This window comes from Octopus sinensis, linkage group LG1, assembly GCF_006345805.1.
Source record: "Octopus sinensis linkage group LG1, ASM634580v1, whole genome shotgun sequence".
NCBI classification, from domain to species: Eukaryota; Metazoa; Mollusca; class Cephalopoda; order Octopoda; family Octopodidae; genus Octopus; species Octopus sinensis.
This window is the reverse complement of record NC_042997.1, coordinates 56,575,690-56,647,778: the sequence shown is the minus strand read 5'-3', so window position 1 is coordinate 56,647,778 and position 72,089 is coordinate 56,575,690. Positions and strand designations below refer to the sequence as shown.

At 36.6% G+C, this 72,089-nt stretch overlaps 4 protein-coding genes across 6 annotated transcripts in view; 2 read left to right on the top strand and 2 right to left on the bottom strand.

Moving 5' to 3' along the window:
- The window catches only part of LOC115219796 (GDP-fucose protein O-fucosyltransferase 1), a 30,183-nt gene extending 27,807 nt beyond the window's left edge, over nucleotides 1-2,376 (bottom strand). The window contains exon 1 of the mRNA XM_029790067.2: nucleotides 1,864-2,376. Coding sequence (XP_029645927.1) covers nucleotides 1,864-1,978 — 115 coding nt within the window. The 5' untranslated portion in view covers nucleotides 1,979-2,376. The remainder of the gene's footprint in view (nucleotides 1-1,863) is intronic.
- An 11,606-nt stretch (nucleotides 2,377-13,982) lies between these two features.
- On the top strand, nucleotides 13,983-17,269 carry LOC115209465 (5'-3' exoribonuclease 2). Its single transcript, XM_029777891.2, has one exon. The coding sequence runs from the start codon at nucleotides 14,103-14,105 to the stop codon at nucleotides 16,887-16,889; it is 2,787 nt and encodes a 928-aa protein (XP_029633751.1). The 5' UTR covers nucleotides 13,983-14,102; the 3' UTR covers nucleotides 16,890-17,269.
- A 1,314-nt stretch (nucleotides 17,270-18,583) lies between these two features.
- On the bottom strand, nucleotides 18,584-31,999 carry LOC115209473 (NADH dehydrogenase [ubiquinone] flavoprotein 2, mitochondrial). Its single transcript, XM_029777899.2, has 9 exons — nucleotides 31,862-31,999; nucleotides 29,725-29,787; nucleotides 28,746-28,808; nucleotides 27,009-27,096; nucleotides 24,710-24,809; nucleotides 24,277-24,380; nucleotides 23,604-23,713; nucleotides 22,690-22,766; nucleotides 18,584-18,771 (listed from the first exon to the last, which is right to left on the bottom strand). The coding sequence occupies exons 1-9, from the start codon at nucleotides 31,907-31,909 to the stop codon at nucleotides 18,669-18,671; spliced, it is 756 nt and encodes a 251-aa protein (XP_029633759.1). The 5' UTR covers nucleotides 31,910-31,999; the 3' UTR covers nucleotides 18,584-18,668.
- Nucleotides 32,000-32,134: 135 nt separating this feature from the next.
- Nucleotides 32,135-71,613, top strand: LOC115217526 (neurofilament medium polypeptide). 3 transcript variants are annotated; one of them, XM_036501060.1, is made up of 10 exons: nucleotides 32,135-32,373; nucleotides 45,947-46,068; nucleotides 46,985-47,159; nucleotides 52,126-52,224; nucleotides 57,415-57,555; nucleotides 58,369-58,438; nucleotides 59,118-59,240; nucleotides 61,327-61,425; nucleotides 68,747-68,845; nucleotides 70,754-71,613. In XM_036501060.1, the coding sequence occupies exons 1-10, from the start codon at nucleotides 32,178-32,180 to the stop codon at nucleotides 71,127-71,129; spliced, it is 1,500 nt and encodes a 499-aa protein (XP_036356953.1). In that variant the 5' UTR covers nucleotides 32,135-32,177; the 3' UTR covers nucleotides 71,130-71,613. The 3 variants fall into 3 exon arrangements, with proteins under 3 accessions (XP_036356953.1, XP_029643112.2, XP_036356958.1); XM_029787252.2 differs by having other exon boundaries at nucleotides 45,944-46,068; XM_036501065.1 differs by lacking the exon at nucleotides 32,135-32,373 and adding an exon at nucleotides 42,441-42,694 and having other exon boundaries at nucleotides 45,944-46,068.
- Nucleotides 71,614-72,089: the final 476 nt, after the last annotated feature.

The following is a 72,089-nucleotide window of genomic DNA, read 5'->3' as shown; positions in this document are numbered from 1 at the left end:
TGTTTAAGCCCCTTGTGGGCAATAAAGAAATATATATATATTAGTCAAACTTTGATTGGATTTATTTATCTGATCAGCAATATTTTATTGAGTTACTTCATTTTTTACCTATTACAGCTAGGTAACCAGAAAGTAAATATGGGATCCAGTAATATTTTGAAGCTGATATAGATCAAAATTTGAAGATAAGGGAATAAGTGTATTTGCAAGAAAATTGTACATGCTTAATCTTTCACCTTTTAATTCTTTATATAGAGTTTTTTTTTAAGGGGAATGAGTCTTGTTCGCCTAATTAATCCCAGTGTATTGCTCTTATTCCCATCAATAGCTGGAAAGAAAGTTTACCCTTTCAGATTTGAACTCTGAGATAATACTACTTAAGAAGAGTGGTCCCGGTGTGCGCACTCGCGCATCCGCGCTAGCTAGTCGTGACTAGTCGATCCTACAACGACTACCTAGCAAAGTAAATAAAAACAAAATAAATAATTTTTTTACACAAAGTAAATATATTTTTTAAAACAAAGTAAATAAAACACAAAGTAAATAATTTTTTAAATAAAGTAAATAAAACAAAAACAAAGGATCGACTAGTCGCGACTAGCTAGCGCGGATGCGTGAGTACGCGAGTGCGCGCATCGCGACCACTCTTCTTAAGTAGTACCAATATTAGTCACTGTAAAACATGTCTTGGTTAAATAATCTTTAGGATTCATATAAAATTTTGTTGTTAAAATGTATGTGCAATAAACTGGTTATACTTCTAGAACAGACAAAACATTTTAATTTTTTTTAATACAATTCCTTATAATATTTAGCTATAAAGATATAATAATAGGATTTTTTAAACACTGAACAGCTATGAGGGTCCAGCCGTGTAAAATAAGAACCAAAGGGATCAATAGGCAAAAAATGGTTTAAGTACCACAGATCTAAGTGAATCACTAAGTAAATGTGCAAAACGACATAAAATTCCAAACCAACTTGTGCGTACGTGCGCGATAGAAGTAATATTTAGAGATCAATGGTTAAAGAGATAAACTAATTAAGTTACTCAGGAACGGAATTACAAAAATAATATCAAAAAACAAATAAGCTGCAGTAACTAAAACCCTAACACAAAGGCAAACATTGGCGATTCAAATCTGTCAACTGGTGAACATCCACGTCCAAAAGGATTTCTTGGTAGGGTACAGATGTGTTCATTGCTGTTATTTGAAGTTAAATTTTCCTTACGAAAGTAAATGAATTCGGTTACCGCACCGTTTTGAGAGTTCAATATTATAGCTATTGGCTCAATCCAATGCTGAGCATATATGAACCGCCGACCTCCTAGCTAGTTATCTGTTACCCTACAGACTTGGCGAACTGCGCTTTCTCAGTGAATGCGACCAGTTTCCGTCAACCAAACTTCATAAGGCTTTGGTTCACCTGAGGCAACAGTGAAGACACTTGGTTAGCCCAAGGTACAGACCTGAGGTTATACAACACCATCCCTTGATGTTGAAAACCAGAAACTCAAAATATTTCGCTCGTGCTAGAAAAGATGGTTAAACTTCGTCGTAAGTTTAAAGTAAACCAGTGACAAATCGGGTATAACTTTTGAACGTTCTTGGGCGAAGTTTTTGAATAACAATCACTACCTCGTGGGTAAGAAAAAGGGCAAGGGGCTGGGTGATATTTAAAAAAAACTTTTTTCTTTTAGTATTCCTGTTTTTCGTACAATAGGAAATAGGATCTTTTACAGTTTACCTTCCCTAACCCCCACCTCGTCCATCATAGGATAGTAATAGTTATTCCGAAACAGCACCCATATAAATAAGTAATAAAAATTACAAAAAAAATCATCCCAAAAATATTACTTACCCATGCAAGGACAGTAGACTATATATCCACTTTGGTCAACTTCTAAGGACCGGCATTGCCCGACAATTATTAGCAACACTATTGTAACAACATTCAAAATATTATAAAAACCCATGCCGTTCTGGGGTATTTCTCTTCCAAATCAGTTCAATAACAGGATTGAAGATATATATAAATAACAGGAGAAAAAACCGAAACTGCAGCAATAAATAAAAATTATTTTTCGAGTGTTTTGTTGCGTTATATGTGAAACAGCTTTCGTGAGGGTGTAAGTCTCAACTGGTTGCATGACAGCGGGAACTTCAATATATAAAACTTCATAGTGCAATCGATATAAAACAGTAAGAAAGGGGAATTAATCAGTTAGACAGGTGTTTATCGCAGTAACTAAATAAATTATACATCTGTTTGACGAAGACGCACCCACATTTTTTATCTTCCGCTTGATACCAGTTGACTAAAAACGGCAGGGAACTGCGCGAAGGAAATATGTAGATCAAGGGAAATAACTCTAATGTCCCTAATTTCCTCTGTCGTTAGAAATTAAGAATAAAATAAAATAATAAATCTATGAATTTCTTTGTGGACATATAAAGAACGAATATCAGTTCTATCGCCTCAGATTTGAAACTGCATCTCAGAATTACTGGTCGCACTTTCGCCCACCAAATCAGTTTGCGGCGGGAAAAACTTCTTTGCCCTGTCAATTAGAATAATGATTGATGAGTTTTTTAATGACTAGCCAGGTGAAATTAAATCTGAATTGATATTTAGCTAAGGTTTGTCCATCTTTCTATCGGCTGCAGACTGTTATAAATACGATCAACTCACCAGCCAAAGGGGTTCAATTCCCTGCTAGCGATGGTAACAGCCTGTTGCAGACGGTTTGGGGGCTGAACGAGAAACGATGTCACTGGGTCAAACGAAAACTACTGTAAACATCTCTCATTTCTCACCCACTTATTTGTTTCACACTGACATTCATCTACTCACACTTGATTTATCTATCTAATTGTCATGTCTACCACATTTACAGATTACCCTTTCTATCACATCTGTCACACACCATTTCCTCAGTAGTAATTTCAAAAAGCTAAGTAGATTGTCAACAAATGCATACAGTTAAAATTATATGTTGATTTTCCTCGATCCAAAGTGGTTGATTTATAATTGTAAATGTAATGAAAATAAATCATGTTGTGTGAAACTTCGCCTTTGAGTTACACACTTTTCAACAAGAAGCCGTACTCTGCAAGAATCATCGTCATCAGTTATGTCCGATAACTCCAACCAACGTCAGAAAACTTTGATTTAAGTATAAGTGCTTGGCAGAAGTAAAGTTTTGATTTCTGCTCAGTACATGTCAGTATACATTTTTTACTTTCTATAATTTAAATACTTATTTCTATTACCTTAGATAAATGGGATTGTTTTATTAATTAATTTTAAACCTATAAGATAATATAATTTACAAAAGTAAACAAACAGTAATATTAAAAATGTGCAAAAAAGTAATAATAAAGCTTGTACACTTTCTTAATTATACACCACATCAGGAGATAGTTCAATGTTTTAACATTTTAGCTTTCGGATTACTCTGTCAAAAGCAATGCTTATTTATTCGCATTATTTTGAATTAATCATGCATTATCTTGCAGCTTTTCAGATCTTATTTTTATAATGTTGGCATTAGGAAGGGCATCCAGCCATAAAAACTATGACAAAACAGACACTGAAGCCCAGTGCAGTCTTCTGCCTAGCCAGCTTCTGCCAAACTGTCCAACCCGTGCCAGAATGGAAAGCGGATGTTGAATGATGATGATTGTATAGTAGGTGTGATAGGTTGGATCTGGGTGGTTTGAACATAAAGGAGGTTGAATATTTAAGCCAGATGTGGTAGGTTTGAATACTAAAGAGTTTTAAGCAACACAAAACAACCATGACATTACTGTAAATGAAAAGCTCTGGAACAAACATACCCTCACAGAAGTGATAATTGAGTGAAATACCTACCATAGTAAAAATTTCACTGTCATCAGCTTGGCTCCTCTAAACATATTGTTCACCATGAGCTGAAGTACATAATCCACTGGCAAATTATGCTATTTCAACATTTTTTTCTATTCAGCTGTAGGTGCAGTAAACCCCTCTCCTCCATCACTGTTCTAAAGGTGTATGGTGGAGTGAAGGAGTCACAAAGCAAAATGTAAGCTCATTGTGTCTATTGTCATCATCCTTGGACAATCCAATGGCTTCGTATTGAGAATATATTTACCCCAGCTACAAGTTTATCTCATGGTTGTGAGCAAAGTGACTAGCATTCAGTAAAAGTGAAAATACATGAAGACCTCCAGAATTGTGCAACTTACTTCATTGACATTTTGTTCTTCCACATATAATGGATCTGATTCAGAGATCAGTGCAGATTTAGAGCTTATTTAGATTAAACAATGTTTCTGTTAATGTTTGAAGTACCAAAAAACAACATTTGTCTATACTCAGCTTCTTTCTAAATTAATTAAGATAGTAATTTCAAATTTTGACACAAGGTCAGTAATTTTAGAGGAGAAGTAAGTTGATTACAACAACTCCAGAGATTAACTGGTACTTAATTTATCAACCCTGAGAGGATAAAAGGCAAAGTTGACCTTGGTGGAATTTGAACTCAGAATGTAAAGACAAATGAAATGCTGCTAGGCATTTCCTCAGCATGCTAACGATCTGTCAGCTTGCCACCCTCCTTTTCTAAATTAATTAGGCTATTAATTATAAAAATTCTCAGACCTCAATCACCAACATGAAAACTAGTCAGATAATGAAAGAAATGATAAAAACTATCTTTATCGCAACAAAACTTGTGTTGATTGACATGGCTGAAATAACTGGATCTTCATCACTTGTTCCTCAGAAATGGTTACCTCTGTGCACAATCATCCAAATGAAGACGAAAAGAAATTGATCATAAATGTGTACAAGAATCACATCTTTTTTGCAGCTTGAATAAAAAAATCCTACCCAGACGTTGCCAATATGCACAAAAACTACTATTCTGGGATCATTGACTTGAAAGGTCAGATCAGTTTTCTTGTAAACAAGATTCTAGAGATGACCAAACATACTGTTTACCAGAATGTCCTCTCATTCTACATTACTCCTTAACTCACTTATCCAAACTTAGACCTCATTATCATGGCATTCGGATTACTCTGTCAAATGCAATGCTTATTTATTTGTATTATTTTGAGTTAATCATGCATTATCTTGCAGCTTTTCAGATCTTATTTTTAGAATGTTGGCATTAGGAAGGGCTTCCAGCCATAAAAACTATGACAAAACAGACACTGAAGCCCAGTGCAGTCTTCTGCCTAGCCAGCTTCTGTCAAACTGCCCAACCTGTGCCAGACTGGAAACCATTATCATGGTTACAATAATCCTTTCTGATGACCCCATTCCTCAACTGGTACTTATTTCATTGACTCTTAAGGATGAAAGGCAAAGTTGACCTCAGCAGGATCTGAATTCAGAACATAAAGATAAACAAAATTCAGCAAAGCATTTGCCCAGCATGCAAATGATTCCACTAGCTCACCGCCTTAACAAAAGCCTCTAATAATGCATTAACTGAACATGTCAAATGAAAGTAAAAACAAGCTTGACATGGTCAGCACTGAATGAAAGGAAAACTTTTTCATGTTATCCAGCTCTGGTTAGACTGACTGAGACAAGGTGAAGATTGAGCAACAGTTTGAAATGGTAAAAACAAATTTTTAATTCCAATTATGATTACATAAAATCTGTACGTTATTGTAATCTATACTTTTTCCTTTATACCAATAAGAAATGAAGAGATTTAGAAGATTCAGAAATCTTATATAATTTATCTATTCTTTCTGAAGACTTCAATTTGTAGCCTTACAATGAAATGACCTGAATCAGGGTAATCAGGAAGAGAGATTTTATCAATGTGGTAAGAAGTTTGCTTCCCAACCACATGGTTCTGGGTTCAGTCCCACTGTGTGGCAACTTGGGCAAGTGTCTTCTACTATAACCTCAGGTCTACCAAAGTCTTGTGAGTGGACTTGGTAGATGGCAACTAAGAAAAGCCCATCGTATATATGTATATGTATGTATATATATGTGTGTGTCTTTGTTTATTCTTCATTGTTGCTTGACAGCTGGTGTTAGTGTTTACATCTCCATAACTTATTGGTTCAGTAAAAGAGACTGATGGAATAAGTACCAAGCTTTAATGAAAAAAGGTACTGGGATCAATTCATTCCACTAAAATTCTTCAGCATGGCTGCAGTCTAATGACTGAAACAAGTAAAAGGTACAAAATATTAATGAACCAACGCATGGTATTGTTAACACACTAGATATAATTTTCACAAACAATCCATTCTTAATTTCTAAAATTATAATTGAAGAAAATACAAGGGGGCGTTCAATAAGTAATGCCCCTGACCCACTTCCCATAGCAGTAGAGCAACGAAACTTGGCACAGTTATTAGTCTTTTTCTACATAGGAACCACCCAGAGTTACGCATTTCTGCCATCGTTTGATGCAGCGCTGGAGACCGTTTTTGTAGAAGACCCCAGCTTGGTCCTCCAACCACGACGTGACTTTAGAAATCAAGGCTGCATCATCTGTGAAATGCTTTCCTTTAAAAAAAAAACTTCATGGCTGGGAAGAGGTGAAAATCAGAGGGTGCAAGGTCAGGAAAGTAGGGGGATGGGGGAGGAGTTCATAGCAGCATGCCTGTGCTTCTGATCTGGCGACACGGGAGTTGTGAACCGGAGCGTTGTCCTGCAGGAGGAGGATGCCTTTGCTGATCTTGCCCCACCTCTTGATTTTGATAGCTTCTCATAATTTCCTCAAAAGTGAAGCATAATAGGCTCCTGTAATTGTGGTACCCTTTGCCAGGAAATCTGTCATCACTGCTCCGTCCTGGTCCCAGAAGACTGTGAGCATGACCTTGCCAGTGGAGGGCTGCACCCTTGCCTTCTTTGGAGGAGGTGAGTCACGGTGCTTCCACTGCATTGACTGGGCTTTGATCTCTGAATCATAGTGATGGACTCAGGTTTCATCCTGTGTAATCAGTCTTTTGAAAAATTTTGACTCATCTTCTTGGCACATCTCCAAATTCATCCTCAAGCACTCGACGCGTTCTTGCTTCTGGAAAGGTGTGAGCAACTTGGGAATCCATCTGGCAGACACCTTTTTCATATGCAAATGGTCATGAATGATAGTTTCCACAGACCCGGTACTAATCTTGACCTCATGGGCTATTTGGCGAATAGTTATGCATCGATCTTCCAAAATGGCAGCCTCAACTTGACGGACAGATGCCTCATCAATGGCAGAAGGGGGTGACCAGATCTGGGAGCTGTTTCCACAAAGTTCCGACCATGTTTGAATTCACGATGCCAGCGTTTTACAAGGTCATATGATGGGGCATCATCACCATAAGTTACTTTCATTTCATCAAAAGTCTCCTGTGGTGTGCGTCCTTTCAAATACAAAAACCGGATCACTGCTCGGCACTCAACAGGCTCCATTTCACACTCGACTCGGTTCAAACACCTGTAAATCAGAAACCACAATTAATTCAGAGCTGTAATTTTCCACTTAATCTATAGAGATATAAATAATTGCACATGCAAAATTTCAGCTAGATCAAACAACTTCAAGTGGGTCAGAGGCATTACTTATTGAACGTCCCTCGTATCTCTGAACATTTTTGAATATTTTTCCTTCTATTTGGAAAATTGCCAAAAGAATGTACTAAAAGAATTTAGTTTCTGATTTAAAAAAAAAACAGGGCTATTTTACTAAATATATGAAGTAAATCCCCACCTTTTTTTTTTTTTTTGATATTTGCATAAAACTTTTGAATAATTTAACACAAACTTTTATAATGATAATAATGAAATTATTGTGTAGTGTTCAGGTGCACTACAACTCATCAAAGGTGCATGTGCAGTACATAGAATTATGTACAAAAGTCAGGAAAGTGAACAGCGTACGAGTCATGATATACATGCATGCATGTATATGGAGTGAGGAATATCAGGTGTAGTGTTGACAAATTTCAGGAAGCATGGCGGTTTTAAAGGATGTAATGTCTTGGCAACTAACAACTGATGCAGGTAGTTTGTTCCATGCTTCAACAACTCTGAGTGTGAAAAAATGTTTCCGAAAGTCATGGGAGCTGTGTTGTTTTCTGACTTTGTAGGGTATGCCCATATATGTTAGACACAAGACGGCGAGCTGGCAGAAACGTAAGGACGCCGGGCGAAATGCTAAGCGGTATTTCGTCTGTCGTTACGTTCTGAGTTCAAATTCCACCAAGGTCGACTTTGCCTTTCATCCTTTCGGGGTTGATAAATTAAGTACCAGTTACGCACTGGGGTCGATATAATCGACTTAATCCGTTTGTCTGTCCTTGTTTGTTCTCTCTGTGTTTAGCCCCTTGTGGGTAGTGAAGAAACATATATGTTAGACACATGGAGCTCAAAAGGTGTTCAGGGTGGTTGTTGGTGCGATGGTTGGTATTTTATGGGTGTTTACTAAGTCAGTTGCCAGACATCAGAGCTTCAACGTGTCTATGCCCAAGGAAGCAAGGCGTTGAGAATATGGTAGATGCCTGATGGAAGGTATTTACTTGATTGCACGTCTCTGAACAGTTTCCGGGAGGTTAATGTTCTGAGCAAGGTAGGGATTCCAGATTGGTGATGCAAATTCCAAGTGTGGCCGCACCATAGCCATATACAGCTTTAAATAGATAGCTGGAGAGTGGCTGACAAAGATCTTGCTGAGTGATGGCAAGACACCCTCAGCAATTCTTGACAATTTCAGAGATGTGCTTTGTCCAGCGCAAATCGCTGCTGATAGTAATGCCCAGATCACTTTCACATTCAATTAACCTGCATGACTTCTTACTAAATCACACAACTCCTCTCATGTTTTGATATTTGTACAAAAGAAATTCATAATAATTATACAACTAATATACTTTGTATTAATATTCCAAAGATTTTAATTCAATTAGTTACTCACACAAAAAAAAAAACTCTTATAAATTGTGAATTGGGTAAAAGATCATTCATCAAATAGTACCCAAGTTGTTTCTATCAAAATTAGTTCTCCAAATTATCCAGTTAGAAAGGATAGTCACTCACAGCACTCTTTTGGACCCAATTCTCGTTTCCATTATATCTATGATGTGGACTCCATTACCACATCATCCTCATTAAAATTATATGTTGATGATGTCAATTATTTTTATTCATCAATATACTTCGTGTGTTGAACTAAACAACTATTTTAAAAAGTTAATTGAATAAATTTACTTCACTTCAAAATTGCTATATCCAATCACTATGTTTTTAATAATCAAGGCATGGTAACATTCACAAACAATATGAATTATATTCTACTCCTGTTTTCCTGTATCATGGATCTAGGTATTACTATTTCTAATGATCTAAAATTGAATATATCATGCCAAGGTAACTCTAATAAGGCTAATTTTATATTTGCAATGATGTTTATGGTATTTCTAAATAACAATAAAATTATTTTACTGTGTGTTTATATTTTATATTTAGTGTTGTGTTTGGAGAAAGATGAGGTGCCCATGGTCTTTACAGACCTCTGACACCAGTGAGATTAACACCATTAATATTCCTTTTGTAACTTTATTATAAGTCAATTCCTGCTGAAAAATCATGAGCAGAGAGGGAATTCTAGATTGATAAAGGCCTGCGAAGGAAGGACTTGGTGTAGAATTAGTGTGGAAAACAACATCCATCATGTAGTGCCTGTTTTCATTGATGCATTTCAGAAGGTGTTCTCAGCCGTTGGCTTCCACTCTCTCCAGCATTACTCTGTTGATTTGGGTGACTTCCAGGCAAATAGTTTCCTTCAAATTGTCCAATGTATAGAGCTTATACCTTGAGGTTTCCTCACAAGAAATAATCACACATGAACAAATCAAAGGACCAAGGGAGCTAAGGAATGTCAGCAAACCTGGAAATGAGGTGGTCACCGAAGAGAGGGCAAAGAACGTCCATTGATGTTCTGGCTGTGTGGGCCATAACCCCATCCTGCTCAAACCGCACACGCCAAATAAACATGCATCTTCATCGTAATTCAGGCTCAAAGAAGTTGTTTATCATCTCAATGTAATGCTCAGAGTTCATAGTAACAGCATTTCCATTATTGTCTTCAAAAAGGTAAGGACCACTGATGGCAGCTTTTCCAACAGCACACCAAACCGTCACTTTTGGGCTGTGCAGTGGTCTTTTGTGCAGTTCTCTCAGATTTTCAAGAGCCCAATAACGACAGTTCTGTTAATTCACCATGCCACTGAATGAGCTTCATCACTCATTAACAAAATGAGATTGTCATTTGCCTCAAAAATTGCTTCCATCTGACATGTGAAGTTAAGCTGCTGTGCATAGTCCCATGATTTCAACTGTTGCCCAATGACCAATTTGTACAGGTAGAAATGCAGATCTTCATGCAAAATACACCTTACTGCATGATTACCGATGCTAAGTTCAGTGGAATGCCTTGAAGTAGAGTGATTCAGACTCCATCTCAAAACTTGTCTGACACGTTCCACATTTTCCAGGATCTGTACTGCTTGTGATGCTCCCGCCAGCCTCCTATTCATTAGTGTACCTTGTGTATGAAGTGCATTCATCCAATGTCAGGTTGTGTTATAGGTCAGAACAGCCTAATTTCGGTGAATGTTGAAGCGGTGCCAAATCATACGCTGAACTGCTATGATAGACTTGGTATTCTTCATGTAACTGTTGTAGACAAACGTGTGATGCTCTATCATCCACAGCACCATGGCTTCACCTGAAAAGAATAAAAAATGCTAAGACACCATGGTCCTGGCAGACCTATGTCCCTCCTCCTGAGGCTGAGTAATAGCCATTTCAAAAACGTCCATCCTCTCTGCTCCACCGTGTTTTTTTGCATATCAGGACATGAATTTCATTCAAGCACTTGACAAATTAGTACGTATTATTGACAAGCTCCCAAGGAAAGTGAAATGTGTCTAATGTTCCCATGAGTCATTCTATGATGATGCTTATTTCACTTTAATATACATTGTTTTTAACATGTCTATGACAAGATTTTCTCTCAGATAAACACTACAGCAGCATGGGGAACCAAATCTTGGAAATAATAGATAATTAACCAAATTGTTAATTTTATAATCAACCAGCAACCTGATGTAAATATAATTTTAACACAAGTTTATAGGTGTATAAAGAGACAATTTATTCAATGTGTCCACCTTCATATGCTGCCTCAAGTCATCACAACTTTTCATGATGAAATACTCTGACATTTGTGCCAGGACATTTTTCTTAAGATGATCAACACTTGGATACAAAGTTCTGTTGGTAGAGTGCTCCAATTTGCCTCATATGGTATAGTCCAGGGGATTCAAGTCTGGGCTGGAAGAAGGCCAGAAGTCAGCAGGCGAAAAGTCAGCAAAGTTGTCTTAGCAGAATTTCTGCACTTCCATTGCCATATGAGCAGGAGCACCATCTTGGGTCCACAAATAATTACCATCGGGTAGTTAGACTTCAGCCAAGGCAACACCTTATACCACAGGACTTTATAGTAAACTTCAGCCCCCACCTTTTCCCCAGACTTGAAAAAAATGGAGAGGCATCTTTTTTCCAACAGACGCCATGACTTGAGCTAGGTACTTGGTCCTAAAGACACCCTTTACTTCAGAAGGTGACTTAGCAATGTATCGATCATGGCAACGGTTTAAAACAGTATCAACGGTAAAGATTTTTTCATCTGAAAAGATTTCAACAGTTTGTCCATTGTGCTTCTGATATCGCAACACATTTTTGGCCCTTTCATCCCCTCTGGCTTTCATTGCATGGGTCAATATGTGTCTCAGGTTCCTCACATATGACCCCCAACTGTAAATCAGTGTTCTGATGGTCTTTCGATCAACTTTCATGTCCATGGACAGTTTTCTCATGGATGTTGTTGGGTCTTTTGAAATTTTGGCTTTGAGAGATTTAAGAAATGCATTATCCTATTTTATATTTATGCCTCTGCTTCCTTGCTTTCTCTTGATGCCTCCCAGCAACACATCTAACTGCAACCCTGGCATGAAGCAAATTTACAGTGTGTTGTCTCTTGGCTTCTTGAGTAGACATGCTAGATCAGTGGTTCCCAAACTATGAGTCGCGACCCACAGATGGGTCGCGAATGGAATCTTAGTATGTCGCAAAAAGTTATAAAATTACGCATTAGCTTTGATTAACTGCTGTTTATCGAGATAGTTCAAGACTTATAAGTGGGTCGTCATAAACTGGTGTGATAAATAGTGGGTCGCAACTCTAAAAAGTTTGGGAACCACTGTGCTAGATGGTATAACTGGAACTTCTGCTTAAATTAACTCTGTATACCTCCATCCTAAAATTGAAAACAGTTGTTTCACTTGTGATCATCAAGTTTTTTTACAACTCAGAAAGCATTCTGCAAGATCAGTGACTATATTATTCATTATTCTTATATATTAAGGTGCAAATTTCCTTCAAGCACAAGACAAAAGTGTACATATCAATGACAAGCTTCAAGAAGTGCATCTGCAAAGCAGAGGTGGTGTTCAACAGTAACAGCAACAATGTAAGGACACATACATGAAAATATGTTGGAGCAGCAATATGTTAGACCAGACTAAATAACCACAAGTCCTCTTTTATGTCCCCCGAGAGGCATAATGTTACAACATTGGCCAGCTATATATGGCATTTAAAAGCTGAGGAAATACTATATAAAATTAACTGGAAGCTGCTGGAACAACTAGAGTGGTATCTCAACAGAACCAGACAGTACAAACTTTGTTTGGCTGAGAGGACAATGATCCTAAAAAATTCACACAATTTAGGTGTCTTCTTGAATTCAAAAAGTGAAATTTGTAGATGCTTATTACTTAAAATATGCCAACAAAAATGTAACTATTTTTTTCCATGCGGATGGCGTCTCCAAGTACTTTGCCTCAGTGGTTTGAATTATTTATTAAAAATAAATCATGTTACCTTACTGGGGAGATGATGATTAAGATGTAAGAGAAATTTTATAGTAAACCACTACGAGCAAAGAAAACTGAGCATTGTAGTTCTTGATTATTATGTATTTTTTAACCACCAGATCAACATTATCGAAGAGGCCAATGATTAAAGGCTTTTCAACTATTACCATACCGTTTTTTAGAGATACATAGACCCATAATATCTATTGGTCTTGTCTGCGAAAGTAAAGAATACATACACCCGGTGTTTAGGGTTAGGATTAGGGTTTTTATTACGCTGAAAGCGCGTGGTGTACGTATTGTTTACCTCCTTCGGTCTTGTCTATATACAAGACGGCAAGGTTTGATTTACCTGCTGTATTAACATGATTTAACGAGATATATGATCACTTTATTTTCGGAGGAGAGAGTATCTAGGAGTGCATTATTTGTGTTCTTGCCTTCTTTTAAAATTTAAGGGAGACGTGGACGCTGTTTCTAGGTCAACCGAAAAAGTTAGGCCTTGGTCACAGTTGAAAATATTTCATTTTACTTCCAAAAACAGGTATCACATTAAGCCAGTTTCACTTACCAAAAATTCGTGGAAACCTCTTTCATCAAATACTATTCTAATTGATTAGAAATTATTTCAAATGATATCGGTTAGCAAACAATGTACTATTATTTATTCTGCGATATCATAAAAATTATTGCACACCTTTGTAAAATCAAAAATCTGAAAGAAAATCCTATACAAAATTATACGTAGCTAATATTGTTAGCGCAATATAGACTTAGTTGTTGAAATAATAACCGCATAAGTTGATTGAGCAATGCAACTCTTCCCGCCACCAATTTCATTTAATGTTCCCTTAAAAGTTGACACTTCGTTCCATTAATACAGATAAGGTTTTTTGTAAATAGATAAATAAAAAATTCAGTATGTATACATAAATAATTTTTTTTTATTCCAATATATTTTAAAATAAGAATTAACGTGCATGCATACACACAAAAATATGGATATTAATGTTTTAAGAAACTTAACTGCAGAATTAAACGGAAGTTAGCTTTTCGCCCATGGATACCGGAAATGTATAAACAGCCATTGTTTATCGTAACTTGAGCGTTGCGATTTAAAGTTACGCTGTTTGTTAAGAATTTTGTTAATCAAACATGGGAGTTCCAGCATTTTTCAGATGGCTAAGCCGTAAGTATACGTCAATTGTTGTACATTGTGTGGAAGAGAAGCCAAAAGAGATTGATGACACAACAGTACCAGTAGACCCTAGTAAACCGAACCCGAACGATGTTGAATTTGATAACCTATATTTAGATATGAACGGCATTATTCATCCATGTTGTCACCCTGAAAACAAACCTGCTCCCGCAAATGAAGATGAAATGATGATTGATATTTTTGAATATATCGATAGAATTTTTAACATTTGCCGACCACGTAAGCTTTTGTATATGGCCATCGATGGCGTGGCTCCACGTGCAAAAATGAACCAGCAGCGTTCGCGGAGATTTCGTTCTTCCAAGGAAGCAGTTGAAAGTGAAGTAGAGAAATCTAAACTACGAGACGAAGTTTTGTCTAAAGGCTTCCATTTACCACCACCGAAAGAAAAAGGTGAAAGATTCGATAGTAATTGTATTACTCCAGGTACTCCATTTATGTTTCGTCTTGCTGAATGTCTTCGCTATTATGTCCACGATCGTTTAAATAATTCGCCTGGATGGGAAAACATCAAAGTAATTCTTTCTGATGCAAATGTTCCAGGAGAAGGAGAACATAAAATTATGGATTATATTCGACGACAGAGAGCCCAACCTGACCATGATCCAAATACGCATCACTGTCTCTGTGGAGCCGACGCTGATTTGATAATGTTGGGACTGGCAACACATGAACCACATTTTACTATAATAAGAGAAGAATTCAAGTATAATCAACCCAGACCATGTGAGCTATGTGGGCAGTTAGGGCATGAAATGAAAGAATGTGTTGGGTTACCAAAAGAAGAATGTGACAAACCACTTGCAAAAGCACTTGGTTCAGAACAAGAATTCATTTTTATCCGATTGTGTGTATTAAGAGAACACTTACAACAACAACTCCATATGGATGGGCTCCCCTTTAAATACGATTTTGAACGAGCTGTCGATGACTGGGTCTTCATGTGCTTTTTTGTTGGTAATGATTTCTTACCTCATCTGCCATCATTGGAAATCAGAGAGGGAGCTATTGACCGTCTTGTTGGCATTTATAAAAGGTGTGTTTACAAAACTGGAGGATATCTGACTGAGGATGGTGTGGTAAAGTTGGATAGAGTACAATTTGTATTGTCAGAGTTGGGAAAAGTCGAAGATGAAATTTTCAAAAATCGTCGTCAAAAAGATCTTGAATATCGGCGCCGAGAAAAACAAAATAAGAGACCTAAATTTGGGGAAAAGCCCAAGTGGATGCTTGGAGGACAATATGCCCCAGCAGCAGTTGGAAGTAATAGGGACGCAATTCAAAATCCTCGTCAAACAGCAGCAGATATGCGTAAAATGACATATGGTTCAAAACAGAATCACTCTGATAATTTTTCCAGAAATGAATCTGAACGAAGCCAATCTAACAAACGTAAGCATGAAGATGAAGAAGATGATGAGCCAGCAGATGAAGTAAAACTCTGGGAAAGTGGTTGGAAGGACAGGTATTATAAGTCAAAATTTGATGTTGATAAGGATGATGTTGCTTTTCGGCATCAAGTTGCTAATCATTATGTACGTGGACTCTGTTGGGTTTTGAGATACTACTATCAAGGATGTGCCAGTTGGAAGTGGTATTTTCCATATCATTATGCACCATTTGCCTCAGATTTTTTGAATGTAGGTGATCTATCAAATGAATTTGAAAAAAACACTGAACCATTTAAACCTTTAGAACAGCTAATGGGAGTTTTTCCAGCAGCTAGTCGTCAATTCTTACCTGTTACTTGGCAACGATTGATGGTTGATGAAGATTCTCCAGTTATTGACTTTTATCCTATCGATTTTAAAGTTGATCTTAATGGCAAGAAATATGCTTGGCAAGGAGTAGCTCTTCTTCCTTTTGTTGATGAAATTAGGCTAAAGAAAGCTCTTAGCAGTGTTTATGATGATCTTACAGGTGAAGAAAAACTTAGGAATACCAGAGGTAGTGACCGATTGTTTGTTGGTTGTAAAAATCCAATTCACAGTTACTTTGATTCTTTATACGAGCAAAATCAATATAATGTGAAATCACAGATTAATCCAAAGTTAGCTGAAGGTATGGCAGGCACTGTTTGGTGTGATAACACTGCTGTTTTACCAGGCCACACTTTCTTCTCACCTCTTTCAAAATTGAAGGATTTTAAAAACCAAGCATTGTGTGTATATTTTGCTGACCCACATTATGGTGATGACTTTTTGTTTTCTGCTAAAGTTTTACCTAATGCTGTTTTCCCACCACCAACAGTCAAACCATCTGACTATGATAGAAAAAATCGTAATCAGCCATATAGACCTCAATTAGGATTTCAGAGAAACTCTGGGTACCGTGACACAGATGTTAATGCAATGGTACGAATGATACGCCACAGTACCAATCAGCCGAATCAACCTACACAACAAGGCTACTCTGGAGATGGTGCTAGGATTCCCCCACCTTTGGAGTTATATCAAGGAAGAAATTATAATAATCCTCCTCCAATGTTGATGAATTGGAACAATGACAATTACAACAACAGTGGTTACTCTGGAAATCGTTATGGAGGAGGAGGAGGAGGAGGAGGTTATAGGCAACAGAACAGAGGAGGTGGAGGATATAACAGAAGATTTAATAATCCACGAGGTGGTGGAAACTATGGTTATAACCAAAATAGAAACAAAAGTGGGTGGACTGATCAGTATGATCAATATAGAGGCAATAACTCTAGATCATACAAATGATTTCCCCTTGTTTTGAGGGTTTTATATATTTAACCTATTATATTCATAAATATATATTTGGTGATCCATTCGTACTTATAAACATTTATTCAGCATTTTTTAAAAAAGATTTTTCTGTGTACCATCTAGTGGCTCAACTTTGCAGGCATTTTACTATACAAAAATGATTGTATATTATTAATATAGGGCAGGGGGAACAATTTTCATAACAAAGTAGTGAATATAAAACATTTGAGTTGGGTGTCATCATCAGCTTATATTTTTTTTTTTGTATAATTTTTAAATCTGGATTTTAGATGTCTTGTCTAAAGACAGCTTCTCTGAAATACTCCAGCATCTGTAGTTATCAATTGGATTGGTACCAGTCTTAATTTGTAATTGAAAAAAGGCATTCAGTTGTAAATATTCAGTAGCACAAGCCTCTCAGAGCCATAAATAGCAGCATAAAACTTGAAGTTTAAATGTCTAAGATGAATTATTATGATTCTAATTTCTCATATATTAACCTCATCTCTAAGGAGGAAACATTTTTTTATAGAGATTTCATTAGACAGTATGATTATCCAATCTTCATTAGGTACCTTAATTCTTGGATATGTACATAGTACTAAAGTGGATTTGAACTAGGAACCTTTATTTCTAAACTAATGCATGTACTACTCTTGTCCACTATATCATTAGAATGTATACTTATTACTATGTACATACCCAAAAATCTTATTGATGATGATAAGTATTGTCAGTGTAAATATTACTGAGATGTTATATTTCTAAAAGGTGAAGTTAGGGGGAGGGGTCAAACACGGTCATATTATCTCATACTAGGCTTTAAAAAAAAATTTTTTTTCATACCAAAAATATAATTATATTGTGGAAAACCTGTCTTTGCAGTTTTTATTTTTTAAAATCCAGTTTTTGTGAATGCGAGCGTATTCCATAGCATAGGGTTGTATCATTTTGTAATATGCCATGCCAGGTGATGAAAGAACAGTCTTGCAAATTGGGAAGTGAGGGCTTATTTGGATTAGCTTTCAGTATATGTTCCTTGAATAGTGCATTAGTGATTGCAATATTTTTGAGTTCAAATCTCAATGCAATTGATTTTTCATTGCTTCAAGGTCAGTAAAATTGTACTAACAGTATACTGGAGTTAGTTTAATTGACTGTAAAACTTCATCCTCTTTTCAAAAGATATTAATGAAATTTTCATCATGAAGTCATAAAAGATGTTATATTTTTCTTAATCACTTTATTTTGTTTGTTATTCATGTTGTGACTCTTTCTAGTTTAGATTATGCATATGAAATATATATGTATGTGTGTGTGTGTGTATGTATGTATATATATATAAAATTCAAGAATCTTCATTTATTTTGATGTTAAATTCATTTTGCAATAGTTTGAGAAATCTTTCAAACTGTTGTTATAAAGATTGAAAACTTGTACTTTTGGTTTGATTTTAATAAAAATCTAATGATAGGAGAACTCTTTGTAAGAAAAACATGCAACCTATTCTCCAATTGTTAGAAAGAAACAAATTGATTTTAGTAGACATTTTTATTTGCAGTTTGATGAAATAGTCCTTTAAAGGACAATTTCAAATACATTAATCTGGTTTTCCTTTAAGAAAACTAGCTTTTTCTTAAATTTAAAAAATGGTATATTCTAATCAATGAGTATACAAAGAACTTAAGATATTCGGTAACAAATTTATTTTACATTATACATTTCAGTGTTGAAAGAAAGCTAAGTAATACATGGTCTCTATTTCTTTTGCTTTCATAAATCTTCCCTCACACCAAAACCTGGTCCAGTAGGTGGGGTAGTCAAACAAGTTAGTCCACCTTTCGGCTCACAAGAAAAACGATGTTGCTGACCACTTCTGAAATACAAAGCATTTTATAATGTATAATTTTCTTGATGCTGACAAAATTTGAATTTACATATTAACTATATTTAAACTGAATAATGAAGAAATTTGTTGTATTTTTAGTTGAATGTTCTTAGTTCACTTTGTTCAAAATGACCCAGACCTATGTTATGGAGGTAGATAGTTAACTATGTGCTTCGTGTTTATATTGTAGATTGCACGTGTTACCATAATAAAATGTGTTGTGTATGCACACTTAATCATGTATTTCACTGTGAGGTACGTTATGATGAATAGTGGAAACTGTTGAGTAATGTAGTAAATTCTGTTTGATTCTTTGGCAAATTAAGATAGTGATCTTACAGTAACGTTAAAGCAGTCTTCTGTAACGTTATCGTGTTAATGATTGGTTGGATATGTAAATAACTTTTGCAAAGATAAATGAATTATATGAGATTTGAAACGTTTGAGGACATAGCCCTGTGAATGAAATAAAATGAAAGGCTATCTGGTAATCTATGAGGAAGAGAAACCAGGTATATCTAGTAAGGAGAAGGTGAATGAGTTTTGCCAATATCCTGTACAAAATTGAAACAATATCTGTGAATCTGAGCATAGTCGAGAGGAAATGCATATATATGCATTCACCTTCATTAATGCTTAGAAGTAGCATAGTAAAACAGCTATTGCAAATAGTTATAGAACTCGAAGCAAGGGAGATTACTGAATAGACTCAAACAATGAAATTTGGCATATGCTTGAAAGAGTTATTCACAATGAAAAAGAAAACGGCTACCAGGAATAGTTGCTGGGATGATGAAAATAACAGGACGTGCTGGTTGTTTGCATTGTCCATCAGATTGATGCTTGCCTCAACCTGACCGAGCACAGCTATGATCAGTGATCCTGCTTTAAACATTCTGTCTTTTAGAAGTATCTAGGATTAAGTACAGAGAGGCATCATTCCTAATGACAAGCAACATCAAAGTCAACTGGTTAAAGAGCAAAGGAAATACTTCAGAAAGTAATTAGCAAGACATCAAAATTATGGACTAAGTTGTGAGAATGGTAGAGCTCTTCCACAGTCAATTAAGGAGAGAATTGGCTGCAGTTTGGGTTGGTGCAAGAAAAGGGAACCATTGATATGGCATTAAATAAGACAGCCAAGAACAAATCACTGTAACTAGCATTCTTTGACCTGGATGAGGCTTGATGGCACCATGTTCAGTATGAAAGCCACTAAAAGAGCTGAATGTAGATGAATGGCTTGTGAACTGACAGCAGCAGTACCAGTGAGGAATCTAACATGAAGGTAAGGTGTCCTTAAAGCTCACTTTTTAGCCTATCTAGCTTACTGCAGGAGTTTAAAGCTGTCTGAAGAAAGCTCTCTGCTGACAACTGGTTCTCATAGTCAAATCAGTTGAAAAATCTCGAGCGTAAGCAAGGGATTGTAGAACTTAACTGCTATCTAGGAAGTGGCCATACTTGATATGTCAGAAAGGAATAGGCTTTTATAGTGTATGTGTAATGTTAACTTCCATGAGCAACAGAGTACAGCTGAGCAGAGAGAAAAGAAATCAGCAAAAGTGTGTAAGAGAGGCAACTGCACTGCTACAAATGTGATGCATATGAAAGATGACAAGCAATCTAATAGAACAAGCTTGTGAAAGCAGAAGTGACAAAAGCTGGTCTTAGTTGAATTTCATGAAGATAACAAGAGACTGTCCAAACTACTCAAGTGATTGTTGACTATGCAAGCAGTGAGGGATGTGAAAAGATGATGATACACAAACAAACACTTAAAAATAAAAAGGGAATAATGATGACAGTGCAACAGACTGTGTGCATAGGCATGTACATAGTATGGATACTCATACATTTTAAAAGATGGGAAGGGTTTATGATCATAAGAGAAGATCAGTTATTGAAAGTAGGGCAATACCGAGGAGTAACCCAAAGAACTAGTGTCAGGCCATTCAGATATGTAGATGCACATATGAGCAGTCATCTAAATTGTGCAGTGAAGGGGTACTACAGATTGTTGGCCAGAACGGAGGGTTTAGGATGTATGGATTGAGATATTTGAATATTAATCTCCATGTTATCCCCGATCAGTAGATTTATCATCAAACGTGTTCCAGCCATAACCATCTTGCCTAGTTTTCAGACATAATGTATCTAAGATTTGGGCAATGAGGCAATTGGTGGAAGTAGATTCTTTGAATAAGAGTAATAGTCAGTATTTTCTTGTAGAAGAATGGGTTTTTTGAGCATGCCAAATGCTCTTCCCTGCATCAGACAATTACAGTACTACTTTTACTAACTAGTGTTAATGTAATATTGCTGAGGTTGTAGAGCTTCTAGAGTGCATCAAGTCTTGAGGAAGAAATGTTGCAAAATAAGTTGGAACAGCGTGATCATAAATTTTACTGCTTTATAAACCTATATGAATTTTTGTATTAAAGATTGTATTGGAAGAACTTAAAATATTTTTGTAAATATAGCAATGCTATTATATGGAATCAATAATAGTTACATATTGAGAAGGTTGACTAACATGGAGTAGATATAAATGAGATGAAGAAAAAGAAGTATCTAATTTCTTTTCGTAGCAGGCAATTTTGCATTTTGGTGATATACAGTGCTTGAGAAGACCCGTCAAATCAAGTGAAATCATAGTCATGGCTGATGTTGGTGTCATGTAACTGGCACCCATGCTGGTGACATGTAAAGAGCACCATTTAAGCATTGGGCCAAATGGAGGCAAAGTGGCTGAGTTCCTTTTGAGCGTTGGGCCTCACAATGGCAAAGTGGCTGAGTTCCTTTCGAGTGTTGGGCCTCACCAAGGCAATAACTGAGACCCATGAAGCCAAGCAAAATCATAGTTGTGGCAGATACTGGTGTCATGCAAATGGCACCTGTGCTAGTGGCATGTAAAAGCACCTATTACACTCTTGGAGTGACTGGCATTGGGAAGGGCATCCAGCCTTAGAAAACCATGCCAAATCAGACTGGAGTCTGATACAGCCTTCCAGCTTAACAGCTCTGGTCAAACCATCCAACCCATGCCAGCATGGACAAGGGACGTTAAATGATGATCAAAGATATTAAATAAAGTCTCCTTGAACTGAAGTGAAGGCCTTATAGATAAAATGCAATTTTCGCATTCTAAGGTTTCTAAGCTCTTATCTAGGATACAACTTACAGTGATATTCTCTCCTGTAGCAGCAGTCCCAGACTGTGTCACTTGACAGGCAGAAGATAGCAAGCTGATGAAATACCTGCTGCTCTCTGGTCAGTTTGTTTTCAAACCTATATCAGTGGAAACGTTTTGAGTACCTGAATCACCTTCCTACTTTGGTTGGAATAGAGCTCACCTTCTTGTGGGAGTGAGTTCTGCAAGGTAGAATGGCTGTTTCAGCACATCTCTGAAGTCTATGAAACATTTGTATAATTCACTGATGAAGTACTTCAAAAACTAACTTTGAAGAAAGATAATCAGTATTGGTAACCTGATAAGAACATCCAACTTTGATATTTGACTAAGTATTTTTTTTAAACGAAGGAGGGAGCTGCCATGTATTGCTTGATCTGCTAAAAATACCTCATGTCACACCATACCAGCTTAAAAAAGGGAATGACACATCAGAAAACATAGTTAATAAAACACACAGGATAATTAGCTGGAAAGCATTTAGCCATAGGTTTGCTTGAGAGATGCCTGAGATTAAAGAACAACTACAAAGAAGAAAGAACTAAAAAAAAAGTTTTAAAAAGGCAACATAGTACTTATTTGAAATTGTAACATAAATCCAAGTCTTCTGGATTCGAATACTAGAAATGCATATGGAGAAATCAGATAGAAATGTTAATATAAGATTCCTGTACAGAATAATTGGTTTAATGAATGCATGGGAAATAAAAACTTACTGTGGTCCTGCTTTGGGCTTTTTACCAACTTTGATATCATCCAAAATATTATTTATGTCTTCAACAGTTAAATCTTCCTGTAATCAACATCAAATTATTTAGACATTCATATGAATTATGTTTTTCCAGTTTGAACAATTATTAAAATGATTACTTTCAACACAAAAAGCCAATATTTTCAGATGTGTTTAATCCTTTTGATACTAACCCATCTTAGATCACCTCTGATTCCACAGTAAAAAACCCACAAGTATTAAAATGGTTATATTCAAATTTAGATTATTGATTCTGAATTTACCTTCTCTAAATAATTCTATTAGATGTTAACCAGCTAGTAATCTTACAGCAGTGTTACAAATAACCTTGATTATTTTCTTTCTAGTGCAATCAGAAAATAACAAAAATATTTTCAGAGCCAGAAAATATTTCAGCCTTTAACAATTACTAACTTCTGCAAAGCTCATATGATAACCCACAATGTAATTGTGCTACAGTTATATATTCAGACATCAAAGACTGCATCTGGGGAAAAGCTACTTGACTAATTAGCATGAATTCACTCACATATTCCAACCTCTGGTGCACAGACAATGTCTCCACATTCTGCAATTTCTATTTCTACAACAAGGGATTCTGCAGCTGAAGGAACTCCTCTTTTGACTCTGTCCACAACTATCTGTTTGATGCTGACTTTTGTTTCAAAGATTTACCTTACTTTCACACAAGAATTGTGAGTTAGCAATGATTAATAAAGGTTAATAAACCTAATAAAATTTAACAAATTTATTCTTTACTCCTTTGGTAAAGCAAGGAAAATGAAAATCATAAGGATACTATTGATATTTTACTAGTGCTAATTGCAGAGGAATTTAATACATTTATATATTAACACTGAGGAAAAAAGCAATACTCACATAATAATCATCATTGATTTGCACCATAGGAGCATTTACACAAGCTCCAAGACATTCTACTTCAGTAAGAGTAAACATATTGTCAGTGGTAGTTTCACCAACGCCAATACCTAAACAAATAAGAAAAAAAAATATATATATATAATTCTGATTGTTAAAATCTTTCAGTTAGTTTCTTCACTCTATGTTCTAATGGCTTCTACAGCTGTGAAGAGTTAAGTCCTAAAGCATTTTATGGTATGTATTTTAGTGTACCTGCAACAATTATTGTTGTACCTCAGGTGGAAGGAACATAACTCTGGTTTTTTCTACCTGATTGAGAATAAATTTCAACAGAAGTCTTTGATCAAGTGATTAACAATGGCATAGCATACGGTATGCAGACTGCACAGGGAGATCACTTTCTATTCATGTGTTTGCTGTAGTTGAAGATATATCATGATTCAGGAAGTGGGTGGCCAATTTAGGTACTGCATAGAGTGGCCTAAACCCACATTACACCACTAGATTAGTAGCACAAACATCCATTTGTTAATCAATTATTTCAACAGCAATCCATTATAGAATGAAAATATAACTATACATTTACTTATATTATATTACTATACATTTAGTAATGTTTTTTTTTTTCATTATAAGTAAGTTGTTTCATATTTTAATTATGCAAACTTACCAAGATTTTTCTTTACGGCTTCAAGGATTAAATCAGAGCCAATGCCGCCAAGCATACAAGGAGTTGTGGTACATATCTGGACAAGGTTCTTGCCCACAGGTTCTCTAAGAATACAAGAATATTGTGAGTTTTAGAGAAAATATGAAATGCAATACATTTAATTATTATATTCTGGATAAAAGTATTTTAAATGAAACAATAAATATTTACTTGATTATATAAAGGATAGCAGTGCACATGCCGACACTGAGAAGAATGAAGTATGCAAATGATATTACAAGTGATTGTTGACTTATGAAAGAAAGGGGTTACCACTTTGGTTTGTGCAAAGTGCGATATGATGATGATGATAATGGTTGGTTGGATTATAATGGAGTGTTATATTTAATACTTAGTAGATATGTATAATTTTCAGTGCAATAAAGTTCTTTACCTGTTAAACATAGTGTAGAATGTAGCTACTTCATAGACTCTCATACGTGATACTCCCAGCATGTCAGCTACTTTATGCATTGCTGAGATGGGAGTCCAACCTGTAAAAGAAGAAAAAAAGTTTAACAGAATGTCTGTTTTGCAAAACACAAAGTGTTGAACAATTTGCTTTGCTCTCCATTTAGTATCAAGTGCTGTATTCACCAGCCTATCAAAATTAATAATAATTCATAATAAATTAAGGTATTTAATTAACTATCTTGTTTTATCGAGGAGTATTATTTACAAAACTTGAATAGAAACTTACATAATGCTTGTAGCATAAAAGAAAAATAAGAAGGAAAGTAAAGCAATGTACAATAAAATTGAGATCTCTTCTAATGAGGTACAATTTCAGTTAAGTAAAATATGTCATTAAGAGTCATCATCATCATCGTTTAATGTCTGCTTTCCATGCTGGCATGGGATGGACAGTTTGATCGATGGCTGGCGAGCCAGAAGGCTGCACCAGGCTCCAATCTGATGTGGCAATGTTTCTACAGCTAGATGCCCTTCCTAACGTCAACCACTCCGAGAGCGTAGTGGATGCTTTTTATGTGTCACAAGGGCCATTCAGGCAGTACTGGCATCAGCCACATTTGGATGGTGATTTTTATGTGCCACCAGCATGGGACCAGTCATCCAGCACTGGCATTGACCACACTTGAATGGTGCTTTTTGTGTGATACCAGCATGGGAGCCAGTCAGGTGGCACTGACAACGATCATGCTTGAATGGTGCTTTTTACATGCCACTGGCATGGGTGCCTATCAGGTGGCACTGTCATTGGCCACAACGATGACTTCACTTGCCTCAACAGGTCTTTGCAATAGCAGTTTATTGCCCAATGATTGATGGGTACTCTTAAATGGGCTAATGTTTCACTTATACATGAATCAGTTCAATGTACATTATGACAATTTAAAGTCTTTTTAGCATTTATTAGGTGACCTAATTAGTACAAAAGGCTATAGTGAAATAATAATATCTAGAGTAAAAGAGGAACAGAAAGAATTGTTACTTCTGTTTGCAAATTTTTCTCCCAATCAACAAGATAACAAATGTTTCTCTCTCAGTGCACAAAATATAGACATTAAATACAAAAGATATGTGGATATTGGAGTGAAATGAGTTGATTATGACTGAAATGGATGGGTAACATAAACATGTGCTGGAAGAAGAATGCAAGTTAGAAATTAGCTAAACACCAATGAAGTGGTAGCTGCATTGGTGTGAACATGTAATGTAATCGCTCTGCTAGGTGAAGAATTCTGTATGCTCACTGAAAGTATACATGAGAGGAAGAATAAATCAAATAAGTGGGATTGGCCAATGAGGCAGCTTCTATGTGAGGGCTCAGCCAGTTAGAAACAACAATCAGATCTTTCATAACACTGTGTAACAAAACTTTTTTCATTTTTTTGTGTGCGGTTAGTAAGTGATATTTCCTATTTGCTTCATCTCAAAATCAAATGAAACGACAACTATTTCCTTCAGACTTTGCTTTTGTGACCTGGACATCAATGTTTTGAAGCTAAACTATTTTTCATTACATTTCAGACAGATTCAGTGCTGAGTTTTTGAAGCAGAAATATCATTATAGCAAATATTGCGCACAACACCACAGGTTCCCTTGTCAGTTGCTTGACCTTAACCACTTGAGCATGACTCTTCGTGGCTGACAATATGTGCATCTCTGATCATGAGTATGAGTAATGGGGTAGCATCATAACCATGTGTTGAAAGCGATTTTTGGGGGTTTGAATAAATGTAACAAAAGCAAAGTTTGAAGGAAATATTAACCATTTTTCATACTTTCTCGGGGCAAGCAAATAAGATATAACAGTTGCTAGGACAAAAATCATGTTACACAGCTTAGTAGTACTTGTCATAATGACATTGATAAAGTAGCACTACATACACCAAGCTTGAAAGATAAAAAATGTGCTGAACAACATTAGACATCTCACATTTAGGGCCTCCCAAATGAAATGGCACAGGATCAAAAAGAATGAAAATATTTGAAATTACAAGGTTTCCCATCCCAAATCAGCATGGAAAAAAATGAACACTGAAATGGTGATAATGACATGCAATTTATATTTTAATCAAACAAGTAGGCTTTTTATTGGAAGGTAATCATTGATATAATCAGATATTTTATTAATTCATAATTAGTTGAATAAATCTCTCCATTTAAAATCTACCTACAAGTTAGAAATATACAAATATAACAGATTTTTAAATATATTTTTACCCACCATATTGCCTCTGCGCAAGATCCAGAAGTGGAATAACAGCTGCAGCTTTATGGGCCTCAGGATAGTTGGAAATTATGGCTTCAGCTCTCTATAGAAAACAAAGAAATCAAAATATATAGCTTTTTGCTACTGTAAGTGCATTAAACTTCTGAAGAATGGAAAAAGATTTAAACAAAGAGCTTTACAAAGCTTGTCACACTTAATATAATTTACACACAATCTAGCTACAATTTCATTTAAATTGTATTAACATTTTTGGGATAATCTAGTTTTAGCCGTAGGTCTTTGAATTAAAACTGCCAAATGAAAATAGTTTCTGTCCAGCCAAGTATTTAAGATAGAGTGAAATAAAAGTGTAGGAGTGTTCACCAGATCGTTAAAAGACATAAGCAATATCAAAAGTTTTTCATATATTTTACTGTTATTCTACAATTATTATGCTTAGTGTCATCTACTTCTGATGAATAAATTTATAACTCATTATAACATTATTTTGTTATACTAAAACTTTTGATTGTCTTTTTGTGTCAGTTAAAATTGTTTAAAGTATGACACCCAAACTTGTTTCATTATGTTAAAGATTTTGATCATGTCTTCAATATCATTCTGTAGTTTAAAGTGAAAATGTTCAATTTTGTTTCATGAGTTAAAGATTACATTTATATCTTTGATTTCATCCCAAAGGCTACTAAAAGTATAACATTCAAACACCTGTTATGACACACTGAATAATATTATAGATAATCTAACATTTTAAAGACAGTTTCTTTAAATTGTAAACCGCTGTTGAATTTGACTTCTTAAAAGCATATCCTTTAATGCTTACTACAGACGTTTAATGCATTAAGAATTTACTATACTTACAAAATATATCTCTAGAAAAAATGTACTTTTACAAGTAATTATGAATTAGCTAATATCAAACTATACTTACAACAGTAAGTAATGAATTGAGGCAAGCAGGTTTCACACTTTTACCTATTGGAACTAGTAAAAGTGCATAACTCTGAAACAACTTTTGTTAGTGCATAGCTGTTTGAAAGATAAAATTCCCATTGAAATCAGTGAACAAGAAAGTGGATATACAACATCTAAGTTTGGAACAGAACTGTATTGTTGGGCCTCCTCTCCAAGACTGGCTGAGAAAAGAAAGAGACCATGACTCATTGGTTCTCCTCTGAGTAGACATCTAATGTAACAGACTGGACTTCATAACAGATTGGTGGGGTTGGTGGGGAGGGTGTTAAATCAGGCAATGAAGTGAGTTTTCTACTCAAAAGTAAGTATATAGAATTTTGCTCTATAGGGTTTCACATAGTTTCTGTCAGTCTAGTTTCACTTGTTTGATCAGTCCAAGAATATAGTAGAAGACACTTGCCCAGGAGGAGTCGAACCTAGAAACAAATTTTAGCAACATGGCCATGCCAGGATCATTCTCTTAAGAATGACTTTTAAAAAGCCTAGTAGGATATACAAAGGTTATGGGTACTACTCCTCCTTTTTGATTAAACTCTAAAAAACAGCAAATAATCTATATAAAAAGTACTTCATCAACAGGCAAATTCAAGTCTATCTTGCTAAATGAAAATATGTTTACTAACTTATTGACAACATGACAAGAAAATACATTTCATATGTTTTAAACGTAAGCTAAATAAATGATGATAGTCCTCCAGAAAGAAGAATTATATTAATAGTTAAAAGTTAAAGCATTTATTACAGCAACAAGATACTTACCTTCAGATTTTCTGCAGTGAATTCAAATGGTGTTTGGGGATTATTATAGTTGCTGTCACGGTGCTAAAACAATTTAAAAATAAAATATGAAGTTTAAGATGGTACTTAAAGTCTTCTATTTAAAACAACAGTTATAATCAAACATTTTTAGCATATGAAAATATGCCAGTCGCAAGATATGAGAAGGGACCTTAAGTCTTTCTCATATAGAACACTCTCTCTAGTGCTAAGGACATAAAATACACCCATTATATCAATATTAAAGTTGGCTAGTTTTTCTTGTTACTATCTGTGCTAGATAACAGACTTTGATGATCTATCAGACCCTTACCAACAGAAAAATAGATGAAAAAATGATAATAAATCATTATTGTTTAATGTCCACTATCCATGCTGGCATGGGTTGGATGGTTTGACTGAAAACTGGTAAGCTGGGGACCTGCACCAGGTTCCCATCTGATATGGCAAGGTTTCTACAGCTGGATGCCCTTCCTAATGCCAACCACTCCAAGAGTGTAGTGGGTGCTTTTTATGTTCCACTGGTGCGGGTGGCATTGATGTTACACCAGTATTGGCCACATCTATGGTCTCACTTGGCTTGAGAGTTCAACACAAGCCACAGTATATCGCCAAAGGTTTTAGTCACTTGTCACTGCTTCCATGAGGCCCAATGCTCAAATGGTGCTTTTTATGTGTTACTGGCACGGGTGCCAGTCAGACAACACTGGCATTGGCCACAACTATGATCTCACTCAATTCAACAGGTCTTCACAAGTACAACATATCGCCCAACGATTGAAGGGTGCTTTTAACAGGTCAGTTATTTGACACTAGAATTGGCCAAAACTATGATGTCATACAATGAATGAGCTAAGATTAAGCTTAATGTGGTGAGTTGAGATTGTCATTGTATGACATGATGTGATTCAATATAATCCTGTTACTATAGAGCATAATCACAAGAAAAGAGAAAACTTACCACAAACAGAGCATCACTACTTGCAGGTGTAGTTCGGTGAAGACTGCGCCGAGCATGCTGACTCTTGAAATTAAAAATAGTCATTTTAAATTTATTTTCAATATCTTAGATCATTAATTTCATTTATATTTCAAAATTTAGCTGACAAACAATCTGATTATAATCTTGTTAAATGTTACATAAATGATTTTCATATAGATAAGATGAGTTCTTTTAAAATCAAACCAGCTAAATTTCTCAGAAATCACACCTTACCATCTTAAAAAAGTAGAAACTATTGGGTATTGTAGATATATACAACATTTGAGAAGTGAGCAGTTGATTGCAATAGGAATAATTTTGAGCTAAATAACAACAAACTTAATCCATAGTACATATGTTTCATTCAGCTTATCAGAAAGTATGCTGTGTCTAGTTTAATGTTTGGCATTAGATCATCTAACAATACAAATCTTGCTTCAAAAATCTCACAGCTCAAATTAGATGGAAATAGCCTTTTATTATAAGCAGAGAGTTGCTTCTTAAAACAAAATTTTTTATTATTATTTTTGAAAAGATGTCTCCAGGAAAATCTCTGAATAATAAGAGTGGGTTCCTTCTTGCTAGACATTTTGATATTATGGACTATTTTTTTTAATGACTATGAATAGATAAATCATTAGTATTAAATCATCTTGAGTACTTCTACAGTGGTCAAGTTTTCCACAGACATGCTTGCCCTAAGAGGAATGAGTGTGACATTACAGATACAGCTCATCTGAGATTCTGCACAGTTTCTGTTTACTCAGTTTCATTAACAAAAAGGATTGGAACTACGAACCTCCAGATTGTGAAGAAAACTTCTTAGCCACCCCACCCCCTCAGATATACACATTCTCCATTATGATTATATGTCTTTCTTTCTCTGTTTTAATTCACCCTTTGTCTGCTCATTCCACTTTTTGCATCCACCTTCTATTTTTTTTTCCTTGCGTTTTCTCCTAGACCAGCATCTTGGTTTTCAAAAAGAACTAACCTTGTGCACTGAGCCTGAAGGATTGCTTGGAGATACAAGGCACATTATATAAACTGTTGAATTTTTGTGCACAAAACAATTAGTAGCTCTTATTTAAATACTGTGCATATTGAATGATATATAAGAGTATTGTAATTCATTAGAAGCATGGTAATACTTAAACATCTTTAAGCAATGCAGGTTAGAAATTGAACAAAATATGTAAGGTGATGTCAATAAATAAAACAAAGACAATATATTGCATTATGTTACATAGGTTTATGCCATTATTGGCAGTGGCTTCGAAGAATGTATAACAGAAAACTTGCAATATCTACAGAGAGAATCTTCACTTCGTACATATCTCGGGTACCTATTTTTTTTATTATTACAAACCAAAAATTATTTTTCAGTATCAATAACGATATTTCTGTCCTTGAAAACATTTTTATAGTTTATTGTTGATTTCAATCATAGGCATTTTGTAAACGTGTAGAAATGCTACCACGTTTTCATTTGACAAAGATTTTTGGCACTACTTAAATACAGAGGTCCCGACGAATCGATGTTTGTAGTGCACTTTCGTTACAGTTAGGGTTAGGGTTTAGAGTTACGTAGATGCGTCAGGGCCTCTATTTAAGCAATACCGTTTTGTTTTTTTTATTTTTAAGGGAAATGATTACAGTCGATAGAATTCTAAACAATCTATCTTTTAATTATCTTATTTGGGGTATAAAATTAACGGTTAATGTTTACAAGTACACCGGCACAAAAAAATCGTAAATCTTAGGCAAGAACACACGAATCACTATTTCCCTAAACATCGTATGAATGATTATATTACAGCACTTGTGAGTCTTTTAAGCGAAAAAAAGATAGAGACAAAATATCTGCGTGTCCAACATTTTGTTCAAGTATTGTGAGCTGAAAATACGCGATATAAAGTATTATATAAACAACAGCCGACAGTTGTGTTATACACGACATTGTCTATTTCTGTGAAGGACACCTTGATGAATGAATATATACAAAAGAGTTAATCAGGAATTGTTATTGAGGAAACGAAATAAAGATTCACCCTAAATGAAACACTATGTTTATTCGTAAAATATCAATGCGAAAAAAATAGGTAAATGTTCTTACGAAAGTTGGCAACAGTCGACGACAGACGAGAGTGGCTAACCTTTCCATTTTCAACACCGAGTCAAGCAAATGCAACTATTAAGCAGAAAATTATAGATTTGAAAATATATTTCTAATAGAAATAATATCATTCAATTTGTGTTTAAAAATATATCTTAATATGGAATTAAATTTTAAATTATTTTCCTTTGGTTGAATTTAAAATTTATAATTGGAGTGAAGTTGTGGGGAAAAGAATATTAATTCCGCATTGAAGTTACTATGGTAATTACAGTTCCCATTTCAGTCGCTTCTAATATAGTGGCTTTTCTCAAAGATGGGCAAGGCAAGAGATAAATATAGACTTACATGGAAAAAAACTCATCCAGTTTCGCTAAAGGTCAGATTATTGAAAGTCGATCTTTATATTGTCTATGTTTCGATGAAAATGAAAATTTCAGAACTAAAAGATCATTTGGAATTAGTTACTGGAATACCATACAGTCTACAAAAAATAAGCTACTTGGATGCAGGTAAAATGATTAAATTCAGTGCGTGAGTTAATTGAAACTTCACTCTAGTATAAGTGTACATCGTTTTAAAGTTGATTCAACCTTTTCTTTGGATAAATAAAGTGTTTAATCATAATTTATGGGGATAAAATCTTTAATGTATTATATGCGAGTGACACCTGGTTTCGAGAATCAAAACTTCTAGTATCTTTCTGTCACAATCGTATTTTAACTAACCTAAGTTTTGTTTATGCCTAAACACTGCTTGGTGCTAACATTTCATTAGGCATAATTACAGATTTCTGCACCCCTGATTTTGGATGATTATAACTTTCAGAAAAGTGGATATTTTTTCAATGAAATTTTCTACGAATATGTTTTATATCATGTAGATTCCGAATATACAAATTTTTTGGGAAAGTGTTTTAGGAGGGGTTGAGGTGGGGAATTTCGGAAAATTCCCCGGAGTCCAATTCGTCTTAACTTTCAAGAAGATGGATATTTTTAAATGAAATTTCCTACAAATATACCTCGAACTGTGTAGATTCCAAGGACATAGGAATTTTGGGGAAAACAATTGGGGTTATTTTTGAGAACCGTTCCCCACTCGGGGATGTTTCGAAATTTTGAAAATGCGATTTTTGAAATTTTTTTTTTCACAATCGGATCCTCCATAAACAAAAACGTGGGATTCCGAAAAAAAATCAATATATATCCATTTACTGAAAGTTATGTCGGAAAAATCGGATCTTGTGAATTTTCCGAAAGTCCTCTCCCCACCCTAAGGTCGTTAGCGCAAATTTTTTTTCCTTTTCATATTCGTTTTCTACATACTTGTCAACACCCAGCAGGCTGGTTTATTTTTTTGTTTTTGTTCACGGGTGAAGATCTTTATATTGACCCAGAAATCTGTAGTTATGCCTCATTATTTATCGTTTGTTCCTTTCAGTGATCGGACTGCTGCCATGCTGGAGCACCGCTTTCTACGGCTTAAGTCGAACAAATATACTCTAGTGCTTATTTTTTAAAGCCTAGTACTTATTCTATTGATCTCTTTAGCCAAATCGCTACGGTAGCGGGACGTAAACAAACCAGCACCAGTTGTCAAGGGGTGGTTGGAAACAAAGGCACACACACACACATACGTCAATATCGATAGACCTCATGTAACAAGAAAATATATTGACCTCAATATCGTTGGAAATAGAGGACTAAATTTATTAAATGACACAGGTTTGATTTTCTGTGCAAAAACTCAACAATAAATGCTGCACTTCATCTTTTGCAAGTTTAATGAGTTTGTTGCTCATAAACTCAGAGTCCTGAATGTAAGTGCTCCATACCTGTGTTATTTAATGCATGTCTGTATGTTTCCCTGCGTGCATGTCAATTTGAATTTCTCGGCGGGCGTCAGCGATAGGTTGCCCACATAAGTTGGAATTTCTCCGTTTTAACGGGGAATTTCTTTTTTCACGGTGTCCTTGGAAATGATCTGGAGCATCTTTTTAACAACAACAAAAATTTTTGGAAAATGTTTATTTTTCTTTCTATAATCTATACCTCACTCCCATCTTCCCCTCTCCGGACCGATTTTGGTCGATTTTGTGAGCACTACACTCGATGAATTTTGGTAGATTTTCAGACGAAAAGCATGTGTGATTTAAGGGGTATTTGGCTGCTATTTCTAGCATATCCCATGACCTGTAAGGTTTAGGGTTGATAAAAATCATAAATTTTCCAAAAAAGAAAAAAAAAAAAATTTGTAGCATAAATGAATTTATGCTATTATTGGGGAGAAAATATTGAAAAACTAATACTTGTCAGAGTGAGAAAGAAACGAGGAAAGTGGCCATGGGATATGCTAGAAACAACAGTCAAATCTCCCTTTAATCACATACCGTTTCGTCTAAAAATATTTCCCCCTCTTTTTTTTTACCGAAAAGGCTTCTCCTATCGTTTTTAAGTGCGTAGTACCCAAAAAAATCATTGTGCGTAGTACCCACAAAATCAACCTCATTTTAATTATTTTTATTATACACTCTGTATATCACATTTTATGCCTATTGGATTATACCATGGATTTGTGAAAGACTCGACTTTCTGATCAATTAAAGTTTAGCTGATGTTTATTCAGTTAACTGAATACTATATTAAGGAAGGTTAACCGGGAAGATAGCTTTTGTGTGTGGCAGATGCACAGGGGCAATAAACACTGCAGATGCTTAGAAAACTGATTCCATCACATGCCAGTGGGAGAAACTAGAAGTAGTTGATAGCTTCAACTACCTAGGTGACCAAGTCTGTAGTGGGGGTGGATGCTCAGAAAGCGTTGCCACTAGAATAAGAATAGACTGGGCAAAGTTCAGAAAGCTCCCACCTCTACTGGTGACAAAGGGCCTCTCACTCAGAGTGAAAGGTAGATTGTATGATGCATGGGTGTGAACTGCCATGCTACACAGCAGTGAAACATGGGCCGTGACTGCTGAAGACATGCGTAGCCTTGAAAGAAATGAAGCTAGTATGATCTGCTGGATGTGTAATGTCAGTGTGCACACACGACAGAGTGTAAGCACTCTGTGAGAAATGTTAAACATAAGAAGCATCAGATGTGGTGTGCAAGAGAGACGACTGCGTTGGTATGGTCATGTGCTGCGTATGGATGAGGAGAGCTGTGTGAAGAAGTGTCACTCCCTAATAGTGGAAGAGGGAGACTCAGGAAGACATGGGATGAGGTGGTGAAGCATGACCTTTGAATGTTGAGCCTCATAAAGGCAGTGACAAAAGACCGAGACCTCTAGAGATATGCTGTGATTGAGAAGTCCTGGCAAGGAAAGTGAGATCACAGCCGTAGCCTGTACCAGTGTTGCATAACTAGCCCATTTGAAAAGTACCTTTGAATTGTCAGGTGACATTCTGTGCATGAGGAGACCTATTGAGTCAATGGAATCCTGTATCAGAGAAACCCTCTGGAACTTCTGGAAGTCTCACAGCCTCATCCAGCCGTCACAATTCGGATTTATTCCTAACTCCAGCTGCTGTAATCAACTCATCGAGTTTCTTGAGGACGTTACCCAAATCACTGATCGCGGATCCTGGGTGGATGTTGTTTACCTGGACTTTGCTAAGCTTTTAACTCTGTGCCACACAAAAGACTTATGGTGAAGCTTTCTGCGTTGGGTGTAAGAGACAAACTCTATAACTGGTTGAAGTCCTTTATTTTCGGCCGAAAAGAGGTTGTCACAGTTCTAGGACAGCACTCTTCGCCCTATGAGATGGCATCTGGTGTACCACAGGGATCTGTTCTTGGCCCCCTTTTATTTGTTGCATATGTTAATGACATAGATGCCAACTTAAAGAATGCCACAGTGCTGAAATATGCAGATGACATCAAGCTGTACCTCGAAATAAAGAGGTCAAATTCTGTACATTATAGATCCCTATTGCAAGCAGACCTGGACACAATGCAGCAGTGGATCATGGACTGGCAACTCAAGCTGGCTGTGGGCAAATGTACCACCATGCATTTTGGGAGGAGAAACCCAGCGTCCACCTACTCCCTCCACAACACTAGTCTCAAAAAGTCTTCATGTGAACGTGACCTGGGTGTTATTGTCGACAGTGATTTGCATTGGACAAAACACATCGCTAAAATTGTCAAGAAGGCTGAGGGTGTCTTGGCATCACTCACCAAATCCTTTGTGAGCCGCTCTCCGGCTATCTATCTGTGGCTTTATATAGCTATGGTAAGACCTCACCTGGAATTTGCATCACCGGTATGGAAGCCCTATCTTGCCCAGGATATCAATCGTCTGGAAGCCGTTCAGCGACCTGCAACCAAAAGAATACCCTCTATCAGGCATTTGCCATATTCTGAACGCCTTACTTCCCTGGGCATGGACACATTGAAACTCCGACGTCTGGCAGCTGACTTGGCAGACACCCATAAAATTATTAACCATCTTACAAACAATAACTCTGAGCACCTTTTCAAACTCCACCCATCTAACACCCATGGACATATTTACAAAGTCAGAAAACAGCACAGCTCCCATGACTTCAGGAAACATTTTTTCATGCTGAGAGTTGCTGAAGCCTGGAACAAACTGCCGGCATCAGTTGTTAGTTGTCGGAGCACTGCATCCTTCAAAACTTCCATGCTTTTTGAGATTCGCCAACACTACACCTGATTTTCTCCCCTCCATACACACACAAGCATGTATCTGACTCATACATTGTTCGCTTTCCAGACATTTTTACATTACTGTATGTACTTTATATGCACTTTCTGACAAGTTGTGGTGCACCTGAGCACTGTATACAAAAATTTCATTATTATTTTTAAAATCAAATCACAATCCAATGGAAATTGTTGTGGCCATTACCAGTGCTGGTGGCACATGGAAAACACCATTCATTCATGCATGGGTCGCTGCCAGAGACGCCTGACAGGCTCCCTGTGGCAGTGGCCCATAAAAAGCACCGTCCAAACATGGTCGATGCCAGCCCCCTGCCCCGACTAGCTCCTGTGCCGTGGCACATAAAAAGCACCATTCGAACGTGGCCAATGCCAGTGCCACCTGACTGGCTCCTGTGCTGGTGACATGTAAAAAGCACCCACTATATTCTCAGAGTGGTTGGTGTTAGGAAGGGCATCCAGCTGTAGAAACATTGCCAGATCAGATTGGAGCCTGGTGTAACCTCCTGGCTTGCCAGTCTCCAGTCAAACCGTCCAACTCATACCAGCATGGAAAACGGACGTTAAATGATAATGATGGTGATATGCTAATAAGGTGATTATAATTATTAATTATCCCTTCACATATATATATATATATATAGCTTAATTTTTCCTTGGGGCTGGCCAGATTGGAGCAATCTCGAGTATAACCATCTGAAATAGCAAAGATAATCTGGAACTCGACTGAGGAAAGAAAACTCTGAATGACCCGTCCTTGTTTTCTTTGTATCATCTGTCTGGATGTTTTGTTGTCCCTTTTTTGTATCACCTAACTGTCTGGATGTTTTACGTTCTTGTCCCAATTTTGTATTTTTTATATATAAAAATATAGTGGCGCATGTACATTTTGGTCTCTTATATGTAAGTATGTATATATATCTAAATTTTGTACGACTCTATTATTCTTTCATTCTTTCCTTCTTTCTATCAGCCCTTTCACACTTACTTTGTTCATTCCACTCTTTGTTCTTTTGTTCCCCCTCTCTCACATTTCCTGGCCTCCTCTTCATGCTCACTTTCCCTCCTCTTTCACTTCACTGTGTCCCTTTCATTTTTTTCTCACTCCTCCTTAATTCTTCTATCCCTCTGCCTCTACTTCTGTCTCTTCTTGCCCCATGTAACTGGTGTTCAACAAAGCCTGACCTTTCTCTCTTGGTTCGACTACTATCCGTGCAACATCTATATTCCTTCCTGTGTCTGTCATATCTTATGTCCCTGCCATAAGGCTTTACTTTCACATATGCCAGCTTAATTTAATTTGTCCTTAGTCAAAAGACACCTGTTATTATGTCCTGTTATTTGCAGTTATAATTGTGTAGCATTTCTCCATTATTTTCTGTCCTTGTTTTCGTATACATTCGCTGCTTTCTTCCATGGAATCTAATGCTCTTAGCTTAGTTTTTCCTTGTGGCTGGCCAGATTGGAACAATCTCGAGTATAACCATCCGAAATTGCAAAGATAATCTGGAACTTGACTGAGGAAAGAAAACTCCGAATGACCCGTTCTTGTTTTCTTTGTAGCATCTGTCTGGATATTTTGTTGTTCCTTTTTTGTATCACCTAACTGTCTGGATGTTTTGCATTCTTGTCCCATTTTTTGTATTTTATATATATATATATGTGTGTGTGTGTGTGTGCCAATATATGACAGACTTCTTTTAGTTTCCATTTACTAAATCCACTCAAGGCTTTGGGCAGCTCTAAATTCAGAACCATGTGAATGGGAAGCAAAGTTCATACCACAGACCCACACAAGTGCTTAGATTGTCAAAAAAAAAAAATAATGAAAAATAAAGCATTTCATTTTAAATTTTAAAATGCAGTATTTTATTTTTCCATTTTTATTTTCAATAGATACTAGAAGTTTTTAATCACCAACTATAATTATTTTTGAATTAATGCCTCTTGGAGACTACAGGTGTATATGGTCCTTCAACTGCCATAAATTTAAGCAGCTTGACCATCATCTCATTGACATTTATGATATTCAGTGAATCAGGTTTGATTTCTTTTATTGCTGCTAGGATATCAGTGGCGTTGAAGGTTATGTTGGAAAGGACATGTTGAGGATTCAGAGAAGCAAAGCTGCTTGAGTCTACTGAATCAGGGTCACTGAAAACAGAGTAGTATTGACTTTGCAAGATCTCAGCCATGTCTTTGGCATCACTGTGAAAGATGCTGTTTCCGTTAACCAGTGGGCCGATAAAGGAAACTGTGGTCACCTTGTTTCAGTAGACATAAAATACACAAGAGTAATTTATATGGTAACAAAACACAAATGTAATTACAATTGCAAACAAGTTTTGTTTTCAACATTTCAAGCACTGGAAAGTAAGCTTACAGCATATACCTGGTCACAAAGATATCAACATAGAATGCCCATTTTGATCTTTGATTATAGCTATACCTCTGCTCTTAGTGTCTCCCACATACAAAACCTAGATATTTCAGGCTGACTACTTACTTAGACAATCTTTTACCCTTTTTGGCATCACCTCTGGTGGGAGTGTCTACATGGTCACCCCAGCTGTTGGAAATAGCTATCACCCTAATGGTCTGACTTGGGATTTAAACAATAATAATACCATCATTATTGATTTATGGACCATTTACTTTATAATGACATATAGATAGATTCATACTACTTTATACTGACGTTAATTGATACAATTGTGATAAATATTCCACTCCTTAAAATGACAATAGTTACATTTATGCTAATGGAAACCTTGGAGACATATCCAATAAAATATTCCAGCAATACTTCTGCCTTAGATTTTGCCTACAGTCCTTATCCATATCATTGAGAAAGCAAATACTATATTACTCAAAACATAGAAACCACATAGTAACGGAGTCTCATTCCATTGTCATTCAAAACTATATCTCAAGGAAACATGTCATTCATAAACTATTTGCTGATAGCTAAAAGCTCCAAACTACATTGTAAATGTCATGCCAAACAGTTTCTTGTGACATATGGGAACATGCACTTTCTTCATATAGCTAAGATTGCAACACAAATATTTAATTTTTCTTTTGAGGGACAATTAATATATCATCATTGAATAGCCATGGTAAAAATACATTCTGTACAAAAATTCTTTTCAGATATATGGATCAAAGTACCTGCCATATACATGTGTTTATAAAATCTACTAACTACTTGTTAGCTTGCATAGTAGACAAACCATTACTTTCTGGGTCTCTACAACAATTTCCAATCAATTAAATAGACACTTCTTCTATTTCTACAACTATTATTACAATACTTCCCTGAATTGCTCACTTAAACCCATTCTTTATACATTATCTCCTCCCATTTATCTTATCTTACATGCCACTGTAGCCTTCTACATACCATTCAAAATATTGACAACTATTTTGATGGAAGCGAGAGAGACAAGTGCATGAAATTGATTTACTTTAGGACATTGCATAATCTGCAAGTTCAAAACAGTATCCATTATAGTTAATTGAAAACGAGATGAAAATGCGACACTGTATGACCTAGGTCAGTGTTTGTAGACTGATGAGTTAAAGCTTACTTAATATCTGCCAAAATATTTTTATGTAATCTAGAATATATTAAAGAAGAGGGTGCATCATCCTCAGTATGTCAGATGTATTCTAATGTATGTTGCCTTTAGGTTTTATGGACAGTCAGTAAAAAAAAAATGTGTTGTGTTAAGACTTCTGTTAGCTTTACTTCTTTGGCAAGAAGCAGGTGAAATATAAACTCTCTAATTAAAATGTCAGTCTATCTCAGGTGACAGACATACCCTGAAGATCTGATATTTATTCTGAAAAACACAATTAAGTAAACTATACAAATATAAAATGGAATGCCTGCAGTGCATTTGAACTCAAATCCTTTAAATTGGCGATGCAATATCATGCTTGCTTGAATTTCAATTGTCTAGTAGTTGACCTGATCTCTTTTTTTTTTTAAAGTTAGTCAAAGAAAAGAGAGCAGTGCTCATGTCTTTTGCAAGTTGTGTCAAGTTTCGTGTCTGCACAGAAAAAGATATGGACAAGTTATGAATCCCAGAGAGTTTCAGTTCTGGGACAGAATAATTAACTGAAGTGCTTTGTGCAGAAAAGAAGAAGTGAAACTGTGAGAGAATGTTTTCCAGATATTATCTTCCCATGAGGCATGATGTAGTGGGCAGAACAGTTTGGACTAGAATAACAAAAAAGAAAACATCCACAAATGAAGTTGACCTTATTGAGTCTAATGGGTCAATAAGATATTGGCAGAACTTAAAAATTAAAACAGCAACCAAGTTAAAACACAACCGACCAGATATTGTTGTGTGAGATGGCAAGGAAAAGATGTGCTCTTTTGTGGAAATCAGCTACCCTCGGGACTCAGTGTAGTTAAAAAATTCAAGAGAAAGAGGACATCTATGGACCATTGATAAAGAGTTTGCAAATCCAGTGCTCAGGATGCACTTTCAGATTCATAACTATTATTATCAGAGCAGCAGGATACATACCAATCCACCTAAAGCAAAGTATGGCTGATCTTGGATTCTTTGGAAGAGAATTCAACTCTTCAATTTGTACACTACAAATGATCACAATATCTGGGGTAATAAAAATTTGTAAGGATGATAAACAAAACAAAATGCTGTCCTTCACAACCTTGCAACTGAGTAGGTGGCCTGTCAAATTTTATTCTAAATTAAAAAGAGGAAAACACACATACATATACACACACACACATATACACACACACACACATATACACACACACACAAACAAACACACAAACAACCAAACAGTTTGAATATATAATTATAAATTAAAAACAAAGTTGTGGCGAAGCAAAAATGCCAGGCGATTTCATGCAGGGTCAGACTTTGCTAAGCAGAAAGTGAAACCACCTAATCATCATTTGACTGGAAATGTATAACTAGACATCATTTGTACTGGAGTTTCAAAAATTAACATCTAGTCAGGTAGAAGGGTAAAAGCAAAGCAAACTACTTGGCTGCAAGAAGCTGGAAAATGAAACCTAAGAAAACCTTGAATTTATCAAGATGCATTTTGAAAAAGGCTTTCAAAGTTATTAACCCGGGTATGAAAAAAGTTAGATTGTAAAGCAAGTGGATGGAGGAAAAGGCAATGTTAGTGTATTACATGTACGTATGTGTACATGTGAGAGGTGTTTAGGGATAAGGAAAAGAATGTCTGAGAGTGTTGGAATGGAATAAATTACACCAGTCTCAGCTGCTTGGTAGGACTCAACAAGTGTATTTACATTTGTGGAAGCAAGGCATAAAAATATCCTTTTTGGAATTCAACAAAATATCCAGATGAGGAGAATTGTTCAGGACCATCCACTTCCCTACCAAACAGAGTTTGCAACTCTAGCTGCTGTTAAAATGCAGCCTGCATTTTCCAAGCAGTGATAAACACAAACACATAGACATGCACTTATATTCATACACACACATGTATTTCAGTCATCATCATCATTAGCACACCAGGCGAAATGCTTAGCAGTATTTCATCTGCTGCTACGTTCTGAGTTCAAATTCCACCGGGGTCGATTAAATAAGTACCAGTTATGCATTGGGTTGATGAAATCAACTAGCTCTCTCCCTCAAATTTCAGGCCTTGTACTTTTAGTAGAAAGGAATATCATTTCATGTCCGTCTTCTATGCTGGCATGGGTTGGATGGTTTGACAGAAAGACTGGAAGACTGCATTAGGCTCCAATATTTGTTTTGGCATGGTTTCTACAGCTTGATGCCTTTCCTAATATCCTTTCTACTAAAGGTACAAGGATGAACGGCAAAGTCGACCTCAGTGGAATTTGAACTCAGAACGTTCACACGGATGAAATACTGGCACTAGTGAGGCTGCTGATTAACTCACAAGACAAAGAAAATGACTCTTCAACTAAATGGGATTGCAGTAGACAGGGAAGTGGTTCTATGCCCAGTGTTGAGATGCTGAAGTATGACAGATGAACGGGCATAGGTGTCTTGCTGTAGAGGAGATGTATGGTTGCCTTGCATTATATAAGGGTGGGAGTAACTGGAAAGAAAACTGATAGTGATGAAGTATCAGAACATACTTTCAAAGTACAAGAAGGTGAGTATAAGAAAGAATAGACAAGGGATTAGGAAGAGTGAGTGGTTAAGTTCACTAGTGTGATGTGAGTGGAGGAGAGAAATAAATGATTAGAGTTGAGGGTGTATGTGTCAATAATATTAATACACTTAGTTTTGTTTGTTTTTGTATGTACCTGTGGTGTGTGTCACACTTCAAAAGAAGTGAGTGGCAAAATGAGAGAGAGTGAAAGAGACATTGAGTGGTGAAGGTGTTTGTTTTGTGTTATATAATTGTTTTTGAGAGAAAGAGAGAGAGAGAGTGAAAGAGACAGTGAGTGGTGATGGCGTTTGTTTTGTTTTTAAATGTTTATCACATCGCAAGAAAAGTAGATGCATAGATCGAAAGAAAAGTTGATACATAGACATTGTTAAATCAAAGACAACTACAGCAAATATTGGATGTCACTTTCACTTTTCATTACTACATGATGATAAAATTAACTTACAAGTGGCTGAGTACTCCATAGACATGCATACCATTAACGTAGTTCTCAGAGAGATTCAGCCTCACACGAATATGATAAGGCTGGCCCCTTTCAATTACAGTTACAATTCATTTTGGGAAGCTGAGTGGACTGGAGCAAGATAAACCTTCAAGTGGTTGGAAGAAAATGAAAAAAGATCCTATATAGGGGCAGCGAAATCTTTTTAGTTCACTATGGGTGTTAATCCAGTCCTAACAGCGGCATTTGTTGGTCTCACAGATCTGGAGGCCAAGCACCAAGATAAACACCGATGCTCAGGCTGCTGTTATCAAACTGAGCATGAGTCGAGGGTGAACACATAATGGAATAGCAATTATTTCATCTTAGCTTTCACTGCTTATACTAAACACATGGCATTTTTGCCTTATGATATGGAACATTTCTTTTTCACTCTTTTTTAAAAAGTGGCACTCTGTTGCTTACAATGACGAGGTTCCTGTTATTTGATCAACGGAACAGTCTGCTCATAAAATTAATGTGCAAGTGGCTGAGTACTCCATAGACATGCATACTATAATGTAGTTCTTAGGGAGATTCATCCTTACACAGAATGACAAGGCTGGCCCTTTGAATTACAACTACAACTCATTTTTGCCAGCTGAGTGGACTGCTGCAGCAAGGTGAAGTAGAGTACTTTGCTCAAGAACACAGTGCACCATCAGGTATCATACTTGTGACTATATGATTGTTGGCCAAATACCCCTAATCACTGAGCCACGCAGCTTCACTCTCTTAACTGTAGAGAAAAGGAGTGAAACGATAGAGACAGAGAAAGGAATGCATCAGTCATTTACAATGACAATTAGACTGAAATACGATCAATCTTTTCAATCTTCTTTACTTTTAACAATAAAGAAGAGGGAAAGTCTTTCAGGTGTTTACATTTTTATTCTGGGAGTTCGAGAATGATCAAGTGTTTGTTCTCTCTTCTTTCCCCTACCCCCAGTATTTATTCACATTCTTTTATAGTTCTTCGTGTCTTTAAGTTGGGGAAAAGACCATGTTTTTTTCAGGCATGTTTAACATTTCCTTACAAACTACAAACAAGCCATGCTCCCTTTGGGTTTTTTTCTTTCATACAAAAACTAATGCAAATTTCGAATGGGGTATAGCTGTGAAAAGAGCCCAGGAAAATGGGTAACACTCCCTACAAAATGGGTGAGGAAAAAAGTTGCCAACAGGTGGCAACACAAAATTCAACTCTATATTTTAAGAGTGTCTTCCACTATAGCCTCAGGCCAACCAAAGCCTCATGAGTGAATTTGGTAGACAGAAACTGAAAGAAGCCCATATATATATATATATATATATATATATATAATCATCATCATCATCATCATAGTTTAATGTCCGTTTTCAATGCTGGCATGGGTTGGACGGTTTGACTGGGGACTGGTAAACCAGGAGGCCACACCAGGTTCCAGTCTGAACTGGCAATCTTTGTATAGCTGGATGCTGGATGCCAACCACTCTGAGAGTGTAGTGGGTGTTTTTTACATGCCACTGGTATGGGAGCCAGTCAGATGGCACTGGCATTGGTCATGTTTGGATGGTGCTTTTTACGTGCTACCATCACAGGAGTCAGTCAGGGGTGTCTGGCATCAACCACGTTCGGATGGTGCTTTTTATGTGGCACTGGCATATGGAGCCAGCCAGGTGGCACTGGCAACAACCCACGCATGGTAGTATGAAATGGTGTTCCTAATGAAATTTGGGTGTTAACAGGAAGTGTCTCTAGGGAGAGGGAGTGATACTGGCAGCATAGAAAGGGTAGTTAGTAGATAATATGAGAGCTGTGAAGTATAAGGGGATATATATCAAGAGGTGGTAGTTCAGGGAAGAGGGAAAGATAATTGGTAGCACAAGAGAGGATGATGGTACATGTAGCTCTGCTCTTAATTGATTATAGCAGCAGAATAATGCAGTTGTTAGAAGAGTGATGGAGGGATAAGTGATAGGAAGATGTACCCCTTTTTCTCTTGAATGAAGAAAGCTGAATAGCTAACACTAAATCAGACACAAACCAAGATCTAACTGAAATGGTTAAACTAATTTGCATAGTGTTCATTTGTTGGCAGTGCAATTAAATGATTAATAAATATTTTGTATATTGTATATTGCAATATGTAAACAATAGGGTTACTGGTTCAAAATTTCCAACTGACCACTCCTTCGTTCATTGCATTTCTGATGATAAGAATGTCAAGGGAGTGTTTGCAACTCAATGGGGAAAAAATATCTCCAGGGACTTCATAAAAATATCATTTTTCTGTTTTCCTACTTGTTCTTTGTATCTTTCCTTGAGGTACACAGGTGAAAGATGTACATGCACAAACATGCACGCATGCACACACACACACACACACACACACTCTCTCTTATATATGTGTGTGTGTGTGTGTGTGTGTATGATGGGTTTTTGACTATTAAATGCTTCTTACAAGGTATCGGTCAATCTGAGGATATTTGCCAAATGTGCTGTGCTGTGGGATCAAACCTGGCACCATGTACTTTCAAAGCGAACTGCTTAACCACATAGTCGTACAAACAGATAAAATGACAAAGTTTACACACATTTAATAAATATAATTTCCTTGCAACAATTGATAAATATTAACTCTTTCCATGGCTTCTTCCTTAAAGTCACAATGTAGTAGTAGTAACTAACATTCCCTGTATTCTATAGAAAAGACTCCGAGTTTATTTACTGACACTCTTTTTACCTGTTTACCTGTTCAATGCAGCAGATTTGTTGGATGACACAACTCTTGCAGAAAACCGCATTCTTCCTAAAACAGAAGTAGATCTTGATGTCTGGACAATATGGAAAGATCTTGTAAAAGCAGCAATTAAAGGTGATGTTTATGAGGTTTGTAAATGCCTTAAATTTTATCTGGTTTATCCCTCCTCAGATTAAGAAAAGAAGGAAAAAAAAGAAACATTTGTCTTTTTTATTCCTTCTTCCAAACGTTCTATGGTTTCTAAAGGTTTAGAGTTTTCTTTTATTCTGAAAGAAGCTCGTCATATATATACATATAAATATATATATATATATATATATATATATATATATATATATGTATGTGTGTCTGTGTTTGTCTCACCATTATCGCTTGACAACCAATGTTGGTGTGTGTTATGTCCTCTTAGTTGTTCAGCGAAAGAGACCGATAGAATAATTGCCAGGCTTACAAAGAATAAGTCCAGGGACAATTTCTTTGACTAAAAAGGTTGTGCTCCAGCATGGCCACAGTCAAAATGACTGAAACAAGTAAAAAGAATAAATGTAAACAGTGTTGAGATGGCACCAACAGTTAAGAACTAAATTAAATGTTTCATGGATTTTAGTTACTATATATTTCCTTTCATTTTACCAAGATTGATAAAATAAATACCATTTGTTATATAGTAGTAATATTCAGTTGACTATATTCATTTCCCCTAAGGCGGCGAGCTGGCAGACGTGTTAGCACGCTGGGCGAAATGCTTAACCGTATTTCGTCTGCCGTTACGTTCTAAGTTCAAATTCTGCTGAGGTCGACTTTGCCTTTCATCCTTTCGGGGTTGATAAATTAAGTACCAGTTGCGCACTGGGGTCGAGGTAATCGACTTAATACCTTTGTCTGACCTTGTTTGTCTCCTTTATGTTTAGCCCCTTGCGAGTAATAAAGAAATATATAATAGAGATAAGCTGCATTTATTATTTAGTTCTAATTTCAAAGGAAGATATAAATGTTGCAGCTTTCTGTTCCTTGCCATTTAAATCTTTGTATCTTTGTTGAAAGGTTTTCAGATTAGGAGTAACTCAAGACACTGAATTTGAAGCACCAGAAAGTCAATATATATTAGCTATGAGAGAAGATGTTCGAAGAGACTGGATTGCCTACAGAGCTTTCGTTGCTTTGTGTATTGGAGCTAATCGAGGTTTGGTGCCACTTTGCAAAGAACTGGTTGCTCAAGGTAAGAATGGAATGCTATTTTGAATATTCAATATTATACCTTACATATTAATAAATTTTGGAGTATAGATAAATCAAGATAATATAGAGAAATAAGTGCTGGCGTATGAGGTTGCATGCTGAGCAAGAGTTCACTCCCTTAGACTTTTTTTTTTTACATCTAATCAAAACCAAAAATCGAGTGAGGAATTGTGCCTACTATCCTTATTAAATAGTTGCTGGTTCTTTCAGTTCATAATCATCACCATTAACATTTTAACATCTGTTTTTCCCATGATGGGATATGTGAGACATACATCTGCCGCACAACATGTTGATGATTGTTTCAATCTTTCATCTTCTGTGAGGTTCAATATCCTGAGATGCTTCCTTACCACATCTTACCACGTTTTCTTTTCTTTGGTTACCCGTTACTGATTTGGACTGAGTAACTCAAAGCTAACATTACATATTCAACAGATATGTTTACTCATTTCTCTCTATCCCCACCGATCTCCCATGATCAAGGCTCATGATTTACTAGTATCCTTGCTACACAATTTTTTGCCATTATTTCTTGGAATGCTGCTTAACTCTTGTAATCCTATCCATCACATTACCTGCTTTTTAGTTGCAGCCTTGTTCTTTCCACTGAAGTAGTCAATAACTTGAAACTGTTTGTCACTTAGAAATTCCCAACTTACCTCTATATTGTAATCTATTCTCCTTGCTATTGAGATAATCTTCGATTGGAGCTGTTTGGAAATTTTGCTTTTTGTGTATACCCTCCTACTCCTTATTATTAGGCTAGGTTTCTGAATGTGTTTGGTCCTCAGCCTTAATTTGATAACCATTAATCTCTTTTCCTTCTAGTTAGAAGAAGTGCCCATGACCTTTTCATGCCTTCCCAAATTTGTGCAGCCTCGTCTGGCACCTGTGCAGGTGGCACATAAAAAGCAACTACTACACTCACGGAGTGGTTGGCGTTAGGAAGGGCATCCAGCCGTAGAAACACTGCCAGATCAGACTGGGCCTGGCACAGCCTTCTGGCTTCCCAGACCCCAGTTGAACCGTCCAACCCATGCTAGCATGGAAAACGGACGTTAAACGATGATGATGTTGTTAAGGCACAACTTGAATATTTGCAGATAAAAACAAGAATGGGGGAAGAAACTGAAAACTTCAATGGGATGCTTGTTAGCATCCCATGTCATCTGGTAAATATAAAGCTAACCTGGCTCTTAAACCCACTGGCTGGTTGCTTTACCAAAGTTTGTTTTGTTAGGTCATTTGCACCACAGAACTCTTGAAGTGTTGATCCTTCCTTGACCAAGATTTTTGTAATATGACTATTGCCTCCATATGTACCAGTATATCCTAGATAATCATTAAAATCAGCAGCTATGTCGACAATATCATTGTCATGAATTCTCAAGGTAGCCTGCATGGTTGTTTCAGTAATTTTGCTCATCTCTCAATCTTACTTGTAAAGTACAAATAGAGAAAACAGTTGCTATCATACTGTCTAATAGTTCTTTGAGTTTACTTAATCATTCTGATGATTTCAATTAACATTTATCTACTTCTCTGCTTTGAGTATGCATGCATCATCAGTGAAACCAGTGCTTTTGCTTCTTTGTGTGTTTAGCTGAAGTACCTTTCCCATATCACTTTTTGCACACAATATGCATCCAGCTATTTCTCTTCTAACATCTTAACCATCTCCCCCCATTTTATCCTTCATTTTACCAATATCAACAATGGCAGGCTTGGAATGAAGGTTCTGAAAAGATGACTTGATAATGGTCAAGAGACCTTTCACATCAGGCACTATCCCTTTGTGCACAGTACTAATGTGTCTGATATCAGTTCTATTAACAAAATTGCTGTTAAAAATTGTAATCTTCAGTTTCATGATATAAGCAAAGATTTTATGACTAGCTGCCTTTCTTATCAACAACTGATAGCAGCACTGGATACATGCCTTCTCGCCTTGCAAGATTAAGGCCCTTCTCCACCTTATATCAGTTCTAGTCCAGAATATCTCCTTTCCTAGATGGATTATCTTCACTGTGGTCATGGTGCCACTAAGCTCCTTGTCATTAGAATTAAAGTTCCTTTTACACTCCTGGGTTTCATTTTAGTATCCAACTTTCTTATTGCAACTGTATTGAATGAATAGAAAAGCTACTTGCAAGTGGGAGAATGAATTTTATGAAGTTAGTGATCTTTACTATTTCCTATGAATATAATAATCTTCATATAGAGCTCACCTACCATGAAATCTTTAATTCTCTTTAGTTTCCTTTTGCTATTTCTTGATGTTATTATTGTTAGACAGAAGTATTTTATTCTTTGAATTGAGGCCGAGAACTTCTTACTCAATCATTATCCATCCATTTTCTCCTCCCACACTATTCCTGGGAGGATTGTGGGAGAAGAGTCTTCAGGCACCTCCCCCATAAGGTCCTATCAGAAGCATCTGTCATTAGACTTTCTGACTAGATCTCTAAGCATGACCAATTGAGATTATGGATATTATTCAGCCATCTCATTCTCGGTCTATTACTAGGTTTCCTTGCCTGTTAGCTCAGATTAAAGAATTTATCTTGAGATTTTTTTCTGTGACATTCTAATCACATTTCTATTGTACCAGAGCAGAAAAGTGATGGGTCAATCTGGAGAGATACCTTGATTTTCAAGCTACACACCCTATCAAGTACTGTTACTTCAGAGAACCTCATTTTGTTTACTTATATTCATGATCATACTCTTTCAGTTAGTAAACCTTCATTACTCTCTTTATAAAATTACAAATACACAACTGAAAGATGCACTGAAGGAAATATTAAGCATGAATATATGTTCCAATAAAAATACTGAGGTAGAAGAACACAAGAATTACCAAAATCTATTCAGAATGGAGACTGTCCCAGAGATGATATAAAGAGGAAAACAAGAGAAGTTCTATATTTAAGAGATAAGGAATTATGTACATTATTTACATTATTTACATTTGACGGATATTTGTCCTCATCTTGTTGGTGTTAACAGTAACGTTTCGGTTAATATACTCTCCAGCCTTCTTCAGGTGTCTTGGGGAAGTCACCCGATGAGGACAAATATCTGTTGAGTGTAAATAATGTAAATAATGAAGAGAAGACCTTATAAAAATGACATAATTTAAAAGTGGATTGATTCAAATAATAGTTTTACATTAATTATCAAAGAAAATCAGTTAGCTGAGACAGATAGATGATGTAGATTGTTAAGCTCCATTCTAAAATTGCTCGACTATTTATTACTGATATTCTTTGTGCTATATAAACTACTGAGATGATTTTTTAATCAATAATGTATTTCATTTATTATATAAAATATCTGGAAAATATTTTGCTCATCCTGGTAAAGTTGAGAGGAAAACAAAAATTGTTTCATTTAATGCAAGAAAAAATTATTCAAGGAGTAAATTAGTGACATTCAATTTTTATAATTAAGAATCATTTAATAGAAGTCAAGATAAAGATTATCTGAAGATTATTTATCAATGGAAGATTCTCATTACATATGAAAATCCTCACTGAGCAAAAAATGTGCTAGGCTTTATAGAAAAATATAGTTACTAATATCATATTCAAATTACTTATAAAAATACCACTATATCTTGTTGAAATCTTCAACAACAATGAGTTGGTCAGCACTATAGAGCAAGAACTTCTAAAAATATATATTTGAGATTAAGTCTTACTTCTTAACTCTTTAGCATTTAAACTGGTCATTACTGGCCCTAATATTCTATGTGTTTTAAGCTAAAACTGACCAGATCCAACCTCCCACACCTCCCCTATAATGTCATTCAAAAAATATACAACCACATCATTGAAATTTTGACACTTTAAGACAATGCAGGATTAATTCAAAACAATGTGAATAAATAAGCATTAGATTTCACAAAGTTATCTGGATGCTAAAAGGTTAAAGCCAATTCTCTTCACTCATTCAACCATTTCTAAGAAAACTATGAATGTTCTTATAATCTCATATCCATATAAATTCGTGGTTTTATGCTGAAGACTTGGGGGCTAGGCTCTAAATTTGTTACTCAGTAGCTGGCTGTAACTCACAGGAAATGGTTTTTCAAGACAATGCATTGCAATTTTAGCTTCATCACAATCTTAGTTTAAATTCTGTTGGGGTCATCTTTGCCTTCCCCTGTTTCAGTAACTAACAATAATGGACCAATATTCAACATATCAACTTTACTCTTTCCCTGCAAAAATTGGCCTGTGTCTAGTCAGAAGAAATCAAATTACTTGTCTAAGATGAAATTCTGTGGCAAATATTGCTTTGACCCCTTCTACCCATTATCCTGAGTCAGCCCAATTAGATACTAGAATGCTAACAAAAAACTATGGAATTCCTGGCATTGTGTTACCTCCTATTATTTATTCACCATTCTGAGATAAAGTGAAGCATGCTGAATAGATGTTCAGTCAAATAACACAATAAATTCCTTTGAACTCATAAACCATGAAATGGTATCTAATTTTTTTATTTGTTTGGTGAGAGCAAAAGAGGAAGAAGCTACAACTGATAGGTTATCTACAGACTTGGTTCAATTACTGCAACAGAGTGGATTTCACTAAAGACAGCCAAGAGCCAACAGGGACAATGGATTAAGGTTATTACCCAAGAAGAAGCACAAACCATTCATCAACAAGATCTGCTAGTAATAGCTGTCAAATCTCATTCCTCACATTCTGCAGTAGTTGAAAAGACTCGTTAGATAGTGTAGTCCTAGATACACTAATTCTGAATAAAAGGATAGTTGAAGCTGGAAAGCCTTTGATCATTGATCAACTCAATTGTAAGGTTAAACAACAACAATTAAGTACCATTAATAATATAATAGTAATATTCAGTCTGCTATATACATTTCTCTTCTAAAATTGGCCGGGTATATAATCATAAGAAATCAACTTTTACAGGTGTGAATGTCAAAAGAAAAACTCCAAGGGGTCGAACAGCACTGCACATTGCTGCATCTCATGGACGTCAGGAAATTATAAGCCTGCTCACTGATGAAGGTAAGTAAACAGCAATACTCTGCTTCACTGATACAAAAATATTGTTATGTATGATTCTCATGGGCAATAAGTGTTCTATGTAGAAAATCCATTTAACAGATACTGTATTGAAATCCACTACTGGGATTTTATATATATATATATATATATATAGATGTTTTCGATCTTGTTTGGATTCTTTGCCAGCAAATTTGAATTCTTTGCCATCAAATGTGAATTTTTTGCAATTAAATTTGAATTCTTTGTAATAAAATTTGTTTGCAAAGAATTCAAATTTGATGGCAAAGTATCCAAAATAGATCGAAAACATCTCTATATATATATATATCACAGTTTATAGAGATGGGAGTCAAAGAACTGAGTATCAGAACTTTCCTGGGGAAAGTAACCTGTAAAAAACTAACATTCTGTTGAGGGAAAAGTGTTTATTTTATGCTCCAATCTTTCATCTTTTGGATTGGAAGTTTCCAATCAAATTACTCCATTACAGTATGTCTTGTTAGGACTTATTCTGGCTTACATTCTCTCGTCTATGGTGTATTTTAAAGTTCTTTGTCTCTCCAACACTCTTGTTATGTTAACAACCTTCTGTTTTTCATATCACATCTAACCACACTCATTGTTATGCAGATATCACCACTCTTCTTTACTTGTTGTCCACATGTAACATAGACAGCTCACGTCTCTTATGTGCAGATTCTTTGAACAGCTCTTAAAGACTTCCAATTGAGGCAAGAAAATTTTGTCTACTTCAGCTGCAAAAGATGGAACCTCTATGAGATAATTTATCTTCTAGAAATAGCAACAACCAAAATTCCTTCAAATTACACCCTATCATATTAAAAAAGGAAATACATTTTTTATACAAGGTAGTTCTAAGTAAACAAAAAGAAAAAAGGTTGGTCATGTCTGGACTGCTTTTCATCATGTCTGTGCTATCAAGGCTGACCTGATGGCTGATCAACAATGACAACCTAAAACACAACTCCTATATATATGCATGAACAGTACAGTTTTTTAATGACTTACTGAAAGGAGGAAGAGAAAACTCATGACTTTTTTGCAAGGTTTCTGAGGCCAATGTACAGGCTATGAAAGAAGTCCAGTTATTCTTTGAGCATAGACCTGATCTCTGTACATTAAATAATGTAGACTTTGTAAGGTGGTGAGCTGGAAGAAATGTTAGCATGCTGAGTAAAATGCTTAGCAGTATTTGTCTGTCTTTACATTCTGAATTCAAATTCCATTGAGGTCGACTTTGCCTTTCATCCTTTCGAGGGTCGATAAATTAAGTACCAGTTGCATACCAGGGTCGATCTAAAAAAGTTTTGAGCCTTGTGCCTAGAGTAGAAAAGAATAATGTAGTCTTTTTTAAAGGTAGCCAAATTAAATCACCACAAACTTTACAGATGCTAGGTTCCCATACAATATCTGGTTACCATATATCAATAACACAGTTAAAACACACTGAAGATGGTGGTGGTGGTGGGGTTGGTGTTGGCGTCATCATCATTGGCAGCAGCAACAGTGACAGTGTCATCTAGCATATAGCATTTGCTTTCCATGCTGGCATGGGTTGGACAGTTTGACAGGAGCTGCACCAGACCTCAGTTGTCTGTTTTGGCATGGTTTCTATAGCTGGATGTCCTTCCTAATGTCAACTGGTTTACAGAGTGTATGGGGTGCTTTTTATGTGGTGCCAGCTTTCCATGTAGTGCTGGTGCCAAGCAGCTAGCAAGACGAAGACCTCTTAGGTGAGAGAGGCAGTGGAACTGAAGGAAGTGGCTATGTGCTAGGCAAGAGGTTAGAGTATAATAGGACAGAGATAGTTGTCTTGCTATAGAGGAGATACTTGGCAACTGCGGTAGGACAAGGAAAATGAAAGAAGAGGGAAGAGAGAGAGAAAGATGAATAAATAGTCAGAATGAGTGAGAGAGAGAGATACAGATAGATGGCATTGAAGATGTAACTGGGCTTACCCACAGGGAACAGTGATGGGGGTGAGTATGGGTAGTGCAGAGAGGATTGAGATATTTCATAAGAATGTGAGGGAATATGTTTAGAGATAGGGGAAGACATGACTGTAGCAAATGAGAGAAATTGGAGTGGTTGGGAGCAGGTCAGATAGATATGTGGGAGCAGAGTCAGATAGAGAGTGTATGGATATGCACATGAAAGAGAGCGGAGGGACCTGCATTGAGTAAGGCACAATAGGGGAGAGTGGAGAAGTGGAGCCTGCAGTAGGTGTTGGGAAAAGAGGAGAATTATGACAGAGGATGGGTAATGTGTGTGTGTGTGCGCGCACGAGGTGGGTTCATGACTGTGAAGAATATACCTGTATGTGTGGTTGGCCATGATTTCACTTAACTTGACATGTCTTCTCAAGCACAGCAAATTGCCATTAGTCTTAGTTACTTGTCGTCCCCTCTGTGAGACTTAACACCTGAAGATCCTTTCTCACTACTTTGTCCCACTTTATCTTGGGTCTACTGCTGCTACAGGTTCCCTCCGCAATCAGCACTTCTTTATACAGCTGTCCTCATTCATATGCATCACATGACCATACCAGTGTAGTCTTCTCTCTTGTACGCTACAGCTGATGCCTTTTATATCCAGTTTTAAATCATTTACTCTCCGTTGTATTTGCACATTGTTATTACACATCCAGTGGAGAATGCTGGCTTTTTATATTGCACTGAATCTTACTATCACTGCTGGTGAGCTGATGTTGGCCAGAGGGAAGAGGGAGTGGTGTAAGAGAGCTTTCTATACAGGTTTCCAGTATAGAAGGTTTCCATAAGAAAGATTTCCATAAGAAAGGTGGTGGGGTGGCATGAGAGAGTGCACCATGAATAACCAAGCTGTATGGCTATACTGTGGCAGAGTCACAGTAATGGGTAGGAAAAATATATACGAGGGACGTTCAATAAGTAATGCCTCTGACCCACTTGCATTTGTTTGATCTAGCTGAAATTTTGCATGTGCAATCATTTATATCTCTATAGAGTAAGTGGCAAATTACAGCTCTGAATTAATTGTGGTTTCTGATTTACAGGTGTTTGAACCGAGTCAAGTGTGACATGGAGCCTGTTGAGTGTCGAGCAGTGATCCGGTTTTTGTATTTGAAAGGACGCACACCACGGGAGACTTTTGATGAAATGAAAGTAACTTATGGTGATGATGCCCCATCATATGACCTTGTAAAACGCTGGCGTCGTGAATTCAAACATGGTCGGAACTCTGTGGAAACAGCTCCCAGATCTGGTCACCCCTTCTGCCATTGATGAGGCATCTGTCCGTCAAGTTCGGGCTGCCATTTTGGAAGATCGACGCATAATTATTCGCCAAATAGCCCATGAGGTCAAGATTAGTTCCGGGTCTGTGGAAACTATCATTCATGACCATTTGCATATGCAAAAGGTGTCTGCCAGATGGATTCCCAAGTTGCTCACGCCTTTCCAGAAGCAAGAACGCGTCGAGTGCTCGAGGGTGAATTTGGACATGTGCCAAGAAGATAAGTCAAAATTTTTCAAAAGACTGATTACACAGGATGAAACCTGGGTCCATCACGATGATCCAGAGACCAAAGCCCAGTCAATGCAGTGGAAGCACCGTGACTCACCCCCTCCAAAGAAGGCAAGAGTGCAGCTCTCCGCTGGCAAGGTCATGCTCACAGTCTTCTGGGACCAGGACGGAGTAGTGATGACAGATTTCCTGGCAAAGGGTACCACAATTACAGGAGCCTATTATGCTTCACTTTTGAGGAAATTAAGAGAAGTTATCAAAATCAAGAGGCGGGGCAAGATCAGCAAAGGCATCCTCCTCCTGCAGGACAACGCTCTGGTCCACAACTCGCTTGTCGCCAGATCAGAAGCACAGGCGTATGGCTATGAAATCCTCCCCCATCCCCCTACTTTCCTGACCTTGCACCCTCTGATTTTCACCTCTTCCCAGTCATGAAGTTGTTTTTGAAAGGAAAGCATTTCCCAGATGATGCAGCCTTGATTTCTGAAGTCACGTTCAGGTTGGAGGACCAAGCTGGGGTCTTCTACAAAAACGGTCTCCAGAGCTGCATCAAGCAATGGGAGAAATGTGTAACTCTGGGTGGTTCCTATGTAGAAAAAGACTAATAACTGTGCCAAGTTTCGTTGCTCTACTGCTATGGGAAGTGGGTCAGGGGCATTACTTATTGAACGCCCCTCGTATCTGTTCACTGGCCAAAATGAAACTGAAACAAAGAAAAGATGACAGGCTATACAAATTTTCAGGACAGTATTGAAGTTAGCACATTTTTACTAGAATTAATCAGCTTAAATAATATCTAACACTTAGCTTGGAAACAGCAAGGCTTTAGACATGGGAGAAAAGTAAGTTGAATGGATAGAACTTATTTCACAAAGCATAAAGGAAAATTTTGATACACATTTTTTAAAATTCAAAGATCTTCAAAATACACTCATACTACTCATTTGTAATATCTGTTAACAGCAAATATCTGTTGATCCATAAGTAACTTACATTTTATGAAACAACTTTGTTATTATGTAATCCTTTATTTATCTATTCTAAATGCCCAATGGTGGTGCCCCAGCACGACCACAACTTTAAAGATGAAACAATTTAAAGAATTAAAGAATTAATACTTCATGCTGTTTTACAAGATTCTTATAAAGTAACACAAAAGGTCAAAGTAAACATATCTTTAAGAAGATTGTTCACAGATCAATAAATCTGTACACTTCAAGGTCATCACTTTATTTAAACTTTAAAATATATGATGGTACATTGCATCTCTGTGTGTTGTAAGAGGTAGCTAAAAGTGTTAGCAACAGGAGGGGCATCAGGCCATAAAACATTGCCTCAGACAAAAATGCCCAGCCCATGCCAGCATAGAAAAGCAGGTGGAAAATGCCACTGCTTCTACTGCTGCTGCTGCTGATGATGATGATGTGGATGATGACAATGATAGCAGTAGTGGTGGTAACAGCAACTAAATTACACTTCTAAATCATATTTGGGTAGACTTCAATTAAATTTCAAAATCAGAACGCACTTCAATTAAACTTCAGCATATCAAATATAGTTACATTTCAATTTCATTAGTTATCTCTATTACAATTTGTTTTTCCTGTAAAAATTCTTACATTGATACTCCCATTTCATGAATACATATAATTTCATTAATTCCAGGGATAAAAATCCAAGAGACGGATAAGAGTGGCTGGACAGCTATTAACATTGCAATTTTATTTGCAAAAGCTGCAGCTGAAAAGCAATTGGGCTCAATAAACTCAAGACAGAAATATGCACAATCAAAAACAACTTTAAAAGGTAAGTTGAGTTGGAACATTTTAAGGAGCATTTTGTTATTCATTGATATATTTCTTACAAATCATTTAATACTTTGTAACAGTCTCAAATTTCTGTTGTATAGATGATAAAGGTATGAGACTTGGACTTTGGTGAGACAGCTGACTGAGCATAATTTGAGCAAAGTCTTTCATTGAAGATACCTGTGAACAATGTCTGCATCTGATACACATCCTCTATATTATGTGACATATAAATGCAGATGGTACTTAATTCCAACAAAGTTTATTTCTGAAGATAGATATGAACAGTGACAAATAATAAATTCTTAAGCATCTGTTATCTAGATCTGGGTTTACTGGACTAAACTTAGAATTGGTTGTAAAATATCTTACAGAAAGTATCTACGATAATTTTTTGAGGGAAAAAATAAAATGGCAAAATTTATTTTATATTACATCGGAAGGAAAAAGTAAACACTAAGACAATTAGTAATGATGATATGATATTTGATTTAAGAAAAAAAAAATCAACTAGTTTTAAATGTTATTTAATATATTATATTATTATTTGCTTGTAAGCAATATTCTCTACACCATATGAGAGATGCTAGTGTTTATTCAAGCTTTTCCAGCCTTAATGCAATTGAAGGATACCAAACCAACATAGTTTTCCTCCCATAGTAAACACAATAGAGTCACATTGTAGAAACTGAAAGGAATCCTTTGAAATAGTTTAATTCTTAAAAAGCATATATCTATTTATAAATGTAATTTCATAATGTATTTTTATTAAAAATGACAATTATTTTAATCATCATTTATTATTTAAAAGGTAGATCAAAGGAAGCAGATGTTTCAAAAAGAACTAATGAAAGCTCACTAGAATCTCTACCTAGAAAAACGTTTGTATAATTTGTCATCGTCTATTTTCTATGCTTGCGTTTATTGAAACAGCTCTTATCATTGCCTTCATTCTGCTATCTTTACCCTAAGCAAATTCTTTTATGCAGTATCAAATAATTAGCCACATTTCATGTGGACCTGGGATAATGTTATGATTAACTTCCATACACAGAAATATTCAAAAAACAAAACAAAACAAAACAACCTTCACTGAAGATTGCTGTGAATGTAATATCATACAAAATTCATAGCTCTCAATAATTTGATTTGATGTAATTTATGAAAGGAAGTGTTACTTTGATGTGTTAACTTATTTCTTACAAACTGTATTGATTTTCTGTGTTACTTTAATTCTCATCTATGTTTTACTTCCATAGAAGCTGTTTGAAAGTAACTTATTTCGAATGAAATTATACTTGAGGTATTATTCTAGATATACCTTTCAAAACCTTGGATTCTAAATCAAGCTTTCTTTATATTCAGAATCATTAATGTTGCTTAAGAACATTAAAAGTGATTTCAAATTACATTTGTTGATATTTTATACTGTTCTATGTGACTCAACTCTTCTAAGTGTCACTGGAAATGAAATATGCTGTATGAAACCAAATGGGTAGTGTGCCAAAGATGTTTGAATATCATTGCTTTATAACATATATTTATTGTTTTCCTTCACAGGTCTAAAGCCGAGAGCAGAAAATTAAGTTTCCAAAAGATTTTGACAAGTCAACAACCTGGAACTAATAAAGAAGGATTAAAGGAAGACATTGATGATATAAATGAATCTCCAAAGACAAACATGTTTGTATGATTTGTCATCATTTGCTTTTGTAGACTTGCATTGTTTGAATTAGTTCTTGTCTTGTCTATATGAGGTGGTATCAAAAAGTTTCTGAACTAGTTCTGTAGCACACCAACAGATGATAGCACACAGCCGCATGCACAGTTAGAGCTAGCAATGACTTCATGAGGCAGTGTGCTGAGTGACATTGCTGTGTTTACTTTGCAAGTTGTAACATTTGTGTTTTTGTGGTCATGTGTATACTGTAGTCTGTGATTTTGTCATGAACAAAGAGCCAACATGAAATTTTGTGATAAACTTGGGAAGTCTGCTACAGAGACATGGAGAATGTTTTGGCAAGCTTACAGCAGTGAGGCAATGGGTCATATGCAATGTTTCGAGAGGCACAGGAACTTCAAAAGTGGAAGAACATCCCTGGAAGATGATGAGCAAGCTGGAAGACCTGCCATGTGTGTCACCCCCAGTAATGTGGTATCGTGCATCAATGAGGGCCAGGCCATCAATTCAGAGTTCTGCTGTGATGTTTTGAAGTGTTTGAGGGAGGACATTTGGCAAAAATGACTGGATCTGTGTAGCATGAAGAATTGGATTTCTTCACTCATGAGTTTCTCATCAAAAACGTGGTATTGTCTCTGCACCCACCCTATTTGCCAGATTTAGCACCTGTAGATTTCCATCTCATCCCCAAGATGAAAAAGAAGCTCAGAGACCACTGTTTTAACACAGTTGTCAAGATTCAGAGCGAATTGCAGAAGGTTCTCAACTCACTTACGGAAAACGACTTCCAGGCCAGATTCAAAAAGTGGGAGAAACTCTGGGATTGGTATGTTGCTGTGTAAGATGACTATTTCAAAGGAGATGATGTTAAAACTTAGGTAAATAAGTTATTTATTATTAAACATAACTGTCCAGGAACCTTTTGATACAACCTTGTATTCTGAACAATTCTTGTAAGTAGTGTTCAATAATTTAACTTCTTTTTAAGGAGGTTGAAATACACAAGGTCTGATTAATAAGTATTTGGACTGTTGCCATAGTAATGAAGCTAAAACACACAGGGTAAAGCTGCTTGGCACAGATTGGCCTTGAACTCTGCTATGCATGTGCAGTAAAGTTTAACATTCTCGCTCATATCTGCTGTTTACAGCAGTGCTTGGAAGGACGGTGGGTAGCGTGTGATCATTGCATTGACCATGACAGAGAAAGTTGTCATGACAATACCTGCTCAAAGGTCTACGCAAACTTGCAGAAAGTGTAGGGAGAGGAGTGTATGAACCACACACAAATGTACAAGTGGTCAGACGTTTCCAAGATGGCCAAAAAAATGTTGATACTGATATTTCATTGTATCAGTATTGATGGTAGCAGACCTGAAGTGTTGCTCATGGCAGAAAGAGGATAGTTTCTGGTGGCAATTGTGAAGGCTGGGCTGTTTGATACCCATCTGCACTAGAAAGTGATTGAGTGTGAGAGTTAGTGGAAACATTTGATGATGGTCCAAGAGATGCCCACACCTAGCTGCCCACTTCTGTGCACGGCACTACCATATGTGTCAGTTAGGTTTTGCATTGATTTAGTAAATTATCACACCCTTTTTATTCCCAACAACTTTACAGCATGGATCGAGTACAAATTATAATGCCACTAGTTACCACATTAAAATTCATGGCTCTTCATAATTGAACATGGTATGGTGCATAGAAAGCAGCGAAAAACAACCCTGATATGTTGCTTCTTTCTTACAAATCACACTGATCTTCTGCATTCTTTAATTCCAATCTACATTTTACTTCCATATTAACAGTTTGAGAATCACTTCTTTTCTTAAAACATTTGTTCCCAAATATAGCTCTCTTAATATCCAGAATCATTAATATTACTTAAAAGAATTATTAGTAATTACTAAGAGGTGGTTTTCAGATTTCATGAAATTATTTCTAATACTATTCTTTCTGACCCAACTCTTCTGGGTAAACCCATAGGTTAGGGATTACTGGGAATGAAGTATGATGTATGGAGCCAAGCAGGTGAACTAAAGATATTTGAATATATTTTATAACATATCTATTATATTTTCTTTCACAGGCCACATGTTGAAGAAACTTCGGAAAGATTTTCAGGTCGTGTTATGGAAGGACTAAAGAAAAATATTTCTGGTGTAAAAAAACCTCCAACAAGAAAATTGTTTGTATAATTTGTCATCATCTGTTTTTGTAGGATTGCATTGTTTGAACAAGTTCTTGTTTTTGCTAATATTTTGGACAGTTCTTTAAAGCAGCGTTAAATAATTTATCTGCCTTTTGTTCATCTCTCTAGATGAAATAAAAAATACATAAACAAGTTTCACACTACCACCACCACGTCCACTGTCTCCTCCTCCTACTTCTCTGCTTCAATGTTTGGAGCTTTTCTTCTGATCCTTTGATTAGTTTAGCTATAAGAACTAAATTTTCAACATAGAAAATTTCCCATGTGCAACCAGTCTTGAACTTATCTGTTAGCGTGGAAAACTAAAATAAGGTATTGGGAACTAAGCCCTGATGAACACCTACTTGCATGCTACATTTCTCACTGAACCCATTGTCAACTATCATATTACTGATAGTATCTCTGTACCTAGTTCGGACAGCTCTCATAAGCTGTTCATCTACATCAAAGTTTCTTTAAGACCATCAGAGTACACAGCATGGTATCCTGTCAAATGCCTTTTTCTGATCAATGAAGGCTAGGTATAGTGGTTCACTCTTACCTAAGAACTCCTCTTGCAGCTGTCTCATTACGAAGAGGGTGTCTGTAGTTCCACATCCTTACACAGACTTGAACTGCATCCCATCTAAGTTAGTTCTCTTCTTAATCACTTATGCAACAACTCTTTCTGTTACTCTTAGAATTTGGCTCATCAATTCAGTTTTTCTGTTTTAATGAGTCTGGCTGGCACCTGTCTCCATCACACATCTTGCACACTGTACACATCTACAATGGCAAATGTAACAGTTGGTTAAGGTGGAATCAGTGGTCACCAGTGCAATGGTTTGTATTATGATATATGTTGGAGTCAGCCGTTAGCAATTGTAATGGGTGATGCTGTTGCAGATGTACAAGATGAAAGAAGAACAGTGATCAAAGTTGATGTTGACTTCAGATTTATTTATTTACAATTACTTAATATAATGCCATGCCTCGATGGGCAGGTATGATATAATTGATAAAGCATACGAGGTTAAGAAAATTAATTTCAGCCTGTATGTGTGTACAGGTTCTTATTTTAGTAGTAAACTATACATAGTGATAGAATGATGTTGTAAAAGACATTGAGCTAGCGAAAGTTATAGAGTTGAAGGAAGATGTGTTTCATAGTTGGCTGATTGTGACCTTTCTCTTTCTGACTGTTTGGCCATGACTCTAGTTGTCGTGGTTCACTAACTAATTTTGCTTTCCAAAATTCTGGTATTTATAACTATCCAAAATTAGTTAGAAGGTGACAAGTATTGTTGAAAACATTGAATTTCGTTGGGGGTCTGTTATGGCCGAGCAGAGGTTAGAAGGATCAAGTGGCAAAGACACTACTCTGCTTAGCAAAGGCATCTGGCAAATGTAACTTCTGTTGCTCACAGAAAAACTATTGTTTTACCATGAGAAAAGAGCAGTTTGGCGATCAAGGATCAAATCCACACTGTGCTTGCATGAAGCCACTACATGTTAGTTAGTTAGTTTGGCTCAAAAGCAAATAGCAAGGCCATGTAGGGGGACATGGAGTTAAGTACAGGGTGGTGTTCATGTAAAGAGTTCAGGCCACTTGAGGTCAAGGGAGGCTTTGAACAAAGCGGTTGTCGGCGTCTTCACCATCTCGTCTGGCAGCTTGTTCCACGGATCCGCAACCCGGACGGAGAAAGCTCCTCTCCTTCGATTGAGATGAAATCGTCGCAGGTAGAGCTTTTCGGAATGACCCTGCAGCCGACGCTCTGGAGCAGGAGTGAAGAACAGCTCTTTCAAGAGGTTACACTTTCCGCTTATGATGTTGTGGGTGAGAATGAGATCACCACGGCGGCGGCGTTTTTCTAGAGAATAAAGATCGAGCGTCCTCAGCCTTTCTTCATAGGACAAATTTTTGAGACCATGAACCATGCGGGTAGCCAGCTTCTGGACTCTTTCGAGATGCTGTATGTCTTTGAGGAGATAAGGAGAAGAGGCTTGAATCCTGTACTCCAATATGGGTCTCACCAGCGTGACATAGAGTGGTAGGAATATGGCTGCTGTGAGCATTCCGAATGACCGTCGAATCAAGAACAGAATTCCGCGTGCTTTGTTGGCAGCATGGACGCACTGGGCCGAAGGCGAAAAGGAGGAATCCACCAAGATAACCAGGTCCTTTACCTGATCGGTCCTCTCCAGCAGCAGACGACCCGGCTCGAAATCAAGTTGAGTTGCAGGAGGAGAGCCAACAGGCAGATGACAGCACTTTGACACGTTCAGACACAGGTCCCATTCGTTAGACCACCTCCAAATTTGGTGGAGGTATCGACGAAGATCCTCTATATCACCGCGAGGAGCGACCAGTTTGACATCATCGGCAAATAGAAGGGTGTGTTGCGTGAGGTCGTCGGGCAAGTCATTTATGAAGACTAAGAACAATAAGGGCCCAAGCACTGAACCTTGAGGCACGCCACTGCTCGCACTGGAGACGTCGGACCGCGAACCATTAACTTGGACTTGGAAGGAGCGATCTGAGAGGAAGGCACCAACCCATCATACAATATCCGGATGGAAACTATATGCTTGAAGCTTGACAAGTAATAGGCGGTGGTTTACCGAGTCAAAAGCTTTGGCAAAGTCCAATAAAACGATGTCAACAGCATCACTATCATCGAGGATGCGCGTCACCAATTCTTCCATTACCAGTAAGTTGGTCAAGCATGATCTCTTTGGCACGAAGCCGTGTTGGGAATCAGAGATAGAGGCTGTGTTTTGGAGGTGGAGCATCATACTTTTCTTAAGGATGGTTTCGAACATCTTGCTGATTATTGATGTAAGGGAAACCAGTCGGTAGTTAAGCGGGTCTTCGCGGCTCCCTTTCTTGAAAATTGGGCAGATTATCGCTGTTCTCCAGTCCGCAGGTATAACACCCGTCACCAATGACATATTGAATAGATGTGTTAAGGGCTCGCAGATGACCGGAGCCAACGCTTTGATAACCCGTGGGTGTATGCCGTCAGGGCCGTGACCCTTGTTGACATCGAGGCCTTGAATAACACGTTTGACTTCGTCCCGCGTGATGACCAATCGAAGCATTGGAGGTACCAATCTATCAAATGGAGGGGGTTCACTACCATCATCTTGTTTGAAAATAGTTGAAAAAGCCTTGGAAAATAATTGACTCTGTTGATAAGGATCCTCAATCGATATGCCTGTTGAGTCTACCAATGTTGCAATCTGGTTGTTCAAGCGGGAATTCCGTTGGACATGGGCAAAGAAGGTTTTTGGATTGCTACTGGCATTTGCCGCAATTTTGTATTCATAACTGAAGCGTTCTTCCTTTTCAATTTTCATGGCTCGGTCTCGTTGAGTTTTGTACACCTCAAAAGCTGCAGTCGAATCCAGATTTTTGAATTCAGTCCAAGCAATATCTCTGAGTCGAAGTTCTCGTTTAACCTTCTTCGTCACCCAGGGCTTGTGTTTCTTCTTCTTGGGAAGCCCAACGGGAACTGCTTGGTCAGTCAACCAGATTACATATGCTTTGAGGGATGACCATAGTTCGTCAACTGAGGACAACGTCATCAGGGATCGCCAGTCCAGAAGTGCGGAAGCCTCGGTTAGAATTTCAAGATTAATTGCAGAGAAGACTCTACGTGGCAGCGAAGTAGTCGTGGGCATAGAAAAAGTTGTGTGCATGACGAACTTCAGGACCGCATGATCACTCTTGGCAAGAGGGGCGCACACAGATACGTCTGACACTGATCTTGGATAGCGGGAGAATACCAGATCCAACATATCTAATCATCTCCACTCTAGCACTACTTCAAGTTTTTCCTGACTTACCTTACATTGATGGCCACAGGACTAATGGTAATGCCATTGATGGTAACAAGCCTGAAGTGTTGCTCCAGGCAGGAAGAGAGTAGTTTCTGGTGGAAGCAGTGATGGATGAACTGTTTGATATCTATCTGTACAATAAAGTAATTGAGTGAGACTTGGCAGAGACATTTGATGATGATCAAGAGATGCTTACACCTAAGTAGCCATTTCTTTGCACAGCACTACCATAAGTGTTAGACTTGTATAAGCAATTAAGGATTAGTATTGATTTAGTGAATATGTTTCTTGACATGGTTTTTTTATGCCTGGATGACCTTTCTATTGCCAACAACTTTACAGCATGGACTAAGTATAAATCATCATACTACTAGCTATCATGGTCTTCATATTTTCATTTGGTATGGTGCATGGAAAGAAATGAAATATAACCTTAGGAAATTCCAGGCATGGAAGCTAAACTTAGAATTGAGAAGTTAACAAAGCTGAAAGTTTTAGTAAGTAGGAAAGGAGACAGGATCCTGGTCTCTTCAAGGAAATAACCTTGCTCAATGTGTAGAAAACGAGTAGGTATAAACTCCATACAGTGTATTTAATGTAAGCTATAGACACACAAGAGATATAATGGAAGCACAGGTAGACTAACTGAGAATGTAAGCTTCATATGTAATAGATGCACTAGAGTAGTATGTACTATGAACACCATGGAAATAGATTCTCTTTAATGCCCAGATGGCTCTGTTGGCAACCTAAGGTCTTTCGCTCTCAGAGTGGAAGGAAGATTGTATGATGCATGTATATGAACTGCAATGCTGCATGGTAGTGAGATGTTGACCCTGAATGCAGATGTCATATAAAGGCTAGAGAGGAATGAAGTTGGTAAGCTGCACTGGATGTGCGATGTCAATGTGTATGTGTAACAGAGCACTGGTGTATTGAGAGGAATTATGCAAGAGGAATTATATGCAGTGTGCAAGAGAGGAGACTGCACTGGTTTGGTTATGTGATGCAGACGGATGAAGACAGTTGCATAAAAAAGTGCTGATCACTTAAAGCAAAAAGGAAGTTGTGGAAGAGGGAGACCCAGGAAGACATGGGATGAAATATTGAAGGCCAATCTCAAAAAGGAGATGACAAAGGGCCAATATATGTGGCACATCACTGTATTTGAGACGACCTGTCCACCACAACGGAACTGAGATCCTTAAACCAAAGTAGCACATAAAAGTGTTGGTGTGGATGTTGGTTCCATATAAAAGGCACTGGTGCTGGTGCCACATAAAAAGCACTGGAGATAGTAATACATAAAAAGCACCCAGTACAGTCTGTAAAGTGGATGGCATTAGGAAGAGCATTCAGCTGTAAAAACCAATCTAAAACAGACTATGAAACCTGATGCAGCCCTTGGCCTTACCAGTTCCTCTCAAGCTGTTCAACCCATGCCAGCATGGAAAACAAATGTTAAATGTTGATGATGATGATGATGATGATGATGATTCATGAGAAGTAGTTGATAGCTTTTGTTATCAAGGAGGTATAATTAGCAAGGAAGGTGGTTACTCTGAAAGTATACTAGCTAGAATAAAAACATGTTGGAGAAAGTTCGGGGAGCCACTACCAGTGTTAGCAACAAAGGTCTTTTCCCTCAAAGTAAAGGGCAGATAGTATAATGCTTGTGTTAGAGCTACAATACTGCATAGTAGTAAGACATAGGGCTTGAATGCAGAGGACTTGAGAAGACTGGAATGAAATGAAGTGAGCATGTTCCTGAGGATGTGCAATGTAAGTGTGCACAAAATCATAGTACAAATGTACTGAGACGAAAGCTGGGCACAAAAGGAATCAGAGTTCATGTGCAAGAAAGATGACTGTGTTAGTATGGATATGTAATGTGTAGGGATGAGGGCAGCTATATAAAGAAGTGCTGATCACTTAATGTGGATGGAGCTTGTGGAAGAGGGAGACCCAAGAAGATATGGATGAAGTGGTGAAAACTGATTTCAGGATCTTGAATCCCATAGAAGAAATGACAAAGGACTAAAATGACTGGCAATGCATGACTGGACCCTTTGCTCAATCTTTTCCTCAAATACCCCACCTCCACCCATCATCTCTCTAACCCTAGTTCTTCCTTGATACCATTTATTTTTGTTACTACCCAGAACCATTTCATTTGTTACCCATCCTTCATCCATTAATGCTCTTCTTTCCATACACGCTTTACATTTATCACCTCCACCACCACAGAACCCCCAAATTACCTCTTCTCCTCCACCACCATACATATCTCCCTTTTCACATGCACTACACCTGCCTCATCCACCACTCCTGCAACCTATCCAATCACAAGTCATCTCTCTCTCTCTCTCTCATCTTCCCCTGTCTAGTGCATCATAATTACTATCCTGCCACTCTCTGTGCCACTTTCTTCTGCACTCCCTACTTCCCTTAACTCATCCATTATTAGTTGTCCTCCACCCCTTATCCACCATTCACTATATCCACCCTTCAAGCCTACCCATTCTTCACAGGGTTGTCTACCACTCCCCTCTCCTCCACTTCCTCAGCTCCCACTCCCCTATACACTCCTGCAACTGTTCCCACCCATATGCCTGGTTTCTCTGTCCCTATTCACTTTTACTCACCTGTGTACCTTGGGGTGTCACCCAAGCACCTTATCACCACTATTTTATCTCTTTTCAGCTCATTCCACTAACTTTCACCCTCTCTTCTAAATATGAGTAGTTATGTTGTTCTTCTACAGCAAGAAATCTGGTCTACTCTGGCCCCCTTCTCTCATACTTTAACCCCTAATCTCCAGGTATAAAACTGCCCATCTTGAAGTTCATAGCCTGTCAAGATGACCTCATTAGTGTGGTGATTTTAAAAATGCACCCTGTACACACTGTAAAGTGGCTAGCATTAGGATGGGCATCTGACTACAGAAATGATGTCAAAGCATACACTGGAACACAGTGTAGTCCTTGGATCCATCAGATCCTGTCAAACAATCCAACTCATGTCAGCATCGAACATAGATATTAAATGATGATGTTGATGTCACCTTATTTCTTACAAACTGCTCTGATTTTCTGCATTCTGTAATTCTTTAATTCCAATCTACATATTACTTTCATAGTAGCAGCTTCAGAATCACTTATTTAAATGAAAATATAATCGAAACATTGTTACTGATGCTTCTCTTTTAAAACAACAGTTCCCAAATTTAGCCCTATTTATATCCAGGATCATTAATATTGTTTGAGAGCATTTTGAGTTGTTACCAAGAGGTGGATTTTAAAATTTCATGTATTAATATCTTATGCAGTTTTCTGTGTCTCAACTCTTATAAGAAATGTTATAAGATAGAGGTTATGAGGACTGAAGTATAATGTATAGAGGGAAATGGGTAGTGAACCAAAGAAGTCTGAATGTTAACTATTTTAAAAGATATATCTATCATTTTCTTTGACAGGTCTAAAATACATAAGAGCAAAACATCTCCAGCTACAGAAAGTATTCCAAATATTCAAGATATTGATGGTTTGAATGAATCTTCAAGTGCTAGTATATTGTAAGTATGATAGAATTTACTTTTACATGCTATTTTCTTAAATTTGTTGGAATAGCAACCAGCTCTGAATAAATCAAACTGATGACAAATGGCAACTTCTCTATCCAAGGACAGATACTAGAGGTAGTGCATAAGTTGAATAAGTTGAAATCCCTAGGGGAAATTGTAAATGATATAGGTTCAAGATAAGAAATCTTCCATGAACCAGAGAGACTATGACTGCATTAATCAAATTTAAGCAATAAGGAAAGATAGAAACATTGCCATAAAGACCAAAATCGAATTCCTGCATGCACTGATACTCCCCAACTTCCTGTACCATATGTAAAGTATGTCCTCATCTCACTCCAGAGATACAGAGAAAGAAGTCAGATGCTGCTACAGCATGTTTGTCATTTGATATTTGGGTCATATGACAAACATGCAAAGTTTGTCAAATCTTTCAGTATCTCATCGACTACTAAGAGGACTTTTTCACAATAGTGAAGGAAAGAAATATGGTCATATAACAAGATATTGTGATCTTGTTGGGGAATATTTCTCAAGGAACTGAAGGGACAAGGAAAAGGAGAGTAGCAAGCAGAAAAGATGGGCAAGGAAATCATTAGTAGAGATCCAAACTTGATCAAGCTTCTTCAACGGATGGAAAAGACTGGTGTACAATGCACCATAATGGTGACCCTCTGATCTTGCAATGAGCTGTGGGATTCAAGAAGGAAGGAAATGTATTCACATCTACTCTATTCATATGTATCACTTTTCAAATTGTGTGTAGCTTGTTTGAAGGAACTGGTACTAACAATATATTAATTTTTCTGTGTATGTATTTTTGTAAATGTTTGTTATTTTTGTTATTATCTTCAGATTATGTGTGTTAATGTCTTTATAGTGCTGTAATCTTATGGTACAATACATATATATAATATAATGAAATTATTGTATATAGTGGTGGAATACAATAGGTAGTTCAAAATTACAGCTTTGTTTGCTTTGTAGTTTGTGATTTTTTAATTCCTAAGTGATACCATACTCTAGTCTGCTGCTGATCATGTTTAATGCAAAGTATTGAAAATCTAATTTGGAAATTCTAATGTAGTGTGCATTAAAAATGTTCAACTCCAACTTAACTATTGATTTTTATGTGAATGGTGTCTCAGAGTAACTTACCTTAAGCTGCAGATTCCAGTTATATCACAGATAATATGACCCAAATCAAAACCATGATACTTATAATATGCCTATTGAGTTTGTAACCTCTTATTTTATCAATTTTTATAAGCATATGTGTGAAGGCACATTGCTAAGTGGTTAGTGTGTTGTAATCACAATTGCAAGACTGTGGTTTCAGTTCCCAGACTAGTGGTATGTGTTCTTGAGCAAAACACTTCATACTGCTTCAGTCCACTCAGCTGTAAATGAGTAACTCTGTGATGGAACTCTGTGATGGACAGACATTCTGTTCAAGAGGAATGCAAGCCTGCCTGCCTAGCCAGTAGGGTGGTATCATTTGAGAGCTATAACACTGTGAGGGAGTGCATTGTGACCAGCATGTATAACAACACCCAATAGTCTGGTCGATACAGTAATACAGTGATACATGAGCCTATATTAAATATAATTTAGTTTCTAGCTGTCATTTACATTAAAATTAAACTATATTTGATTATGTTTGCTTAAATCAAATCTAATTTAATAGACTATATGCTAGTGGAAATTATTTTAAAATACCCAGTTTAAATGTCATTGAATTGGCTCTTCCTGTTAAACAGAATAATAGAAAATAAATGTCCAATTTATGACAGTTCTCTTTTTTCTTTCAGATGCAGTTATATTATTATTATATTATTGATCTTAATTTTTTATGTTTCAACTCCTCTTTATTTTTATTTTTTATTTTTTTCACTGTAGAAGGGAGAAGTCAAACAACCTAGTTGATACTGAAGTTGCGTGGGTAAATTATAATGACCATCTTGAACAAGAAGATTATAAAGAAGGAGAAGGAGGAGAAGAAGAAGAAGGAGGAGGAGGAGGAAGAGGAGGAGGTGGAAGAAGAAGAATAGGAGGAGGAGGAGAAGGAAAAGGAGACAAAAATGAGGAAAAAGAGACGAGTCACTCAAAAGATTCCCTCCATGAGTACCTTATTTCGTTGAAATCTGAGGAATCTGCTGTTCAGTATCCTGCTTGGGCTGTTGATGCCCACCTGAAGCAAATTGAATCAGTTAATAATTCGGCTAAATTGGTTTTGCTTAAATTGCAGAATCATGAAGTGGGGAAGATTAGTTAATTTAATTATATTGCTTAGATTTCAGGTGACCTATATAATATTAGTAACCATATAATATTGCCATATAATATTAGTTACCCTGGGTTTCCTGTCCATAAAGGGTTTACCATTATGGTGTAACTGTGGTATATAAATCAAAGACTAGAAGGGGAAATCTCAACTCTAATATAGCATTGAGTTAATTTTTCCCTGATTCAGACTTCAAAAATGTATCCATAATAATGTCTCTAAGGCCAAAAGAATCAAAATGTGATTAAGTTGGTTTCAATATATCGGTCAACATATCCTGATCATGGTATTTATAAAAAAATACACAAATCTGAAATACAATCTTTTCAAGGAAAAATTGCAGGTCATGACATTTTACAAAGTAAGATGCCTAGCATGCTTTATTTGTCTGTAAATTTTGGTATTAGTACCTACAATTAGTAAATATTTTACCAAAAACAAAGTAATAATAAACAAACAATATAATATATAATTACTTAGTGTTCACAGTTTATTTGCAAGCAGAACCCAAGGAAATTTCACCATTATTTGAAAAAATTAGTTTGTTGGCAGTTTATAAAGAATCATGAAATATAGGGTTACTTTTGAAATCATACTTTGAAACATTTGATTTTACAGATAGCGTAAAAGTGCTCATAGGTATTAGTGAATGTACAGTCTAAGGAGACAATATCACTATACACTCTCGCCTTTTTTATCTTGAGAGTTATTATCTATTATTTTACCCTTTCAAGAAGTATACAATCTTTATGGTATGGAACTGAAGAGATTATCCAGCTATAATACAGATGTTTTCGATCTAGTTTGGATTCTTTGCAATCAAATCTGAATTATTTGCCATCAAATTCAAATTCTTTGCCATCAAATTTGAATTCTTTACCATCAAATTTGAACTCTTTGCCATCAAATTTGAATTCTTTGCCATCAAATTTGAATTCTTTACCATCAAAT

Coding starts and splice junctions, on each gene's coding strand:
- LOC115209465 (XM_029777891.2), top strand. CDS start 14,103: ATGGGAGTTCCAGCATTTTTCAGATGGCTAAGCCGTAAGTATACGTCA.
- LOC115209473 (XM_029777899.2), bottom strand. CDS start 31,909: ATGGAAAGGTTAGCCACTCTCGTCTGTCGTCGACTGTTGCCAACTTTC. Junction 27,097..28,745: donor TCACTGCAGAAAATCTGAAG/GTAAGTATCTTG, acceptor TGTTTTCTATAG/AGAGCTGAAGCCATAATTTC. Junction 24,381..24,709: donor TTCTACACTATGTTTAACAG/GTAAAGAACTTT, acceptor TTGTATTCTTAG/AGAACCTGTGGGCAAGAACC.
- LOC115217526 (XM_029787252.2), top strand. CDS start 32,178: ATGGGCAAGGCAAGAGATAAATATAGACTTACATGGAAAAAAACTCAT. Junction 46,069..46,984: donor TTAAAGGTGATGTTTATGAG/GTTTGTAAATGC, acceptor CTTTGTTGAAAG/GTTTTCAGATTAGGAGTAAC. Junction 68,846..70,753: donor TCTTCAAGTGCTAGTATATT/GTAAGTATGATA, acceptor TTTTCACTGTAG/AAGGGAGAAGTCAAACAACC.